This window comes from Puma concolor, chromosome A3, assembly GCF_028749965.1.
Source record: "Puma concolor isolate L17-30 chromosome A3, mPumCon1.1.hap2, whole genome shotgun sequence".
Classification (NCBI taxonomy): Eukaryota; Metazoa; Chordata; class Mammalia; order Carnivora; family Felidae; genus Puma; species Puma concolor.
Window position 1 is genome coordinate 98,009,795 of NC_141669.1, and position 70,805 is coordinate 98,080,599.

At 43.2% G+C, this 70,805-nt stretch overlaps 2 protein-coding genes, 1 non-coding gene and 1 pseudogene across 8 annotated transcripts; 2 read left to right on the top strand and 2 right to left on the bottom strand.

The window, feature by feature from the left end:
* Window positions 1–7,733: 7,733 nt before the first annotated feature.
* On the bottom strand, window positions 7,734–25,512 carry MGME1 (mitochondrial genome maintenance exonuclease 1). Of its 4 annotated transcripts, none has more exons than XM_025932254.2 (5): window positions 25,258–25,512; window positions 24,030–24,609; window positions 19,582–19,798; window positions 9,506–9,638; window positions 7,734–9,114 (listed from the first exon to the last, which is right to left on the bottom strand). In XM_025932254.2, exons 2-5 carry the CDS (start codon window positions 24,541–24,543, stop codon window positions 8,953–8,955), a joined length of 1,026 nt encoding a protein of 341 aa, XP_025788039.1. In that variant the 5' UTR covers window positions 24,544–24,609; window positions 25,258–25,512; the 3' UTR covers window positions 7,734–8,952. The 4 variants fall into 4 exon arrangements, with proteins under 4 accessions (XP_025788039.1, XP_086557747.1, XP_086557748.1 ...); XM_086701621.1 differs by having other exon boundaries at window positions 24,030–24,612; XM_086701622.1 differs by lacking the exon at window positions 25,258–25,512 and adding an exon at window positions 24,944–25,238.
* On the bottom strand, window positions 13,005–17,616 carry LOC112869004 (DPY30 domain-containing protein 1 pseudogene; annotated as a pseudogene).
* Window positions 25,513–25,543: 31 nt separating the features above from the next.
* SNX5 (sorting nexin 5) lies at window positions 25,544–51,174 on the top strand. 3 transcript variants are annotated; one of them, XM_025932832.2, is made up of 14 exons: window positions 25,544–25,682; window positions 25,925–26,004; window positions 37,254–37,358; window positions 38,732–38,842; window positions 39,629–39,750; window positions 40,924–41,047; window positions 42,167–42,262; window positions 43,451–43,556; window positions 43,644–43,719; window positions 44,681–44,720; window positions 44,808–44,894; window positions 46,217–46,376; window positions 49,372–49,457; window positions 50,986–51,174. In XM_025932832.2, the coding sequence occupies exons 2-14, from the start codon at window positions 25,957–25,959 to the stop codon at window positions 51,034–51,036; spliced, it is 1,212 nt and encodes a 403-aa protein (XP_025788617.1). In that variant the 5' UTR covers window positions 25,544–25,682; window positions 25,925–25,956; the 3' UTR covers window positions 51,037–51,174. The 3 variants fall into 3 exon arrangements, with proteins under 3 accessions (XP_025788617.1, XP_086557745.1, XP_086557746.1); XM_086701619.1 differs by lacking the exon at window positions 25,925–26,004 and having other exon boundaries at window positions 25,549–25,682; XM_086701620.1 differs by lacking the exon at window positions 25,544–25,682 and having other exon boundaries at window positions 25,801–26,004.
* LOC112869754 (small nucleolar RNA SNORD17) lies at window positions 31,574–31,810 on the top strand. Its single transcript, XR_003224411.1, has one exon. It is a non-coding gene; the product is annotated as a small nucleolar RNA SNORD17 (small nucleolar RNA).
* Window positions 51,175–70,805: the final 19,631 nt, after the last annotated feature.

Sequence of the window (70,805 nt, forward strand, 5' to 3'; positions counted from 1 at the left end):
GGATTTTGAGAGAGAGAGAGAGAGAGAGAGAGAGAGAGAGAGAGAGAGAGAATCCCAAGCAGACTCTGCACTGTCTGCGCGGAGCCCGATGCGAGGCTGAAACTCACAAACCATGTGATCATGACCCGAGCCCCGCAGTCAAGAGTTGGATGCTTAGCCAACTGAGCCACCCAGGCGCGGAGCAGAGGGCATATTAAACCAGATCCTTGCTCGTAGCCTAGTAGGGGAGATGGTTAGAAAGTAGGCGAGGTGAACAGGGGCGCAGAGGCCTGCGTCAAATGCCACAAGATGCAGATCACCGCTGAGGGTACCGGGAACCTTTGCAGAGCAGGGAAGATGAGTGGGGGCTTGAGAGCAGATATGAATGCAGGGTTACATACGTGTAGAACTGCACTCACATGGCGGCTGCCTTCTGTGATGCTGGACACGTGGGATTCCTCACTAGCAAACTCTTCCTGGGCGTTCAGCACAGAAAGCTACACGGCGCAGGAGCGGGCGGAGGCCTCTCAGTTCCACATGTTCAGTAACACCTGAGGTGCCAGGCTAGGAGGGAGAGCTGGCTGATGGCCCTGGTGACAAATCAGAGGGTCCTGGAGCTGGAAGGTGGTTGGAGAGGCCACTGGCCCTGTCTCCCCAACTCATGTCCTACAACTGGCTGGGATTTGAAGACCGCGTGGGAGGGGAGCGTGCCAACATCTTGTAAGCTGTCCCAGTGGCTAGTGAGCGACCTCTCCCTTCCTCTATGGCCCGCCTCTTTGTGCACTTCTTTATGCCTAGCCTCGGGGAATATTCTCATAATCTGCCCCATTTATATACTACTTTATAGACTGAGATGCACTGTGATTTACAGGCCCTTGATTAGTTTTACAGCAACTCAGTGAGGCAGGTATGATGATCCTAACTACGTTCTTCAGTTGAGGAACCCAGGGTCCCCCAAACGTCCCTTTTCTCTCCCTCCTCTTCCTACCCTTCTGAGGTCTCCTGGGCCTTCATGAGGGTGGGAAGCGATTCTCTCCTCCTGTGTCTGGTCTGGCCTCGTGATTCCTAAATGACTTCAGACCGTTTCTGTACTGCACATTTTATGTGCTACTGTGGAGAGAACACTGGTGAAAGTGTTAGCACGCGGTCAAAGTCTTCTATCCTGCTGGTTATATGGAGAAGAAAACGTCAGGTTTTCTTTGGCAACTTTTTCTTGAAGACCCTCTTCTAACAAAGAGGTAGCAGGCTTCGGATCTGGCCTAAATAAGAACCTCAGTGATCCTCAAACCTGGCCAAAATCCTGGCACAAGAGTGAAGTTTAGGAAATACTAGTCCCTAGTAGAGATTATTAAACTTGATCATTATTCGTTATCATAATAAAACAGTTACTATTGAATATCTGTTATATGCCAACAACTTTACATTTGTTATTTTTTTTTTAAATTTTTTTTTTCAACATTTATTTATTTTTGGGACAGAGAGAGACAGAGCATGAACGGGGGAGGGGCAGAGAGAGAGGGAGACACAGAATCGGAAACAGGCTCCAGGCTCTGAGCCATCAGCCCAGAGCCTGACGCGGGGCTCGAACTCATGGACCGCAAGATCGTGACCTGGCTGAAGTCGGAGGCTTAACCGACTGCGCCACCCAGGCGCCCCTACATTTGTTATTTTTAAAAGTTATTTTTGAGACAGCGGGAGAGAGAGCAGTGCGTGTGCCCGCGTGGGTAAGTGGGGGAGGGGCAGAGACAGAGAATCCCAAGCAGGCTCCGCAGCAGAGCCAGAGACAGGGCTGGATCTCACGACCATGAGATCATGACCTGAGCTGAAATCAGGTCAGACACTTAGCCCACCCAGGCACCCCTACATTTGTTATTTCTAATCCTTATAAAAACTTTATGAAGTCGTTGTCTTGCCTATTTACAGATGAGAAAACCAAGGCCCAAAGACTTTGGGTAACTTGCCTGAGTCACACCATCAGCATGGTAGATTGTAAACATGCCCCCAGTTATTCCCTTCCCTGGATCCACACCCCTTTGCAGTGTGAATTTTTGGCTTTTCTCGTCAAGAAGTGATGAGTGGAATTAATGGCCCCCCGCCTCCTGAGAACTGGGGCTTCAGTGAATGTGACCCAGACAGGCTTGAAAAGCACAGTGCACTGGGGCTTGTTCTTTTGCAGCTCCTGGGAACCCCTTCCGGCACTGCCTTCTGAGCGAGCCCAGACTAGCCCACTGGAGGATGGGAGGTGCAGGGCCAGGCATCTCCGTGGCCCCGGCTGATGTTGAGCTACCCTAGATCGACCTCAGCTCGGTCCCCAGACCAGAAGTGCCAAGCTTGTCCTCAGACTCAGGAGAAATAAGTTTGAAGCCACTAATTTCGGGGTGATTTGTAACAGCAAAGTGAGCTAATGATGCTGTCGGCAAGGGGAAGAGCTAGGATTTCACCTGGTTTGTTCTCTCTCTCGTCTTTCCCATTCTAGCAAATGACACCCACCTGCTCAAGCCCCGAACCCAGGAGCTACCCTTCATTTATACTTTGTCCTCACCCTGCTCATCCAAATGGCCAGGCAAGGCTCCCAAAGTATATCTCGGATCTGGCTCTTGCCTGGCATTTCCTGCCACCTCTCTTGCCCAAGCCACCGTCAGCTCTCTCTCATCCAGACCAGGGGACGGCCAACATTTTTCTGTAAAAGCCCAGATAACAAATACCTCACACTTTGCAGGTCCTACAGCCTTTGTTGCAAATACTTAACTCTGCAGCCACAAACAATATAAAAACAAGTGGGTGTCGCTGTGTTCCAATAACACTTTATTTTTAGACAATGAATTTAGAATTTTTATAGTTTTCTCGTGTCACTAGTCTGCTTGTGACTTTTTTCAAACATTTCAACAATTTTTTTTTTTTTTTTTTTTACATTTTACTTTTGAGAGAGAGACAGACCAACCACAAGTGGAGGAGAGGCAGAGGGAGAGGGAGACACAGAATTCGAAGCAGGCTCCAGGCTCTGAGCTGTCAGCACAGAGCCCAACGGGGCTCGAACTCAAAACCCGTGAGATCGTGACCGAGCCGAAGTCAGACACTTAACTGACTGAGCCACCCAGGCACCCGTCAAACATTTCAAATGTGAAAACAGTCCTCAGCTCACAGACTGTACAGAAACAGGCAGCAGGCCGGATTCGGTGTCTGCCTGATGCTGAGGCCCCTGCTTTTGACACCACGGCTTCTTTCTTGCGGAGTTGGGAAGACTTGAGGGAGGATTGGGTTTAGACCCGAACACTTAGAAAATTAAGATCTGGCTGAACAAAGGGAGGAAGGGAAGTTATTTGAGGCAAAGGCATTCACAAAATAACAGCTTAGAAATGGGCGTGAGCTGGGAGCACCTGGGTGGCTCCGTTGGTTAAGCGTCCGACTTCGGCTCAGGTCATCATGTGGCCGTTTGTGAGTTTGAGCCCCGTGTTGGACTCTGTGCTGACAGCTCAGAGCCTGGAGCCTGCTTCGGATTCTCTCTCTGCCCCACCTCTGCTTGCACTCTCTTTCTCTCTGTCTCTCAAAAATGAACATTAAAAAACAATTTTTTTTTCTTTTAAGGAAATGGGCACGAACCTGCTGCTAAGGGACAGTCTAGATCAGCCCGAGTGGCTGTTTCTAATCACAGCTGACCTATGCTGCTTGTTGAGACTTTTTCTTTTAATATCCCATTAATTTAGTAACAGTACTTGATTAAATGCCTAAGGTTATATAACCTTTCAGTAACATTGCTTTATTTATACCTTTATCTTTCATGGAACATTTTTGTACAGATCTTTAAAAATGTACCTATGCCTTTGATGATTAACCACTAACATTGTCACACGCTCTTAAATCTTTGTAGGCTATGATTTTAAAAGTCTTCACAGCAGACGGTCCAAGTGCCTGATTTGGAAGGGCGATAATTGGGACCCTGGTCAGCCCTCTGTGGTGGTTTGAGGGAAGGAGGCTGATGCAGGCGCTTACTTGCCCACTTGCCCAGGGGGGAGGTTAGGATCGCTCAAGGAAAGCCCGCCCTGCTGGGAGCCACAGTCTCCTGCCAGTTTGTAAATAGCCTCGTTCCTAATTTATCTCACTCCTCTTTTCTGAGCCAGTGACCCAGATTCATTGGGCTGTGAGGCCGCGCGCACGGGGTTGCACAGACAGGTCTCCATGTTGCTGTGCTGGAGAAGACAAGGAGAAAAATCATGAGCTGCTTAAAAGTGGGGAAAGATAACAGAAGAACCCTCACACAGTTGCCTCAATTCCAACTAGACCTGTGGTAGTGATGCAAATGCCTAAATGAACCCCAAGATACAGGTAGGTTCACCGGTATTTGGCTTGTGCCACATAACTGCAGTCTGCTTTTCCCACCACTAGATGGCAACCCCGCTTTAAAGCAAATTTTATTCAAACTATAACGCTGTTCAAAATAAAAAGTAACTATTCTCACCCCATCATGTTGGCACAAAAAAGTCCTAAAACTCTTGGGTTAGTGAATGTGTGGGACAGCAGGGAATTTCAGAAAGCACCGGTGCAAGAGTGAGTTGATAGCACTATTTTGGAGGAATTTGGAGGTAACGTTCATGCTGTGCACATTATGTGACCCAGCCACGACACACGGAGATTTGATCATCTGATTATGACGATGACGGTAACGTTTACTTTGTCCCCACTATGTGCCAGGCCCTGCCCTAAGTGCTTACCTCATTTGCTCCTTACAACTCTCCCGTCCCCACCCCCCCCCTCCAACTTACCAAGGAGGAATCCAGGCACACAAAGGTCAAGCACCTTGATCGAGGTTACAGAGCTATTAAGCGGCAGAGCCCCAACCTTCGACCTGCTTCCACTACACTGCACGTGCCTCGCGTGCACCCGGAAACACACACCACACACATATAGGAGGGAATCCATTGCAGCAGTGTCTGTTAGCCTAAACAGTGCATTAGGAGACAATAAATCACGAGGGAATGCTGCAGAGCTGTTAAAGCCACGCACTAAACCTAGAAGCGGTCAACCGGGTACGCATCTCAAAATCAAATACTGAGATAAAGTAAGCAAAAATCGAAACGAGGAAGCAAAACTGTGTATTATTCATTGAGACCAACAAGGGGAGTGAAACTATAAAAGGACACACCGGAAAGGTATATACCAAATTTACGATGGTGTCTCAGGGGCAAGGTTAAATGGGATTTGGGGAACAAAAAGACAAGGGCTTTTAAAGTCATCTGGAATGCTCTGTTATTTTCTCTCTAACCTACCTGTCTCTTGAGCAAAGAGGCAAAAGCTCAAAGCCTAGCCTGATCCAGAATATCATTTTTTATGACTGGATCTTTACAAATGCAATCCACAAGCCTGATAACTGCTGTTGTCAAGCCACCACACAAACCTTTTCGTCCATCAGGGACATCTCCCCAGAGAGCTTTTCTCAAGCTCCCTTCTAGAGTAGAAATCACCTAAGAGGTTCCGAAGGTGAGACTTCCAGCGGCAGCAGCATATGGTTTTTGCTTAAGGTGCAGGACTCTGAGGCTGGAAAGAGGGGAGGGAAGGGGGAGACAGGGAGAGTCAGTTCTAACTTGTACTTAGTGATTAAGACAGCGGTTCTCTTTAGGGCACCAGCTCCAAACAACTTAAGTGTTTCTTTTATTAAAAAAAATTTTTTTTCTTTAAGTTTGAGAGTGTGTGTGCATGCAAGCGGGGGAGGGGCAGCGAGGGAGAGAGAGGAGGAGAGAGAGAGAGAGAGAGAGAGAGAGAGAATGAATCCCAAGCAAGCTCCTTGCTGTCAGTGCAAAGCCCTTCATGGGTCCCATCTCCGGAACCATGAGATCACCACCTGAGCCGAAACCAAGAGTCGGGCGCTCCACCAACTGAGCCACCCAAGCGCCCCTGAAGTGTTTCTTTTAAAGTTCAAACTATTCCCTTGCTTCACTGTTTCTTGTGTGTGTGTGTGGGGGGGGGGGGGGCAGAGGGCAGGTTATAATCAAATGTTTAATTGTTCAGGTGGAAAGACACAGTGATTCCAACAAATTACCTCCCTCCAACTCCATTTAAAGCCAGTAGGCAAACTGGTTACCTAGAAACACAATGACTTACAACTAACCCTCTTCCTGTATTTACCAGAGTCAACACATATGAAACCACAGGTCATATGTTGACAAGTTTTCCTAGAACTATAATAGGTTTATAGAGGTTAATGCTCTCAGATTAAACAGGGATAATGGCTCCAAGCAAGAGGCCAGGTCTGGGGGTGGGGACGGGGAGGGCAGAAGGCATAATTTTAGAAAGATTTGAAAATTGGTTTTTAGTGCCAGCATGGACCTTTTGTCAGCAGCTGAGTGCACTAAGAATGTAAATTATGGAGGAGAAGGCTATGTGGGTAGCTTTGAACCTAATGGATTGTCTCAAAGCCGAAGACTGTAATACTGTGTCCTGTACTGTAAGGAAGCCTCCTCACAAAAGCAATTTATACCTCCTTTTAAAAATATTTTAAGCATCCTCAATCAGAGAATCCCTCATCACAAATCTTGTTTCATTTCACTGGAGTTAAATATGCCCTATCACTTAGGGGAACAAGTGGTATCCACAGTTCAGTAACATACATAGTAATTTTTTTTTTTAAGTTTATTTATTTTGAGAGAGAGAGAGCATGCGCGGGTAGTGGAGGGGCAGAGAGAGGGGGAGAGAATCCCAAGCAAGGCTCCACTCTGTTAAGTGCGGAGCCTAACGCTGGACTCAAAGTCACAAACGGTGAAATCATGACCTGAGCCAAAATCAAGAGTTGGGTGTATAACCGACTGAGCCACCCAGGTGCCCCCATAGATGGTAATTCTTGAAAAATTATCTAGTTAAGAAACGCAGATTTGGCTTTCTCCTCCTATGTGTTAGTGGGGAAAACAACTTTTCATTGACATTTCCCTCTCAAGAGGACTGCGACTTCTTGAAGTAGTGACATCTGAGGAATATTAGGATTGTAGTGAGGAACTGGTGTGTCCCTGGGTCTTTCAGGGAAGCCTGCCCAGGGATCAACCTTCATTGTTCTCATAGAACCGTCTGCCTGGTCAGACTCTGAGTCTTTCATGGAACTCTTCGTGCCATTAGCTCGGGAGATTCTTGATGCAAAGTGACAGGTCCAAGGTGCGTTTATAGTAACCCAAGAGAACTGTATTAAAATGAAGTCTTGCTGGGCCCTGGTCTCACAGTGTGGCAAAATCTGTTACAACTTTTAATTATCTCACTTGATTTTTCATTTTGGAAATGACAGGCTACATGAATATCTGCTGCTTGGAAAGAATGCAGAGGTGTGTATACGAGTCAGTGAAAGGTCTCCCTCAACCCTCCTCTCTCCTACCTGAACCTTACTTTCCTTGCCAGGTGACCATGGTGGACAGCACCTCCTTCTTGTGTGCACTCACAGAGAACACATACCAAAGCTACTGAGCCAGTAGCAAACATGTGAATTCTGGGTGCGCCCGGGTGACTCAAGTCAGTTAAGCGTCCAGCCCTTGACTTCGGCTCAGGTCATGATCTTGCAGTTTGTGAGTTCGGGCCCTGGCTCTGCGCTGACAGTGCGGAGCCTGCTTGGGATTCCCTCTCTCCTCTCTCTACCCCTTTCGTGCTCTCTCAAAATAAATAATTAAACCTAAAAAAAATTGTGATTTCTGAACTTCTAAAACCAAATCTAAACAATTTCCAGGTTTATGAAATTACTCTAGAAACACACAAATCTAAATAAAAAGAAACAGAAACAAAAGTTTCATTACTCACATCTTGTATTTTATTTCTTACAATTAACAGCTAAGAAAAAAGTGATTTTGGCACCCTATTATTTTAAGACCACAGCTGTCACTCAAATGCTAACCCATCCCATAAAACAGGGAACCTTCCCCCAAAGCTACACTGGCCATTTATTCAAGTTTCCTGATCCCAGTGACAACTAATAATTTTTATTACTTATCAAACACAGAAAAATTAGATTATTGTTCTCCCTAGCTGAAAAATCTCACAAATGATACTTTTTCTCTGTGCACATGGTTCACTGACTCAAACCAGGATAAAGCTACTAAAATATCTATAGTTACGCATCTCAGACTGGGGTCTGGATACCTGTGGGAGTTATTTAGTGTATGCTAGGGGGGACTGGCAATGATGCTCCATCTTCCCAGAGAGCAATGCTTATTTGAGGCTAAGGACTCACATATTTATTTTCCAAAAAAGTTAAAAGGAAGCTTTTTTTCCCCAAATGAAATATATAGAAAACTTCAGGGGCGCCTGGGTGGCTCAGTCAGTTGAGCGTCCGACTTTGGCTCAGGTCATGATCTCATTGTTCGTGGGTTTGAGCCCTGTGTCAGGCTCTGTGCTGACAGCTCAGAGCCTGGAACCTGCTTCAGATTCTGTGTCTCCCTCTCTCTGCCCCTTCCCTGCTCATGCTCTGTCTCTGTCTTAAAAATAAATTAAAAAAAAAAAAAAAAAAGAAAATAAAACTTCAATATATAAAACCAGTTTTAGGAGGCTGCACTGGCAGTAGGAGTTGGCTGATGCAAGTTCCCCCCACCCCACACATAGCCTGGGGGCGTGTGGCCCCTTCCCTCCCAGGGTACCCTGAGGGAACTTCTTGCACACCAAGCCTCACCCTCTCCAATCTCAATTCAAAGACTGGGCATCCTCCTTGGGATAACAGAAAGTTTGCTGGGGGAGTCCAAGGGACACCAATGCTGTGTGAGTCCTGCTTGCCCTTTTCCAGGTAAGTGACAGACCTTACTTCCTTGTGCTTTTTTTTTTATATGCTCAAGTCCAACCTTTAAAATCTAAACTCTTCTGGCTTTTCAATCTTTTTGGCTGTACTACATTTCAACAAATACTTCCACTTGTATAATGAAGCTCTTAGATCCTGTCACATCTCTACAGTAAATAACAATATATCTTCCCAAACTGTGAGGAACTACTCAATGTTCCCAAACAGTGTCCTGTCCTCTAATCTGGTTTCTGAATATTCTGGTTCTTTTCCTTCTTCGTATATTCTTCTAGTCGAAGAAGCCACTTGGCCCAGTACTGGGAACAGAGCTCAGTGTCCATGAAATGGGGGTGAGCAGGGGATCCATCCTTGTAGGCAACCACAATTAAGCCACACTGAACCTAGGAAGAAACACAGGGCAGTTCCAGTATTTATACGGTAGGGCCAGAGTTGATGTTCATTTCCGTCTTGCTTCAGGGCAAACTCAGAACAAAACAATCTACAATAATACAATATACAATAATATCTCCTAATGGTTTTTGATGAAAGATTGTATCAGGATACATAAGAACACAAAGATGACAAATAAGATATCCAAGAATGGACTGTAAACACTAAAGCACTATTAGCAATGACAGCTCAGGAACAGAGGGAAGTGCTTCTTAAGGTGGTAAAAGGACAAGGAATGGAGTAAACAGTGGGACACAAACAGAATAAAAATCATAAGGAGTTAAATGGCCATACATAAGCATTGACCAAGGCTTTACATAAGCAGAGGTGCAGTGTCCTGACCTGAAAGCTGTAGTTGGCATCATTATTTATGGCACCAACATAGGCCACAACCTGCAGCGGGTTGTCAAACGTATTTCGGATATAAGGTTTTGGTTTCTCCGATGTCTTCCAATCAATCACACACAGCTTGCCCCTAAAGAGAAACCAAAGGAAGTCTTAGTAGGTAACCGTCCAAACTGAGAAACCCTAATAGGTTAAGCCTTTTCTCAGGTATAGTTTATTATCACTCAATGACTTCTCCCCACTTTTCTTTAAAAAAAAAATTTTTGGGGCGCCTGGGTGGCGCAGTCGGTTAAGCGTCCGACTTCAGCCAGGTCACGATCTCGCGGTCCGTGAGTTCGAGCCCCGCGTCGGGCTCTGGGCGGATGGCTCAGAGCCTGGAGCCTGTTTCCGATTCTGTGTCTCCCTCTCTCTCTGCCCCTCCCCTGTTCATGCTCTGTCTCTCTCTGTCCCCCCCCAAAAAAAAAAATAAATAAAAAAAAAATAAAAAAAAAAATAAAAAAAAAATAAATAAACGTCAAAACCAGCGGTCCAAACGGAGATGTTGTACAAAGTATGCATGTTACGTACCTGTGACCATAGCTCTAGAGTTACAACCTATGCAATGTATTTATAAGTCAGCCTAGAGTAGCACTGTCTAAATGAAATAAAATGCAAGCTACGTGTTATTTCAAATTTTCTAGTAGTTACATCAAAAAAGAAAAAAGGAAACAGGTGAAATTTTAATGTTTTATTTAACCCAACATACCCCAAATTTGATCATTTCATTATGTAATATGAAAAAAATTATTAATGGGATACCATACCTTCTTTTTTGTACCAAGTCACTGAAACCTACTTTGCCCATTTACAGCATACCTCAGCTGAGATTGGCCACACTAAGTATTTAAAGGCCGTATGTAGCTAGTGGGTATTCTCTTAGATAGTGCAGGTCTAGAGGTAGTTTTACTATTTCTGTCAAACTTTGTAATATTACAAAACAATTATAATCTATGCAAATGAAGAGAGGGCCCCAGTAACCCCAGAACCTCAGTTCTCAACCTGGAGCAAATCAAAATACCCTAAAATAAAGATTTCTGATATGGACCACTGTCTCTTGCAAAACATACTTCATACTATAACTTGCAGAACTTAATAATGTGGAAAAGATTTTTAGTAGTATAACTCCAAATTAAAACTGAACAAAGACAGTTCATAACAAATGAAAAGATGTTCAGTCTAACCTAAGTGAAATGCAGACTGAAATTATGAGATACGATGTTAATAAATTATATCTAACACTGTGTCATTAAAACTGTGCAGAAATAAGCACACCTTCATCTGGGAAAACTTACAATGCACATACCCTTTAACATAGCAATTTCCTTTTTAGGTACCTGCTGGAGAGAATGGTTTGATACCCTGGGGATAAATGCCTGGGAAAATGTCATAAAAGTGACAAATGCCTGGAAAATTTAAGTATTCATATCCAGGCCTACTTCAGACTAACTGTATAGATCATCCACCAGAACAAACCAGCAAATGAACCTGTGCGCCTGCCTGGAGAAACTCTCACAACAGTATACAAGGAGACACGCTCACTGCTGCAGTTCGTGATTGTGAAAAACTAGAAATTACCTGAATTTCCCCAACAGGGAAATGGATGTGGTTCATTAGTAAAAAGGAATACCAAATAAGTTAAAAACAGAGAACAAGATCAAAATAATCATGCTAACAGTTACTGAGTAGATAGTATTCATTTTAAGTACTATACAGAGAATGTCTCATTTAGTCTCTATAACAACTCTATGAGGTAGATCCTATCTTTTGTCTTATTCTATTTTTTTAAGTAGGCTCCATGCTGGGTGTGGAGCCCAACACCGGTCTTGAACACACAACCCTGAGATCAAGACCTGAACTGAGATCAAGAGTTGGACGCTAAACCAACTGAGCCACCCGGCGCCTGTCTTATTTTACAGATGAACAAATTGAAGTACAGAGAGCCTAAGTAACTAGCCTAACGTTAAGATGAAAAGCCAGAAATGAAACCCAGCCAGCCTGGCTCTCGACCCTCGTATCTTACCAGCTTTGCGATAAGACATATCCAGAAGCTTCTCTGTATTGTGACTATTACAGACATGTATGTAACAATACACAGTGGTGTTTATATGCAGAGTAGACTGGCAGTGTACCTGTGCATGCATTATACAGTGTTGTGGGTGTGTTAAATAATATAGGAAGTAGCCTAGAAGGACACAGTAGCAAACTTATCACAGTGATTGTCCTTGGCCAGGGGTCTATGAGAGGAGATAAGAGGGTTATAGGTGATGCGAGCTTAATTTATGTTATATTTTAAAAAAATTGGAAGCAGATGTGATGAAGTGTTAATAACTGCTAATTCTGAGTGGTGGAAAATTATTAAAAGAGAAAAGGATGTTGCAGATCATATAAACTGTAATAAGGATCTCTAGAATGTTTTCAGAATGAAAAAAGCAGGGTTTGGCACTGTTAGTAAGTGGGGGTGGGGACCAATGATAGTGCATGCAGTCATAAAAATATCTCAGGATCACAAGAACTTTTAACCAAAGGTTAAAACCAGGATGGGGGTAGAGGATTCTAGGAGGATGGAAGAATAGGACACACCAGAAATCTGTAGGCCCACCTTGACAACAATTGCAATGGCAGAATCTGTCTGATCCAATTATTGGAAATCCAGAGGCTACTGAAGGCTTGGATGGTAAACTGTGGTTAATTTTGGTCAATTTCAGCTCTTAGCAGCTACCCATCCCCCTCCTCCTCATGAGGCAGGCAGCTGTGCACACGATCCTGGAGCAGGGTGTACATGGCTCGTGGGAATGGGAGGGGACACAAAGGACCCCTTCTCCGTGTTGATGTGTTATCAACACCGACTGCAGTTTCTGTTCACAGAGGTGTAGACAAGAGGAGGGTAGCTATTTTTATTGCAACTCCACCCACTGCTGCAAGCCCCTCTCCTTCCACCTGCCTGACTTCCTGGGGATTTAAAGGGCCAACGCACATTTTTTCCACCCCTTCATTTTTCTTTTTTCCTTTTTGGGAATTAGATGCTAAAGACTACAACATCCAAAAGCAACTGCATATATGCGGAAAATTAAAAAGTGACAGTAACTGTGCATGTCCAGGGAGAGGCACAGGCTCAGAAAAGACCTGAGAAGACCTTAAGTTTATACCTCAGACTGATCCTTAGGAAAGAACCTACAACACCACCCCCAATAAAAACAATGAACAAAATCTGGCAAACCCAGGGGTAGAGGGAGAACCTGATTTCCAGAATTACATACTAGATTCAAATGCCCAGTTTTCAATAAAAAAAGTCACAAAGCATACAAAGAAACAGGAAAGTATGGCCCATTCAAAGAGGAAAAAAAGAAATCAACATAAATTGTCCCTGAAAAAGATGTGATAGCAGATCTAGCCAAAGACCTTTTTGGTCTTAAAGATGCTCAAAAACTTCAATAAAGGTAAATACACGGGCAATTATAAAAGCAAGTATTACTGTAACAATGGTTTGTAACTCCACTTTGTTTTCTACAGTTTAAAACAAAAAACTTGAAGCAAGCAGACAAACTTATTCTTCTCAGGTTGGTTGATCATACAAATCTTGATCAACATTTAATGAAACATCAGATAGCATTGGCTCATCATGTTCTTCCACTCTGCTCAAGTGAGGTGTCCCATACAGATCATTAATTTCAACTTGTGTTTTCCGGGTCGGCTGCTGTATCTATCCTCTGAATGTGAAACATCTTCACTCTTATTTTCTATACACATTCTCATCTCCTTCTCTAATTGTTCTTGAGCTCTCTACAGTTCTCCTGTTCATTTTCTTGCATTTCCAACTCCAGCTGAACTATCAGCTATTGCTGCTGAAACATGAGCTCCTTTTACTTAAGTCTCTCCCCCACTTCAGGCTCCATTGGAGCTAGTTCTCATTCATGCTCCAAGCCGGCCATTTTCTTTTGTCTCAGCTGCTCCATGGTTACATTTTCCTTACACCTGTAAATCCCAATACTACATGTTGTATTGGATCCACTAGGCAAATTCTTGCCACTTCTACTGGACCCCGAGTTAGACATGTTCCAAGGTACTTTTGATGGTATGTTGACTCCCTCTCTAACTCTTAACCTTAACCCGCCAACCGCACATATATAAAGACAATTTTGTGATATCAACAACTGAAAGGGTTAGGGACAGAGCTGTCAAAGGAGCATAGTCTGTGTATGCCAGTGAAGTTAAATTGGTATAAATTCAAATCAAAGCACTATAACTGGGATGTTAAATGTAATCCCCATGGTAATCAAAAGGAAGATAGCTATAGAATATACACAAAAGGAAATGAGAAAGGATTTGAAATGTTTCATTACAAAAAAGGAAATAAAACACAAAAGAAGACTGTAACATACAGGAAATGAGACCAAAAAGCTATAATGCATGTAAAAAATAAATAACAAAATGAAAGAAGTTCCTCCTTGTAACTATTTTTTTTTTAATGTTTACCTATTTATTTTTGGAGAGAATCCCAAGTAGGCTCCATGCTATCAGCACATAGCTAGACGCAGGGCTTGATCTCATGAACTGTGAGATCATGACCTGAGCCGAAAATCAAGAGTCAGATGCTTAACTGCCTGAGCCACCCAGGTGCCCCATTTACATTTGGCAGAATGGATAAAACATATGATTCCACTATATGTTGTCTACAAGAGATTCACAGTATAACCAAAGATACAAATAGGCTGATTGTGAAAAGACAGAAAAAGATATTCCATGCACATAATAACTGAAAAAGAGCAAAGGTGGCTCTAAAACCAGACAAAACAGTCTTTAATAAAAGGTTCAATACATCAAGATATAACAATTATAAACATTTATGCATCAAGTAACAGACTAACAAAATATATGAAGGAAAAACTGAAAAAAGTTGAAGGGAGAAATACATTTCTTTCTTTCTTTCTTAAGTTTTATTTATTTAAAAAATCTCCATACCCAACATGGGGCTTGAACTCTGACTCTGAGATCAAGAGTCGCATGCTCTTCTGACTGAGCTAGCCAGGTGCCCCAAAAACAGTTCTATAATAATAGTTGGAGACTTCAATATCTATTTTCAATAATGGGTAGAACCAGACAGAAGGTAAGTAAGGAAATAAAGGACTTAAAACAACACAATAAACCAACTAGATTAACAGACATATAGCACTTGCTCCCCAACAACTGAATATGTATCTTTTCAAGCACACACAGGAATTTTCCAGGACAAACCATATGTTAGGCCATAAAGAATAAGTCTCAATATATTTAAAAAGATGCCATACAAAGTATCTTCTCTAATCACAAGATGAAGTTAGAAATCAATAACAGAAGTAAAACTTGAAAAAAAGTCACAAATTTGTGGAAATTAACACAATCAGCCAAAGAAAAAAAATCACAGGGGAAATTAGAAGATACTTAGAAATGAATAAAAATGAAAATACAGCATACCAAAACTTAAAGAACACCATTCTTTTAATACTGTAACAGTATTACAGAAGAAGTATATAGCAATAAATACATTAAAAAATAGGAGAATTAAATCAATATCTTAACCTTACAACTTAAGGAACCAAAAAACGAAAATGTACACCCGAAGCTTATAGAAGGAAATAAGAGATTTAAGATAATTGAAATACAGAATGGAAAAACAATAGAAAAAAAAAATCACTGAAACTAAACATTGGTTTTTTGAAAAGATGAACAAAATTGACAAACTTTTAGCTAGATGGATTAGAAAAAAAGAAAGACTCAAATTCCATAAATCAGAAATGAAATTGGTGACATTACTACTACTTGAGAAATAAAAAGAAGAGTACTATGAAAAATCATATGCAAACAAGTTGGATGAACTAGATGAAATAAATAAATTCCTAGAAACATAAAACCTACTAGGACTAAGTCATGAAGAAACAGAGTATCTGAATAGCTCTATAATTAGTAAGGAGATTTCATCAGTAATCAAAAATCTACTAGCAAATAAAAGCTCTAGACCTGATGACTTTATGGGTGAATTCCACCAAACATTTACATAACTAATACCAATACCAACAATTTTCCCCAAAAATTGAAAAGTAGGGAACTCTTCTTGACTCACTTTATGAATCCAGCATTACTGTGATACCAAAGCCAGACAAAGACACTGACTGCAGAACAATAATCCTTATGAGGGGTGCCTGGGTGGCTCAGTTGGTTAAGCATCTGACTTTGGCTCAGGTCATGATCTCGTGGTTCGGTTTGTGAGTTCAAGCCCCACACCAGGCTCTCTGTTGTAGCTTTGGATCCTTTGTCTCCCCAGTCTCTGCCCTTCCCCCACCCTCTCTCTCAAAAATAAATAAATATTACAAAAAAATAATCCTTACGAACACTGATGCAAAAATCCTCAACAAAATACTAGTAAACCAAATTCAGCAACATACTAAAAGGATTATACACAATGACAAAGTGGGCTTTATTCCTGGAATGCAAAAATGATTCAACACAATGAAAATTAACCAGCGTAATATACCTTAACAGAATGAGGAAAACTACATAATTACCTTAATTGATGAAGAAAAAGCATTTGACAAAATTAAATATCCTTTAATGAAAAAAATACTCAACAAGCTAGGGATAGAAAAAAACTACCTCAACATAGTAAAGGCCATATATGAAAAACCCACAGTAAACATCATACTCAATGGTAAAAGACTGGAAAGTTTTCCTCTAAGATCAGGAACAAGGCACGGCTGTCTGCATTCACCATTTCTATTTAACAGCATCTGGATATTCAAGCCAAAGCAAGTAGGCAAGACAAAGAAATAAAAAGCATCCAAACTGATGGGGCGCCTGGGTGGCTCAGTCGGCTGAGCGTCCGACTTCGGCTCAGGTCATGATCTCATGGCTCGTGGGTTCGAGCCTCATGTCGGACTCTGTGCTGACAGCTTGGAGCCTGGAGCCTAGAGCCTGCTTCGGATTCTGTGTCTCCCTCTGTCTCTGCCCCTCCCCCACTCGTGCCACGTCTCTCTCAAAATAAATCAACCTTAAAAATCTTAAAAAAAAAAAAAAAAAAAGCATCTAAACTGGAAAGGAAGTAAAATTATCTCTGTTTGCAGTTGACATGATCTTTTATATTAAAAATTCTAGGAGCGCCTGGGTGGCTAAGTTGGCTACGCATCCGCTTCTTGATTTTGGCTCAGGATGTGATCTTGCAGCTGTGGGATTGAGCCCCATGTCAGGCTCCGCACTGAGGGTGAGGCCTGCTTGGGATTCTCACTCTCTCTCTCTCTCTCTCTGCCCCTCCCCTGCTCATGCATGCACTCTTTCTCTCTCTCTCTCTCAAAATAAATAAAAATAAGCTTAAACAAAAAAACTCTATAAAGAATTGACACAAAAACTGGTAGGACTATATAAATAAATTCAGCAAAGTAGCAGATACAAAGCCAACACAGAAAAGTCAGGAGCATTTCTATACGTAAACAATGAACAATCTGGAAAGAAAATTACAAAATAATTCCATTTATAATAACATCAAAATGTATAAAATACTTGAGAATTAACCCATGAGACTAAAGACTTCTACAATGAAAACTACAAATCATTGCTGAAAGAAATTAAAGGCATAAATGGTAACAGACACCATGTTCATGGATTAGAAGATTTGATATTGTTCAGATGTTCATACTACCCAACGTGATACACAAATTTAATATAATCTCTATAAAAATCTCAACAACAATTTTTGCACAAATAGAAAAACCCATCCTAAAATCCATATGGAATCTCAAGGGACTCTGAACAGCCAAAACAACCTTGAAAAAGAAAACTGGAGGACCCATACTTGATTTCAAAACTTACTACAAAGCTATAATAACTAAAATAGTGTGGTGCTGGTATAAAGACAGATATATATACCAATAGAAATGAATAGACAGCCCAGAAATAAACCCTCACCACACACAGTCACATGATTTTGGACAATGGTATCAAGTTTATTCAATGCGGAAATGGCAGTCTTTTCAACAAATGGCCCTGAAGAGTGTGGCTATCCACATGCAAAAGAATGAAGTTGGACTCCTACCTAACCCCATATACAAAAATTAACTCAAAATGGATCCATGAACTAAAGGTAAGACTTAAAACTACATAAAACCCTTAGAAGAAAACACAAGGCCCAAGTTTAATGACACTGGATTTGGCAATGATTTAATGGATGTGACACCAAAGGCACAGGCAACAAAAGAAAAAATACAGGAAAATTTTTTAAAAATTGTGCATCAAAGGATAAAGATAAGTCAGTCACAAAAAGACAAATACTTTGATTCTACCTACATAAGGTACTTAACAGTAGTCAATCAAATTCATAGAGACTGAAAGTAGAATGGTGGTTGCCAGAGGCTGGAAATAGAGGAGATTACAATGATTACTTTAACGGGCCCAGGATTTCAGTTTTATAAGATGAAACGTCCTGGAGATGGGTGGTATTGATGGTTGTACAACATTATGAATGTATGTAATAATACTCAACTGTATACTTAAAAATGGTGAATTTTATGGTAAATGTTATGTTATATATACTTTACCACATTAAAGACCTTTTTTAAAAGAAAAAGTGGGTGGGGCGCCTGGGTGGCACAGTCGGTTAAGCGTCCGACTTCAGCCAGGTCACGATCTCGCGGTCCGTGAGTTCGAGCCCCGCGTCGGGCTCTGGGCTGATGGCTCGGAGCCTGGAGCCTGTTTCCGATTCTGTGTCTCCCTCTCTCTCTGCCCCTCCCCCGTTCATGCTCTGTCTCTCTCTGTCCCAAAAAATAAATAAAAAACATTGAAAAAAAAAAAAAAAAAATTTAAAAGAAAAAGTGGGGATGGGAAATTTACTTTTAATAGCTTGGATTAACCAAATGCATATATTACCTATTAAGAAGTGTTTTTAAAATTTCTGAAAACTTAATTTTCAGAAACGTTCAATGTTCATATTCTTAACGTTGATGCTTTTCACTTAAAGAGCAGAAAACAAACGTCAGCACTGTGTACAGCGCGGTTAAGCATTTGGCGTCATGAACTTCTTATAGGCCTTGGGTAGAACTGATCGAACGGCGGCCTTGGTTAATCTAAAGGGCAGCTAAAAATAGCTTATTAAATTTCTAGGCACATAGGCCTCCTCACAGATACAAAGCAGCTAAGGCACAAAACTGTTTGGTTGCCTAAACAGTTTCCAGACTTAATGAATGCTCTGTCAATTTTTTTTTAATTCAAATTTTAACTAGAATTCCAAGAGTTATACTCACAGGTTTTTCCCTATCTTTGTGTATTGCATCCTTTTTTTGGAATAGGGATATCTGCAGGTTATATCTCCCGTTGGAATATGGAATAAGTGGGAAAAACAGTAACAGAGCAGCAATTTAAAAACCACAGGAAGCTTTAGGAAGCTCAGAGTTCCTATCTATGTCAAACACTGCCTGGAAGCCAGGAAGAGTTAATTTTCAGGGCCAATAGATAAAGGTGCTATTTTTAGGGGAATGGGGAAACAGAATGCAGGAATCAAATTGGATGTTGCAGCTGGTAGTTTGCTTGGGCTTAGGGGAGGCGGAACATGCTGGATATTGAAAACTTATACCTTTTCTCCAGCAAATACGTTGATTTTGGAACACAGATTTACAAGAATTAGGAGGCTCTTCCTCCTATATCTGTCCTTACTTCCTACCCCATACCCAATTCTTTTTTTTTTTTTAATTTTTAATTTTATTAGAGAGAGAGACAGAGGAAGAGAATCTCAAGCAGGCTCTGTGCAAAGCATGGAGCCTAACACAGGACTTGATTTCATGACCCTGAAATCATGACCTGAGCTGAATTCAAGAGTTGGATATTCAACTGACTTAGCCACCCAGGCGCCCCCTGCCCCCAGTTCTTTTACGTATCATATAGCTTTTGACTTCACAAGACTACACCTTGGAGCAGGAATTCAGAGGAAGAAACAGTATTTGATAGGCATCATCAGTTCCACCCTGTGTTAATTTATCTCCACACTTCGATGGAAAAAAAAAAAATCTAATACTTACTGATACTCAGCCACACAGTCCAGCAGACCTACATACTTTAAGGTCTCATGTTGAACAGCACTTTCAAGAGCTCGCACTCCACTGACATCTTTCAGAATATGCTGGACACTTTCGACATATCCAGATTCAAGATTCTCATCTCTCTCTTTCAAGTCTCCTTGGGGTGAAAGTATGCTTTCCAAGGCTTTATGGAACCGTTTCCCTTGTAAAAATATGTCTGAAAAGAAAATCGGGAAAAAGAAAAATAAGAACAAAGCTAGTACTAAAAGACAAATGCCTTAAAACTTGTGAACAGTAAAATTAGAAATTACATAAAGTACCTTTAAAGTGACAATCCCTAAAACACACATTTCAGCCTCTTGTGAAACCTGAGAATCGCGCTTTGAAAACCAAAGGGACTGAAATAGCTTGAACAATAAAATTCATTAAAATAAAGAATTTCTAGGATTAGGCCAAAGCTACAATTGAAGATCTGGGGGCAATAGGACCACACCTAGTTTAGGGTACTGTGAATTTAAGTATCCATTAGTGTAACTTAACTGGTTGTGATAACTAATTATTGGAAATTTAAGGAACTTTGCTCCTGTTCACAATTCTTTTTACAATCAACACTTAATGAATACAGGTGGGGGAATCCTTTTACTAAGGCTTAATGAATGGCAAGGAATGAAAATCAAGGCATATACAAATTAAAAACAACAAATTGGATGTTTTGGAACTTGGGGGTGAGGAGAAGAAATATGTAACACTCTTCTGCATTTTTTTTAGGGCAAGAAGAGCCTAATTTTTTTCCTCATATGCTTAAAAAAATTTGACCTATAGTTGCCATACGTTATATTCATTTCAGGCATACAACATAATGACTTGATATCTGCATATCCTCATACGCTTTCAAGAAAAGAAAACCAAACATATTTAACAAACCCAAGAAGTTCTATGTATTCACTTGACTCTTGATAAGGGAAGGAGACAAAGAAAAGGCATTGTGCTAAGCAGTGGCCTTGGCACTTTCAAAATATTATTTAACTTTCAAACACAACAGCCCAGCAAGAGAAGAATCATTACTCCCAGTTAATGAATGAAGCCTACATAGTGCTGTTAATTTGCCCCAAAGCAAAAAGGTGGACTAGCAGCTTGGCACCAGAGTCCATGTTCAATTCCAGTCTGTTATACAGCACAGTGAAGAAGGCAAAATCAGGGACCATCATTTAGATGTGCACAGGAGCAGAGTAAGAAATATACATGCTTGGAGACACCCATAGAAAATGAGGAAAACAATCTCATCCACTAAGGTAATAGCAAAACCATATTACATTTGTCAACTATTGTTTTACCAGGATTTTGAAAGGTCAGTTTTACCACTGACAAAAAAAATGGAATCACTTCTGGGGAATTACTTGGAGAGTTAAATGAAATTCAACTGAGAAACTGAGTTATTACACTCCAAATGTACTTGGCTCAATTGGACTTACTAGCATATGAAAGGCCTACAAGAAATTTAAGACAAATGGAATTAAAACCTAGGTAAGAGTATTCATCTATACATTAGCTTAATGAAAAACATAAACATGTTAAAAACAGGAAGAAAAAAATCCTACTTTATCAACTGCCAAGCAAATAAACTCATTCTCCACTGCAGACTTAACCCCTGGCTGGGTTCTTCACATAGAAGAGGCAACAAACATCAGAAGCTAGATTACATCCCTTAGATTGTAAGGCTCAGAAGTCAGCCAGTCAGAGAAAATTAATATGTAATTTCACTCATACATGGAACTTAAGAAACAGAACAGATAAACATAGGGGAAAGGAAAGAAAAATAAGAGAAAAGAGAAAGGCAAACCATAACAGACTTTTTTTTTTTTTTAATTTATTTTGAGGAGAGAGAGCAAACGAGCACGAGCAGAGCAGGGGCAGAAAGAGAATCCCAAGCAGGCTCTGCACCCGCAGCTCAGAGCCCAAGTTGGTGCTCGATCTCACCAACCATGAGATATGACCTGAGCTGAAATCAGGAGTTGGACACTTAACCAACTGAGCCACCCAGGTGCCCTGAGACTCTTAAATAGAGAACAAACTGAGGGTTGCTGGAGGGGTGTTGGGCTAAATGGGTGATGGGCATTGAGCAGCACACTTGTTGAGATGAGCACTTGGTGTTATACCTAAGCGATGAATCACTAAATTCTACTCCTGAAATCATTATTATAATCACTTCTCAGCCTTTTGGCTAAGATCTAGTATCTGAAATCATTATTATACACTATATGTTAACTTGGATTTAAATAAAATTAAAAATTTTTTAAAAAGAAAAAAGATTGTAAGGCTCAGAACATTAAATATGATTGAATTTGTCAAAGTAAAATTTAAAAGGCATACATTTACTGCAGAAAGCATCAAGTCAGAGTATTCATTCAGTAAATTAAAGGAATGAAAGAAAAAAAATCCATGAGTCTCCAAGATTCTGACTGATAGAACCAGCAGGATTAAAAACTCACTGTAGCAAAAAAAAATGAAGAAACCCATCTTTTCCACTATGATCAACACATATAAATCAAAGTCAAACTTTGTTATCCTTGGCAATCTTCAAAAGGTAAATTGATGCTTGAGAAACTGACCAAATGTTTGACAGAATGCCAGCTCTGGGCACTTCTCTATGCTCTAGCCTTTGGGAAGACCAGGTGGAAAGGAATTTATCAATACACTACTTAAAAACTGCCTCTCCTGACGCATTAATCAATTTAGCGGGTTAGGATATGCTCTTTTTCTTTCTTTTCTTCCTTTCTTTTTTATTGGTTGAGAGGATCAGGACACTAATCTTCATGTGATTGCCCCCTTGAGAAAACAAACAAAAAAAAGCAATCCCCCCCCTTTTGTTGTTGTTATTTTTTTGAGAGACAGAGTGCGAGTGGGGGAGGGTCAGAGAGAGAGAGGGAGACATAGAACCTGAAGCAGGCTCCACCTCTGAGCTGTCAGCACAGGGCCCGAACCCACAAACTGCAAGATCATGACCTGAGCTGAAGTCGGATGCTTAACTAACTGAGCCACCCAAACGCCCCGATTCTGTTTCTTAAAACTGATCCTGAGTTAACTGAGAAACACATCCGAGTAATAATCTAGATCAACAAAGTTGATTATACGTAAAACCACCATAGTTTTCTCTCTGCTTTGGGATGGTGGAGCTCGTTCACATTCCCAACAGAAATTCCTTTCCTTTATCAAGGAGGCCCCAGAGCACTTTTTTACTCTGCCAAGGACTACAAGTTCTAGGTTCCCACAAGTCCTAGCAGGTTTCTGCGTTTACTTTTCTGATTCAGTAATTCCAGGATTCCCACAGCTATGACATTCCAGATTTAAGGAAAATGAAAAACAACTTCCCATGTGGAAACAACGTCAATTCTAAATTCTTGTGGTACAAATAAAAAACTTAAGATGCCATTAAAAGATGTTTTTATGTTGCTTGTTTAGAAAACAAGAGAATAGTTTAGATGTTGTTACTTATTACCTAAAGGCGGGTGGCCCTTGCATAGATTCTCAGCACACAGCTGAGGAATGTTCTAAGAGATTAGGACCTTGACCATTTTTGCCATATGCAGGTACAACCTATATAAATACTTAACAGATGTGACCACATGTTTAATGTGATACCCACACACAGTTTTTTCTAAGGTGCTTAAAAACAAGTGCATTACTCCTAAAATTAAAAATGGAAGTGCTCTGTACCACCTACTAGGGGTACACATAACTGCTCTGGGAAGCATGGGCTAAGGAATGATCGATGTAAAACATAGCTCTAACAAAAAAAACAACTATATAATCTTGATGGGGACCAGAGAGTTCACCTGTGCCAATGGTCTTTCGTCTCACCTTGCTTTTGAATGGAACCTGTTTTTAAGGAAACTATTCTCCTCACTTGTCTAAGAAGTTAATAAGTTAGGAGTTGAATGCTAAAGTTTACTTATTTTCAATTACCAAACAAGAGCATCTATTATCTCAATTTGCCGAGATCTAAACAACAAATTATGTGTTCCAGCTTATTGCCAGTCTTTAAACTTACATGTCAAAGAGGAAAAGTAGAGCAAGGGGGTATTTCCTAGATTCTGAGTAGCATGCCTAGCAAAGTAGAATTGTTATCAGGTGACTGATTCCTTAATCACAGAAAACAGGCAACTCCAATACTCAAGTTTGTAGCTTATAAAACAAAATAATTTTCTACATAATTTGGTCAAATACTTGATCCCTGTGCTTCAGTTTCATCTGTGAAATGGGAATACTAGTATCTATGCTTCACAGGGCTGTCATGATTGAGTTAATATAGAGTGCTATTTAATGCTAATTATCATTTTAAAGTAGCGCCTCACTAGTTCAGGTCAAAAAATACTCTCATTCTTTTGATACCAGTGCTCTATTTTCTAGAAAACATAGTAACCATACAGAATCAGGATTGAGAAAATTACTTGAAGAATATTCTGCAAAGCCATCTTCTCCCAATTCCAGAATCATCCGCTGTTTCCACCTCTCCAAGTAGAAAATCTGTTCTGATGTCATGGTCTGTTGAAGGACCTTGGTCACACTTGGAATCGTGTTTCTTTGCAAAGGGATTCTCAAAGGAATTGTAGGAGTACTTGCTGCATTTGGTTTCATGCTTTTCTCTGGATTGAAGAGAGGACACCAGTTTCCTGGAACTTTTGCCGCCTCATCTTGCTTTGGGGGCTTACACTTACTCACAGGTCCATACAGTAAATTATCCTCCTCGAACAATGATTCTGGAGTCTGAGCAAGGCCTCTGGATGACAAGACAGACTGTACTAAATCAGAATACCTTCCTTGGTCCACTTCTTCATAAGGGTTCACTTTTTTCTTCCGGCTACAGGAATAAGAGGAAGTGGAGAAATCCACACGAGTCGTTGGTTCTACAGAAAACCCCTTTGAAGTTCTGAGCTGCCGGCAGATGGTCTGAAACGCCTTCATCTTTAGATGCTTTTTCACTTCCCTCTAGTCTACTTGCAATGTTAAGGGCCTTTTATTTTTGCACTCCTACTAAAAAGAAAAGTGGCATTAGATACCAAACGTATTAAATATTTAAACCAAAATGAAAGCCGTATTAGCATAAGGCATATCAAATTGTATTCCATTAAGCTTTTTCGACGTGTTTGGACAAAGCTATTTCCAAAGAAAGACTCTCTTTGCCAGGAAGGACAGTACTTGTTAAATGTGAAATGCTACAGCTTGGGGCAAGACGTCCCCGATATTCAATCATAAGAAACGGGACGCCTAGAAAGGGAGGTGTGTGTGAGACACACAAAAGCAACGCTCCAGCCCGTCCTACAGCGGCCACCATGGTCACGGTTAACCACTGATCCCTACATACCAGGCTCTCTGCTAGGTATTCCGGGCGGAGACTTCTCATTTAAGCCCTTACACGCTTTAAGGTGGGTACTACTGCGACACCGTTTTACAGACGTGGAAACTGAGCTTCTGAAGGGTCCCACCAGGTCCGAGCGGGTAAGCGGTGGTCAGCGGGGCCCACCAACGTGATCCCCAGAAGGCGGCCTCCGCCTCCGCCTCCGCCCTACGTGTGGAACCACGGGGTGGGGACTGGACGGCTGCGGCCCCTCGTGTGGAAATCGAATTTAAGGAAGAGAAGGCTTAAATAGAAGCCCAGCTCACGGCACCGGTATGTACCTCTGAAGCCACCACACTTCGCTGAACTTCCAAAGAGCCGACAACCACTCGGGACCCGTACTTTCCTCGATCCCGCGCTTGGATCTCGAGTTTGGCTCCGCCCAAGGGGCGGTGGTCCCGGCATGCACTGGGAAGCTCCTACTCCCGCAGCTAGCCCCTCCTTCACTGCCCTAGACACTCCCGCGATCCGTGGGGAATCCCTCCTCTCAGGCGTTAGCGCGGGCTCCTCCAAATCGCGCCCTTACGCTCTCACGATATCTTGTTACGTCACGGATGGTCGCCATCTTGGACTCTGGCTGAGTAATAAATTCTCCCGCACGAGAGAGCGGGCTTTCTTGACACGCGCTTTGCTGGGAGAGCGTCTGCTTCTCCGCGTCCTTCTCGCGGCCCTGCGGTCGGTGGTTTCCGCGTGGCCCGGAGCGAGGGTAGGCCCCGAGTAGCTTTTTTGCCCGGCTCCAAGATGGACGGCAGCGGGGACGGGGGAGGCCGTTCTGGGGGAGCACGTGGCGCGCCGCTGGCCTTTCCCGGGGCTGCTGGGATGGTGGAGGAGTCCGGAGGCCTCCTGCCGCCGTCGGTCAGGGAGGCTGGCGGAGGCGGGGCCGCGGCCGCCCCTGAGAGGCGCCCCCGAGGCGGCGGCGGCGGCCCAGTCTCTTCTTTCCTCGCACAGCCAGGCGGCCCCCGCTCGAGTCCCGCGTCGCCATGGCCGCGGTTCCCGAGTTGCTGCAGCAGGAGGAGGACCGCAGCAAGGTGAGGCCCTCCTCGTTCTCATGGTCCAGGACGGGAGGCCCCGCCGACCTCCCGGACCCCCACATTCCTTTCCCTGTCCCCCGGGGACTGCTCGTGCCGCCGTGTCTCCCCGCGAAAAGCCCTCCACGCGGGGGTACACGCCGGTCCCTGCGCGCCCTCTGCTTCGTCCCCTTTAAGGGCTGTGCCGGCGCTCGCTGCGGACCCGAGGCGACAACCAGAGTCTCGAGATCGGTGTCGGTAGCACGAGCCCGGGTGGCGGGTACCGAGAGCGCGCGGCGAGTCCCCGGAGCTTCTCTCTGGAGACTCGGGAATGTGCTCTCGCGTGGAGGGTTGTGAAAACTCTTAGCAAAGACTGAACAGTGAAGGTGAAATCCACCTGACATGCCGCAAATGGCATAATTTGGTGCCGTTGCCTTCAAACTGACCCCTCTCCCCCGCCCCCCTCACTTTGGGAAAGGTCTCTTTGGCCCAAATACTGGGGAAATTCCGTCAAGTCCAATCTGACGCTTGTTCCTCACAACTTTGTAAACGCCAAATGCGTCACTGCGGGAATTCTGTAATTTTTAGTAGGCGCTCTCCAATACTTACTGAACTTGGTTTTTTACTTTTAAAATCTTGCGCGTTTATGTAAACCGTCCCCGTGCCCCCTAAATCTTGAGGTCTGAAGGGTAACTGTTGCAGTAAATTCAGGGTATCATGGCCAAGTAAAGATTTAGAGGCCAGTCTCTGCTTATTACTGGCATTTACACTTCAGATAGTTTGGCAATTTGTAGAGGTGGGTGCGAGCCGCGACGTTATGTGCAGATGAATCATCACCAGGAAAGTTTTTCTGACCGAAAACGAAAAAAAAAGACTACAAGGCGCTTTCAAATGTAGGTGACCTAGAAGGCACCTTAGAGTTACACATACCTAAAAGTCAAAGACATCCTTTGATCCACAGCACGTTTGGAGACACTTTCACGTAGTCAGTAGCGAAGTTAACACAGCTAGCTGGATTCTTCCAACAAAGTTCTTGTTGTCGTGTGTGTTTAGTTTCTTCTTCTTCTTCTTCTTCTTTTTTTAATGTGTACATATTTTAGTGTTTATCTTTGAGACCGGGGGGCAGAGGATCTGAGGTGGACTCCAGGCTGACAGCGGAGAGCCCCTAGGGGGTCTGGGACTCAAAGGTGAGATCATGACCCTAGCCACCCAGGTGCCCCTCACTGCTCTGTTAGTTATTGAAATGCACCTTTGTGTGTGACAGTAGAGTCTTGATTGGGGTAGTTTTTTTTTGAAATTTGAAATAAGTAAACTTATCTTTCTTTTCTTTTTTTTTTTTTTTTTTTTTTTTAACTAAGAGGTAAGTGGGAACTTGAGACCATGATTCTTTGTAAAATACGCCGGTAGTTTTGTCTATAGAAGTTTAGGTGTTGAATAGGAATTTTGACAGCAATTTGACTTTATTTCTATCACCTGATACCTCACCTCTTCCTCCAAAATCTGTTTTATTACAGCATTTTAAAAGCAGTTAACTTCTTCAGCTATCTTCCTGTTACCACACTAGATTGTAGCTGGCTTTTAAAATAATTTTCCCACCACGCTGATGCTCCGGCAGAATTGGAAGTTTATAAAGGCTGTTTCCTGCCTGTTTTAGTGGGTGCAGGCGAGGATTATACGGAATTTTCCTGATTTTTTTTTTTTTTTTTAATTACAGAAATTGGGAAATAATAAAGCTTAGTAAAATGCTACTCTAAAACTCAGCTTTATTTTGCTTTTATCTGTGATGCTTAGCCCCGTGCTGTGGATCAAGTCTAGGTGGTTTTCACTGTTGAGCAAAAGGGAGTTTGGGACAAGTGTAAAAAAAGCCCAAACAAACAGGAAGTCAAATCTTAGGCAAACTATCCTCTTGCCATAATACAGCCTTGTTAGTCAATTGAAATTTTTTACATTTAAAACAAATTTTTTTTTTTAATGTTTATTTTTGAGAGAGAGAGAGAGCATGAGCAGGGGAGGGGCAGAGAGGGAGGGAGACACAGAATCTGAAGCAGGCTCCAGGCTGAGTTGTCAGCACAGAGCCCAATGTGGGGCTCAAACTCAACGAGCTGTGAGATCATGACCTGAGCCGAAGTCGCCGCTTAACGGACTGAGCCATCCAGGTGCCCCTGAAATATTTTACATTTTTAAACTGAAAATGTTCTAAGTTTAAATATTCTGATTATTTTGGGATTTACATGAGGATAAGGGTTCATGGGGTTTAGGTCCACTAGTTAAGTAGGGAACATAAATGAATCTTGAGGGTTTTGAATGCTTGTACAGCAAGTGCTCTTTTTGGCTTGTTCAGCAAAACTAAAAGGAGTATTGGTTTGTATTTGGTAGCCTGATATTTCCGTTTAGTTACATCCGTTAGCTGAAGGTTTTGGGATTTGTCTCCTTTCCCCGAAAGTAGTTTAGGAGAAGAGATACATGATTAATTTTGTTTTTTTAACTAGTCCTCAACTGATAGTAAAGATTATATCTTGGTCTTTAAATTCAGGAAAGTAGGTTTTTCCCAAGTTTAGTTCCTGAAAAAGTCAACTAAAGGATTAACACCATTAGGCCTTCTCTTCATGATAAACTAGTAATGAGCTTCCCTGTCCCCCAGAGTTCCCTGGTGTCTGGAGTTTTCTGTGATGGGTAGAGGAAAATAATTGGAGATTATGCGGAACCTTTTTTCTGCAACAATGATAGTTAACCCTGGCCTTTAGTCATTCTGTACTTTCTAGGTTCTCTGAGGCTTCCCTTTGCCAAAAAGTCATTAAAATAGCTGGGCAGCATGTTTGAGTTTCTACTCAGGTTCAGTGTGTATCTTTCTAAGGGTCCTCATTGATCTTGGATTTTTTTTTTTTTTTTTTTTTTTTTTAATGATTCTTAAATTGCTACTGGACTGAAGCTTAACACAAAAGCTTTGCAAGAGCTAGGTGATACCCCTCCCCACTTACTGCTGTTACAACTTGGTCTTTCACTAGTTGGTTATATGGACTTTGGGTGGATGGTGTCTCCTCAAAGCCAGTCATTAATATTTGAGGTACTGCTTGCTCTGGTTTGCAGCGAGTTTTTCTTTAAACTGGTGTGGAAGTTGTAGGGATGCTACTCTCCTCCAGCTTGGATGGAAGAATGACCTACAATTTGTGTTAGTATAGGAACAGTCTTGAACTTTTAACAATACTATAGCAAGTCCAAACTTAGTAATTTTTGTGGACTGGAGTTTATACTAAATGACTTCATTTTTCTTTTAATTTTCTAAGCTTGGGAAGCATGACTTATCAGAGCTGCCCACACCTTAGTTCTGGATCAGTAACTTGTACACAGTGTCTTAGGATCCTCATTTGTGAATGCCACTTTAGTAGGTCATAATCTCACTTTTTTTTTCTTTTTTTTTTTCTTTTTTTGTGCTATGGGAAGAAATGGCCAAGGGAGAATTTTCTAGATTCTGAGGTTAAATTTTCGTTTGGTAAGACTTAGATTATGTCTAATATAGAGCTTTAGTTTAAGGTGGGATTTCTCAACCTGAGTACTATGGACATTTTGGTCTTGGTAAGTTTTTGTTGTGGTATGTACATAGTACATGTGTGTTTAGCAATATCCCTGGCCTCTACTAGGTGACCACTCCCTTCTCTCCAGTATCGAGAGTAAAATTACACATTGCCAAATGTCCCTTGACTGAGAATCACTTGTTAATTCTTCTCTCTAAAATGGTGTGATATGAGTGGATTAGGTCGTGTTAGAGGCTAAATACTTAGTAAGCCTATTTCAAATCTTGTCAGATCTAGGACTGATAAATTCTAAGGCAACAATATGCTATATAAAATATAAGCGTTGTTGACCATTTTTGAAATTAACTTTCCCCCCAGTATTGAGGAACCAAAGATGGTTAAAGGTGGTTTTCTTCAGCAGCTTCTGGACAATTGAAGGTTACAAAGGGGCACATAAGTGTTTACCATGATGGAGTTCAGTGCCACTTTGGACAGTGGAAACCTGAGGCTCTGATGACAGCACTTGTAGGACATTTGGGCTGGGATCGATTGAGTTACTTTTTTTTAATTTTTGAGAGAGAGACAGAATGAATGGGGGAGGGGCACAGAGCATTCCAGGCAGGCCTCTCCTGACACAGTGCAGAGCCCAACACTGGGCTCAAACTCACGACTGTGAGGTCATGACCTGAGCCGAAATCAAGAGCTGGAGGATTAACCGACTGAGCCATGCAGGTACTCCGGTTATTGAGTTACTCTTAAGAGTATCTTTCTTCTAAAAGAGGGATGAGGAAATCATCAGCTGTTTCATATTCCAAATGCAAGCCATAAACACACAGAGGGGAGTGTGTAAGTTGTAGTTGAAGGCACAAAGGAATGACTGAACTACCTTTGCTTTAGAAGTTGGGTCTTTGGCTTGACTCCCTCCCACTTCTCCTTTAACAAATTTGTTGTGATATTTTAAGGTACTACTGTGTGGTCTGGAGAGGAAGGGTAATTTTCTCAAGATAGTTGCTTATGTTAACCTGTGGTATGCGTTTTCTGCCTGAAGAGTTTACGATTTACGTCTCTTGGTGGGTCAGACCCATAAGTTTTCATTCTGGTCAGTGTGAATCATGAAAAGTACAAATGTAGGTGTTACCACTTGCAAAGCTTTTATTTGGCTTTTCCATGGAGGGCAGTACAAAGCTTGAACATTGGTGCTGATGGGTCCCAGGGAACTGGTGAGTTATAAAAGTGAAGAATTGAAATCTTTGTATCAGAATGATCTGGGAAACATGTCCTACTTCTGACACAAAGCAGAAGAAATCCCACCATGAAGCAGGCGACCTCTTTGTATGCTTTTTGTGTCTCAAATTTAGATGACACAAGCTTAACCTCAGACAGTTCTATCCATGTTGCTGAACCATCTGCATTGGTGGTGAAGGTAAATTTTTTTATTCTTAAACCTATTTCTATTTCATCTTGGGTTGATCATAAAGTAAGATCATAAGGATAAGATGGTAAATGTTTCTGAATACTCTCATCAACATGAGTAATGTGTAAAATGTCAGGTTTCGGAGGGCTGTGGACATAGACTAGGGAATTGCTGGGAGGAGTCTTGGTGGGGATGCAGAGGATTTGAGCTTTGAATGAATTTGTTGGAGCTACTTCCTCTGTAGCATTGGTGTTTTGCTTCCCAGCAAAAGATCTGTACAGATCTCAACTGATTTGTTTGTGAACTCCTTTGAAAAAATAATCCAGGTATCTGGCAAGTAGATGGATTTTTTTTTAAGTTCTTTTTTTTTAATGTTTGTTTATTTTGAGAGAGTGAGAATGAATGGGGGTGGGGCAGAGAGAGAGGGAGACAGAATCCCAAGCAGGCTCTGCAGTTGTCAGCCCAGAGCCTGACCTATGGCTTGAGCTCACAAAGCCGTGAGATCATGAGCCGAAAGCAAGAGTCACACTTAACTGACTGAGCCATCCTGGTGCACCAGTAGATGGATTTCTTGAAATGAAGGTATTTAAGCTGATAGATAATACAACTTAATCTCTTTCTGGTTCCTTGTTGGGATTTGACTAGTTCATAGGCTTGCAGCTCTGTGAAGTGATGATTCAGTTTATCCATTCGCTGAGTGCGCTGCACTGACCTTCTTCCAAGCCTCGGTTCCTGTTCTAGGAACTCGGAGCTATGTAGCCTCTAAATGCCCTGCAGTCTGCAGTGTTCTACCGTGGACAGCTTGTGTGTTGGTAGACTACCGGTAAGAATGGTTGGTGTCAGCAGGGGTGGGGCCCTCTGGGTCCCATCTCACCAAGATGAGTGGTGGAAATCTGATCACTTGCTGCAGCCCTTTATCTAGTTTTTAAAGCATGTAACTAACTTCCATAGCTATTATCTATGTTGGTGGCCTGAGATTTTCCAGAAGTCTTTGGTTCCATTGTCTTTGAGGATTAAGATATAATATTGGCAGGCCTGAATTATAGGAAGGGGAGATCCAATTGGTGTGAGGGAGGAAGGAGGCAGGAGATGAAGACAAAGATCTATAAAAGCAGAGCTCCTACGTTGCTTATAGTCCATTGAATTGTTTTTTATGCACCAGTGCTATGATGAAAAGCTGGGCTTGAATGCAGATAATAAACAGGTTTTGGTTACCTTTCAGGATGGAAGAAAACTAACAATTGGAATAGCAATACTTGAACCATAAAGAGGGTTTTGGAGGAGGATATGGCATTAGAATTTCTCTAATAGAGCACTTCCTAATGAATTGGAACCATAATACAGTATGTTTCTTAAATATATTTTTTTAATGTTTTTATTTATTTTTGAGACAGAGACAGAGCATGAGCAGGGGAGGGGCAGAGAGAGAGAGGGAGACATAGAATCTGAAGCAGGCTCCAGGCTCTGAGCTGTCAGCACAGAGCCCGACACGGGGCTCGAACTCCTGGAGTGTGAGATCATGACCTGACCTGAAGTTGGACGCTTAACCGACTGAGCCACCCAGGTGCCCCGAGTATGTTTCATAAGTATCATGTGAGTCTTGCTTTCAGAACTAATGCAGATCTAGAGTGTGTCTGCAGCTGAGCATTTTTGGATTTATTTCCTCACAAATAAGTATTGGGCTATGTAAGGTATCCTTACCTTTCTAGCTGAAATAGCCTGTTTCTTGGTTCTTGTGATCAGAATGAAAATCTGATTTACAAGGCAGGCTTCTTGCCTCTGTTTTGGCTCCATGCTATTGACACCATTCATGGATGACTTGTCATATTGGCCCTCTCCCTGACACAGGTCTTAGTTCTGTAGGCAGTGGGAAGGATAAAGCAAAATCCTTAGGAAAAGAACAGTTTGAAGGGAAGACATACTGATGTCGCATGTGCTAGCGTATTCAATTCCTTACTATGTACAGAATAAGTAAGATTTATTTTTATTTCCAAGGTTTTATTTAAAATTTTTAATACTGGTTTCAGGAGTAGAATTTAGTGATTTATCACATATAACACCCAGTGCTCATCACAAGTGCCCTCCTTAATACCTATCACCCATGTAGCCCATCCTCTGCTGCAAAGCTAGTTAGATTTAATGGTTATTCAGCTAGTCCCCATTCTAGCAGAGCACAGTTACTGTGGAGATAATTTCTTTTTGTTGTGTCTTGTCGTTTTGGCTGCATGGTGCTAGTTTAAACTGGAGTCTGTAGTCCCCATAACATTGATATTTTCTGTAAGTATTTCTGTTTTCCCTGTGGATTCTGAATTTCAGAATCTACCCTTCTGTGTTGTCCAGTCACATAGGTACCCTTTGCCATCTGTAAGCCATTAAACCATTTGAAGAAGGAGCTTTGCACTTGATGCTGTTTGTACCAGAGTGTGTCATAAATGAAATTTGGACCAAAAGTGGTTTTTAGCAGCTCAGAGCTCTGCAGAATTGTCCTGTAACCAGTGTCAGGTGCCCCAACTGTGAAGGTGATGATCAGGTGAGGAAATGCACAGGGATTCTTTATCAGTTTTTCTCCTTTTCAGGTTCTCTTACTGCAAAATTTACATTCAGAAACTTAAATTCCATTGTTTGAGACTAGGCAAGGTTTTTATTTTATTTTTTTTAAGCTTATTTGAGAGAGCACACAAGCAGGGGAAGGCCAGAGAAAAAGGGAGAGAGAATCCTAAGCACAGTGCAGAGCCTGATATAGGGCTTAATCTCACAAACTGTAATATGACAATCATGATGTGAGCTGAAATCAAGAGTTGGAACCTTAACTGACTGAGCCACTGGGTGTCCTGAGAGTAGATACCTTTTAATTAAAAAAAAATTCTTTTTAATGTTTTTTTTTGAGAGAGAGAGAGAGAGAGAGAGAGAGAGAGAGAGAATGCAAGTGGGGGAGGGGCAGAGAGAGAGAGACCTCAGGGACACAGAAATCCGAAGCAGGCTCCAGGCTCTTAGCTGTCAGCACAGAGCCTGACATGGAGTTTGATCCCATTGACCTCGAGAGATTGGACACTTAACTGACTGAGCCACCCAGGTGCCCCAGAGAAGATACCTTCTAAATTCACTTCTCAGGAGATACCTGAGGGAGCCGGGAAACAGAAAAATTACATGCCTGCTCTCAGATAGTTCTGCAGTTTGCCTCCTTGCTGATTAAACAGCCATTTTAGGCATTTTGATATCTGTGGCCCAAGTCAAAGACTGACATGTTGGCCTGCAGTGCTAAATAGTACTCTGAATTCTTACTTGGGATAGAGGTGGGTGAATGGGCGAAAGTATGTGAAGGGATGCCATCCACTCCTTATACCCTCCATGCTGGTGATTTATTTAGCACGTACTGTGGCATCAAGCTGTGGAGAGTTAGTTTTGTTGACTAAGGAGAAGAAAGAATGCTGATCTTTTAATCACACTTGTGCTTCCGGAGTCAGGATACAGTGCTGACTTAAAAGCTTTGAACATTTCACAACTTTTTACTCCTTGATGATTTATCTTCGGTATCTGGAGGGTTATATGCTTCAATACAAGAAAGTTGATTTAACTTGTGAATGAGAACTCTTGAGTTGGTGATGGATGACCTGAATGCTTAGAATTTTGCAGGTATCCCTTTTTAGACAACTCTTTAATGCACAAATACAGACTTACTGTGCTATCTGGGCTGTTTTTGTTTGGTTTTTGATGGTTAAGACTATCATGTCAGGTGGTTGGATTTTTGTTTGAATCCCTTCCTGGGGCAGTGTATCTAGGCAAAAATGATTTCTTGCTGGAGAAGCTTGGGTCCTTGATATCCTGCTATGGTGGAAAGTCTTTTGAAACCTTTAGGGGTTTTTGCTATTTCTCTGTGTCCTCACTGCAAAAAATGAAATTTGTATGCTGACAAGAAAGGAAGGCAGTAACATAATAGTCTGGAGTTTTACCTCTGTGTGGTTGAGAGTATAGGAAGAAAGGTGAAACCAGAGTAACTTTAAAAAAAATGTTTGCTTTTGAGAGAGAGAGACATAGACACAGAATCTGAAAAAGGCTCCAGGCTCTGAACTGTCAGCACAGAGTCTGAGTGTGACTGGAACTCATAGCCATGAGATCATGGCCTGAGTGGAAGTTGGAAGCCGGATCAACCTAGCCACCCAGGCACCCTGAAACCAAAGTAATTGTTCTCTGGAACAAAAAGCAGTTGGGAAAGTCCATTGTAGCTTTGACTATAGTGCTTAAATGAATTCCATTTACTAGATTACATTCCCCTGGGGTCCTTCAATCCTAATTCACAACGTAGTCTGTGTGCAGTTTGTAGGCTCATAGAGTTTGCTTGGCTTGTAGTGAGCTAAAATGGAATTGTCGGCATGTCAAAAAAAAATTGGCTGGAAACCAGGATTTGTGACTTCTTCAGGAACTGGAATCTTAGGCACCGTAGCAGTTGTTTAAATGCACCTTAGACCTGTTCCAAGGGCTACTCTACCTTTCTAGCAGTATTTCTGGACTCTTTTATACCTCGCCTACTTTATCTCCTAAACTGCCGGGCACAAACATAAGATAGACAGGATGGCTAGTATTCTCTGCAATCAAATTCAGTGTGTATTTTGAGATCTTTTTCAACATATTTGCCCAGTGGTAAGTTAACAGAAGGAAGGAAGCTTTTATCAGAAATATGTCAGAGTTGTGATAAAATGAAGTGTCCCTGACCTTGGGGCTTTATCTTTGTTTGCAGAGATCTCATAAATGGACATGTGAAAATTAAGCCAAACAAGCAGATATTTTCTAGGAGTCATCAAGAATTCATTTTGAAGAAGTGTTGAGGTTGAGATGTCAGGGACTGTTAAAGTATACTGTGATTTTATTAATATTTGATGTTTGAATTATTTCTTAGAGGAGAGCCACTGTTCCAGGGCTACTGGTTTTTGCAATTTAAAATTTTTCTTCGTTGCAGTGCTTAACGGGAAAGGGGGAGTACTGGCAGCTTTTAAGATAGAAAAGAGAAAGAAATAATTCATGCGTTTTTTTGTGTGTGTGAATCCATTTTTTGGTGTCTTTTATAGGCCTGGTTGAACCAGATTTTCTAGTTTCAGAAGTCAAACCTTGGTCTTGAACTTTTTATTTTGAGGCAAAGAATCCACCAGGACATACATACCTTTGTATTCCCTGTTCTCTCATCCTCTTGATGCCAGTCTTCACTTGGCATTCTCCAGGTGCAGTAATCTAGAGTGTTGTGACATGTTATTTCAGCACTAGTTTCCTAGTTGAGTGGAATAGGGATGAGCTGCTTATGCTGGTGCGCTGTCAGGCCATGTTTGTGTCAAGTCTTCAGATTGACCATCAGCTTGTCTGCTTTAAAAATTAGGAAATTCATTATATTTTAAGTTTAGTAGGAAAGCATTTTAGCCACTTTTCCACAACAGTGAAGTTCTTCCAGTTTTCTCCCCCCAAATTCTTAAACTGGCAAAAATGTGTTTTGGGGTATTATTTTCCTCTGAATTACCAACTCACAGAATCAGTTACTTTGGCTTCCAGGGCAGTGTTTTCACATTTGTCCCTCGTGTAACCACAGTGGGAGTTTATAATTCACCTCTTGTGTCTAGATTTCTCACCTCTTTGAAACAATCCCTGAATATAAATTGGTTCACTCTTGAGCTGGATTTTTCGGTCTACTCAGGAATCTCATACCACTTTACTGTTGTTCTCTATGTCTTCTCTTTTCTTAGTTTCTAACTTCTTTCAGTTCTGTGTACTATCGGGTTAATGCCTTTTGAATGTTATTTGTAGTTTGGGCATTTATGTGAGAAGTTCAAGCTTTCATTCTACCTAGTTCAAGACTTCTTACTAGTACAGTTGAAGTGTTTGGTTAAATGTATTTTTCACATAGACCTAAAATCATGTAGTTGCTTTGTTCAGATTACATAAATATTTTGGACCTACCTATCTGCAGGTTTCCCTGCAATTTCAAATAAACTTAAGAGATATCTCAGCTGACTTTGTCATAAATGATCTTTTTTTTTTTTTAATTTTTTTTTAATGTTTATTTATTTTTGAGACAGAGAGAGACAGAGCATGACCGGGGTAGGGGCAGAGAGAGAGGGAGACACAGAATCGGAAGCAGGCTCCAGGCTCTTAGCTGTCAGCACAGAGCCCGACGTGGGGCTGGAACCCACAGACCGCGAGATCATGACCTGAGCCGAAGTCGGACGCTCAACCGACTGAGCCACCCAGGCGCCCCAATGATCTTGTATAGAACACCTTTTAATTACTAGCTTCCATTTTTAGAAGGATACTTTTTAACACTACAGTGAAATTGAGACTAATAGCCAAAAAATGTATTTCAGCTGAGATCTGTATCTGTGGACCTGAATGTTGATCCCTCGCTTCAGATTGACATACCTGATGCACTCAGTGAGAGAGATAAGGTCAAATTTACAGTGCACACCAAGGTAAGTGACAGAATGACTTCAGTAATCAAAGCAATGTTAGGTTACAGCCTTGTGATTCACAGTGATGAAGAGACCTCCTCAACTGAAATGGTTGCTTTTTTGCCTTTTTTTTTTTTGGCAGTGTAGAACTACTGCTGAGTGAGTACATCCCTCATCTTGCTTGTAGTGAGCATCAGATAAATGCTCTTGGTTCAGCATTTTCCACTATGGTGGAGCCCTTGGGCTGTGGGTATTGCTGATATTGTATATACTCTGCTCCATGAGGAAGCCGAACCAGACAAAGTGATACAGGTGGAGCTGCCTACTAAACAGAGCACATCTTCCACCTTTGTTTTTAATTAGCATGCATGAGAAGTACTTGCTTTCTCCGTATTTATTTACTAAATTATTGGCCTTTGCCCCTCCTGTTTCTTGTGATTCAGAACAATTTCCAGAGTTTTAGTTTGACAAAGGCAATATGCTAATCTGAAAAACATGGAAAGTAAAGGTAATTTTGCAGAATCCATCCTTTCTGGAACATGTTCAGCCTCCTTTCTCCTTCCATACAAGTTAAAATGTATTGAATGCTTGTCTTATGCCAGGCATTGTTGAAAAGGGTTTATTTACCTTTATTTTATTCATATTTATTTAGTTTATTTATGGATTTAATTTTCTCTTTACAACAACTTTATGATGGCATCCTATTATCCCTATTTTACAGATGAGGAAACTGAACCACATGTTTAAATTTTTTTTTTTTTCAACTTTTATTTATTTTTGGGACAGAGAGAGACAGAGCATGAACGGGGGAGGGGCAGAGAGAGAGGGAGACACAGAATCGGAAACAGGCTCCAGGCTCCGAGCCATCAGCCCAGAGCCTGACGCGGGGCTCGAACTCACGGAGTGCGAGATCGTGACCTGGCTGAAGTCGGACGCTCAACCGACTGCGCCACCCAGGCGCCCCAGAACCACATGTTTAAAGAAAGTAAATGGCTGAGGCACAATTTGAATTAGGCAGTTTGATGCTAGATACAGGCCACCTCCGGCATACAGATCTGCTGTCTGTATGTAGGGTCCTCTTCCATGTGGTTTTCTTTTAATACCTTGGTGGCTTGATTAGCATGCCTCACTCAGGAGGCAGTGTGACACCTATGTGATTATATCTGCCTAAGTTGACCTCAGGTGGAGTTTTGTGAAAAGAATTCCTTGCAGAATATGTTGAATCTTAGCTATGATTTTAGTGGGAAGGTCACGTGTTGCTGCTTTTGTTCTTTACTGAGTCTCACTGAGATGTTTTATTACGCAGAATTTTCCCATAGCGCAGCCCAGGAAATCCAAACCACTTTATCAAAAAGTGGTAGTTACCAATTAACTTCTTACTCTGCTCTTTACAGACAACACTGCCCACGTTTCAGAGCCCAGAGTTTTCTGTTACAAGGCAACATGAAGACTTTGTGTGGCTACATGATACTCTTATTGAAACTGCAGACTATGCTGGGCTTATCGTAAGTGCATTTTAGAAAATCAAACAAGTCAGTTTCTTCTACCTTATTGTTCATTTTGTTTAAAGAGACTTTTACCCACTTTTTATAAGGGGTTGTGAAAACTGATTTCATCTACCAACTAGAGCAGGTGTTATTGGTAAAGGCTAAAAACATGAGAATGGTGTTATAGCTGTGAGGTGAAGCGTAGTCTTATGACCTGTATAAGAGAAGAGGCTAAACGGTTTCATGATTTGAATCTTCCCTATCTTTGGTTTTGGGGTTTCTCTGGTACTTTCAGCCATCAAGAATTGATTTCTAGGAAAACCTCAGTAGTGCTGATGGCGTACATTCAGTAGATTTCTCAAAAGTGTTGTAGTCTGCTCAAGGAGTGAGGGAAGCCATTGTCTTTGTGTTAACAAAAGTAGTATTGAAGCCTGTGTTTGAGAATATTCTCTTCACTCAAAATTAGAGTTGTTTCCTTTAATATCTAGAGACTAATTTTGATGGTGCTTCATCAATTTCATTATAGCGCTGATTATAGTATTTACATTTTAAACTTAAATGGAAGGAGGCTGATATTATACCCTATTAGTCGTCCATCATAGGTAACCTGAACAAATGCTTGCAGTCTGAGTGCCCAGGTGTGGGTAGGAGATTTCTTTTTTATATGGCCAAAAGGAATCAGGTTAAAAGAAAAACAGAGATTGACCTGTCAGCCCCACTGGGATGGCTGCCTTCTGTGCATAGGCACTGAGTAGAACACCACCGGGACAAGAATACTCTCAAGTTAATCTGTTTCCCCTACAGATTCCGCCTGCTCCTACAAAGCCTGACTTCGATGGCCCTCGAGAAAAGATGCAGAAACTGGGAGAGGGTGAAGGGTCTATGACCAAAGAAGAATTTGCTAAGATGAAGCAAGAGCTGGAAGCGTAAGTGGATTTTCTTGACAGGACGGTGTCTTTTGAGAAAAAAGTGGTGATGTGTACAGAAATCAGGAGAACCTGGCAGCTTTTCCAAAGTATGGCAGTTAATTAGTGGCCCAATGCTGTCTTGTAGAACTACATTTTGCAGTTTGTACTTTAACTTTGATTCTCTGGGGGCCACTGACACTGGATGGACCCAGTTGTTTTCCCCCCATGTAGACCATACTCGGAATGCTGGTCTGGCATAGTGAAGTAAACCTTTGTCTTTATAGATAAAGACTCTCAGGCTGCTGATAATGTACAAAGCCTTACTCCCTATAGTTTGGTTACTGGAGTTATAACTGAAACTAGATTGCAGTGATGGCTCTTTCAAGGCAGCACTCTGAATAATAATCATATTGATGGTTTGAAAGAAGTCCAGGTTCACAGGAAGCATATTTTAACTTGGTTATAATTTATTTCAAACAAAAATGGATTCTTTATTCTCTATCATGGTTGGGGGTTTGCATTAAAGTTTCTTATGAAATTATTGTACTTCTCTCTTGACTCCCTCCCCCTTCCATAATCAATGTGGTGCCCGTTTCAACAGTTCTCTTCTGTGCCTTGCCTTACGCATGTCGCTACTCTCTAGGGCCAGTGCTCATACGCCTCCAGGTACTAAGTCATTCCCCACACATGGCTTGAGTGTCTATCATGGGCTGTTCTGAGCATAAAGCACTGAATGCAGCCAACTGAAGTCCTACCATTGAGAAGTTTAGAGTGATCTTGAATACCTAGATTGAGATGAAGTCACTTTATAATGTCTAATAATTCTAAGGCTTAGTAGATAGACTTCAGTGCTATGTACTTGGCTACAGGATTAAAGGGTTTTCATTATTTTACAGAAACCATGTTCTGTGGCTGCTAAATACTAGCACTGATTGCATGTAGGTTTGGACTTTTTGTAGACTTGCTCAACTCTGGTTATACTTTACTTTTGCCCTTCTTTGGGTTCATTCCACAGATTCCCAATTGGCAAATGCCGTATTACCTTATTAGATAATAAAGTTATACCAAAATGTTTTGGTCCAGTTCAAGTGTTTCACTTAGTGGTATGAAGCAGAACAGTGATAACCAGGACCAGTATTGGTCGTTGAGTCGAGTGGTGCCAGTTGAATTCCTTGTGTGCTTCTCTTCCAGTGAGTATCTTGCAGTCTTTAAGAAGACTGTGTCCTCTCATGAAGTCTTTCTGCAGCGGCTCTCCTCTCACCCTGTTCTCAGTAAAGATCGCAACTTCCATGTGTTCCTGGAATATGATCAGGATGTAAGGCATTTTTGTTCCATTTCCATGATCCAGTGAAAACACACATGACCATATTTTTAAAAAATACGCTTGAAGGGCCCCTGTCAGGCTCAGCTGGTATATAACATGCGACTCTTGATCTCGGTGTCATGAGTTTGAGCCCCATGTTGGGTGTAGAGATTGCTTTCAAAAAAATAAAAATAAGACATGCTTGATATATTTTCTGAAAAATTGACTTTTAAAGTACTGAATTTTTTAATGGCATAATGGAATCCTTTTTTAGATGCTGTTTCCTTCTGCCCCATAGAGCCATTGTGTAAGACATTTTTAAAGATGCTACTTAAAGATTTTTACTTTTTATCCCCCAGTTAATTTTGGGATTATTAAGAGGAATTTTGATTCACATTTTTTTTCTCCTTGGCTACCTGTTTGTTGGAAGGAGTCATATGCTTTGCCCTTTTATTCCAGTGTTATGTTTTTTATTATTTAATATGCGTGAAGCAAGCCCTGACTTAAAAATTTCCTCAGCATTTTTTTTTTTTTTTTAAGTTTATTTTGAGAGAGGACAAGCCGTGGTGGGGATGGAGGGCAAAGAGAGAGAAGGAGAGAGAATTCCAAGCAGGCACTGGTGCTGTCAATGCAGACCTGACACAGGGCTCAGTCTTGTGAACTGTGAGATCATGAATTGAGCTGATACCAAGAATTAGATGCCTGACTGAGCCACCTAGGCATCACACTTCAGCATCTTCTAACCAGTGAGTTTCAATAATTTAAGGATTTAGAGGCTACAAAGACATGCCTGGCTAGCTCAGTCATAGAGCATACAACTCTTGATCTTTGGGTCATGAGTTCAAGGCCCAGGTTGGGTGCAGAGCCTACTTTAAAAAAAATTAAAATAAAGGCCAAGACTTAGTGCTAAGTAGCTTCCCAAAATAACTTTAGGTCATGCTTTTAGAATTATTGCTTGTTATTTAGGTTTGGCTGTTTATTCGATATTTTAGATCTAGTGGTAAGATGGAAGTATCTTCTGTGTGTGCCTGTGTTAGTAAACAGTACCACTTAGAATGTATTTAGGGTTTTTTAAAGATTTAGAAAAATGTGTGTGCCATAAACTGTTCTTTTGGATTTCCCCCCCGCCAGCTAAGTGTCAGGCGGAAAAATACCAAAGAGATGTTTGGTGGCTTTTTCAAAAGTGTGGTGAAAAGTGCTGATGAAGTCCTTTTTTCTGGAGTTAAAGTAAGTGGCTTATAGCTGTTGGAGAAAATTCTGACTTCGTGTGAATAGTTGACCTTTTATTTCTTCAGAAGAGCTATTTGTGAAACAAATGGTATTAACTTCACAGAAATGTAAATAGTTTTTTCAAATTTTGGTTATTTTTTATCTACTCATTGAATTTTCACTTATTCTCTTAAAATACCCTGTTCTCTCAAGGAGATAAGAACCTTCACACACTTAATTCTTCCATTTTCTCCTTTTCTGTAAACAAAGCAGTTGTTCAATTATTTTTAGAAAGAAAATAAGCTACAGGATTAGTATTTCATGCTATTCTCCAGAACTACAGTGTCCACTTTGGTAGTCTCAGCCACATGCAGCACTTGAGCACTTAGCATGTAGTTACTTAGTATAATTAAAGAACCAGATTTTTAATTTTACCTATGTGTTGGGTTTTAAGAATTTCATAAGAAGAAAAGAATATAAAGTATTAAAAGTAGTTTCACCTCTTTTTTTTTTTTTTTTTTTTAATGTGGCTACTAGAGATTTAGCACATGTGGTTCACATACTTCTGTTGGACAGAGCTGTTCTAAAAGACCAAATTGACATACAAGTCTCCCATTTACCCTGGTGATAATTAATCTCTGACTCCTCAACCCCCTTCCACTGATGGTTACCATCCACTGAGTTACCATCTTGTGTCTGACTTTTACCACTTTTGTTGAGGGCTAGAGCAGGGAGCCCAGAGTACAGGTGCTGGGTGGAGGGCGTTGTCAAAAATTTGTAACTCTAGGACTTCATCCTTGCCGTGTTTTAAGGTGTGTCGGGCTGTCCTATACCCACACATTGCTGGATGTTTGGCATCCCTGGCTGGTATGCACCAGATTTACCCCCCATATACACAGATGTGGCTAGGTTAGAGTGTAGGCAAGAACCACTTCTCTACCAGGATTGCTGGATCTTAGTGCCAGAGTTTTCCTGGGCATTGTTGAATGACTCTTCAAAGTGGTTTTCTCTGTTGACATTTCTTGCCAGCACTTAGGTTTTGCCAATCTTGGGTATGAAATGCTGTTTTGTCAGTTTGGATTTCCCTGATCCATAGAGGTTAAAGTTTTTATGGATGAACTTATGTCCTTAATGTTTCTTTTGATACAAAATGCATTCATATTCTTAAGAGTTTTGCTTCTTAAATATCTTCTTTTCCTCTTTTAGGAGGTAGATGACTTCTTTGAGCAAGAAAAGAATTTCCTCATTAACTATTATAATAGGATCAAGGATTCATGTGCAAAAGCTGACAAAATGACCCGATCTCATAAAAGTAAATACCATTTACCCACTAGCCACCTTAGCTTTGCTCAGTGTGCCAGCTTTGTTCATATAAAAAGAGCTGTCCTTATTTCTGCAGATGTTGCAGATGACTATATCCACACTGCAGCCTGCCTGCATAGCCTGGCTTTAGAAGAGCCCACGGTCATCAAAAAGTAAGTTTTTCTTGGAAAAGCATTTTCCCTTTCCGTTAGTCAAAAACTCCTGGGTGGTATAATGAATAATGACTATAATAATTTCACTTCTGCTTTTGGGTGCCAGCTCATCAAGAGTAGATGATCGTCTCCAGCACTCAAATCTTATCTACCCTATGAATGTAGACAGATTTAAGGTGTTTGTTGGGGACTCGGGGCACCTCTATACCAAACATGGTAGCTGTTGTCAAAGCCTTTATTTTTGTCAGACTGTCTCCATTTTTTAATTGATTTGCTTTAATTTTGGAGTTGTCTCTGAATGAAGTTTGCTTGTATGTTCTGTGGCAAATGGTGCTTTGTCTGGTAATGCCCTGGACTTAACATTTGTTTTGGTTAAGGTGGTCCTAAGGGTAATGCAATGACCCCAGTCAGATTTTTGAGGTTTTTTATATGAACTTTTCACAGTTCTCCATCCTGAGCATTTCTGGTGTGAGGTTGTATTCTACTTAACACCTAGGGCTTGGTATAACAAGTATAACATTTCTGATTTGAAGGTGGAAGTCAGGCTAATAGCAGAACCCAGGTGAAATAGTAGCTTTTTGTTTTGTTTTAAATAGTATATTTATGGCTTTGGGATACCCATGGTGGTGGCTCTTTAGAACCTGCCCTTGGTTAACACAGCTTTGGCATTGGTTAAAGACTATCTTGGGACATGGTTTCTGCATGGCAAGGTGGCTGAAGGGGCGGCAAGAGAGGCCGATACCCATGAGTGTGGCACTGTCCATGTGTGCTCAGTTCTGTAACCGTCCTCACTACTAGATTGCGCCAATTGGTGATGAAAGTGCTACTTTGATAAACTGATTGTAAAGCACTAAAGGCTAGGACTCCTGCATTTACTCATTCATGTCTTAACAGTATTGATAAGGTCCTGTTTCATACATGATTTTAAGACCTTCTGCCAAAATCATGTGTATATTTTCAGGTACCTTTTGAAGGTTGCTGAGCTATTTGAAAAACTTAGGGTAAGGATTTTTATATTGGTCTTCATAATATTTTATAATCTGTAGATGTCTGCTTAGGTGATGGTGACTTTTACTTTTTTTTAATAGAAAGTAGAGAGTCGAGTCTCCTCAGATGAAGATTTAAAGCTGACGGAACTTCTCCGATACTACATGCTCAACATAGAGGCTGCTAAGGTAAGTAAGACAGGAGTTCCTGCATTGGAGTAATTCGGGACCACTTTGCCAAACTGAGAGACATTTGAATTACCATTAATTGAGTTCATTCAGGAATAGTAAGGGATTTGCAGTTTGGGGAAACACATGCTATAGCAAGGTACAGGCAAGTCTGTTCAGTGTTTGGGCTGGGCTTGTATTTAGGAGAGTGAAAAAGGGATGTCCAGCCAGAGTCCAGCAGTAATCCTTTGGCTTGTATCACTTAAGAGCAGTAGGGGTGATGCTGAGTTGATCAGATAGTAATTTGGGGGATCGTAGGATATTGGATATGGGTGTAACTGAACACACACCAAAAGGGTTATTTCTGAAGGAGAAAAGGTTTTGGGGTTTGTGAGTGTTTATTGAATTGTAGTTACTGAGTCATAAACCATTACTTACCAGAAGGCAAGACTAAGTGGTAAGCAGAATGACCATTGGGAATGAAACATGGATTCACTGGGCATAACACTAAACAAAAATATTTAAATTACTCCTGCTGAATCAGGCAATGTAAAATTAGGGAAAATAATCATTAGGAAGTAGGAATTCATTATTTCCCTTATAGTCATTTTATTTTATTTTATTCATTTGTCTTTTGGCATGTTTCCTGAGTCTTCTATTTGGATATACATTAGGTTGTATCTCATTTTCTATTTTAATGGACTTAAGAGCTGATGATAAACACAGATTTTTTGAGTGAACACAAGAACACATAATTGTATGTTGAATCTCACATATCTATCAGATTTCAAATACGGAGGTAACTTGTACTTTGCCATAGGTTGCAAATAGTCTTTATTTCAAATGAGAGCCTGGGGTTAGACTCCTCAAGGCAGGACTTGTGGGGCAGGGTTAGAGGAAGGTTCTTCCTGCCTCACTGCCTAGTTGTGTTCTAGCAGTATCACTGGATGCACCCAGTAGTGCCTGCCTGTGTTTCAGTAGAAGGTGGTTAATTTTCTGAACTTGCTTTCCGTGACTGAATCAACTAAAAGAAAATCCTTTAGTTTTCACTGTTGGGTTTTTTTTCTCGATCCATATAAAGAATTCGAAAACCTGTCGACAATGCCATAAGAATTACTGTTCCCAGCCTAATCTTGAGATTAAAGAAAACATAAAAACATGGGAGGGGAAGGTAGAAGTGGATTAGATTGTTGCCATCTGACATTTCAGGCAGTGCACTGACATCCACGGTACTTGGGCTGGTTTTTAGAGTGGTTCAGGTACTTAGTCTTCCTGTTGTGTTCTCTGGTGATTTTTCAGGATAAGTTTAACTACCATGTCCTTTCTGTTAATTTTCTTCTCAGGATCTCTTATACAGACGCACCAAAGCCCTCACCGACTATGAGAACTCAAACAAAGCATTGGATAAGGCCAGGTTGAAAAGCAAAGATGTCAAGTTGGCTGAGGCACACCAGCAAGAATGCTGCCAGAAATTTGAACAGCTCTCTGAATCTGCAAAAGAAGGTGGAGCAGGGCTATTCTTTACTTTTTGCTTTTTATTTGGAAATAATTTCAAGCTCACAGAGAAAAGTTGCACAGAAAGTAAAAAGAACACCCATATATTCTTTACTTGGAGTCACCTAGCTGTCTAGTTTGCCCCTTCTGCTTCGTCTCTTGCACGTGCACCCATGCTGCCACGTTTGTGTTTATAAATACACGTGGGGTGGTCTTTTCTTTTTTAGCCATTTGAGATTAAGTTGTATGTATTATGGTCCTTTTATCCCTAAGCTTTGTTGAGTATTTGTCTTACATCCCTATAGTACACTTACCCACTTTGGTAAACTTTAATACAACACACTCCAACCTGCTCTCTCTATTCTCATCTTATTGTTGGCCCTAATAATGGCTTCCCGTCTGGGGTTGCCATTAGGTTACCATTGCTCTTGTGTCTCCTCTAATTTGGAAGGAACCCTTCTCAGGCCCCCACCCCTTCACCTTTTTTTAAAATGACATTTGCCTTTTTGGAGACCATAGTCTCTACAGTGTTCTTCATTTTCAGATGGTCTATTTCTGCAACGAATAGGTTCTAGTTATGCATTTCCAACAGAATATTCTGTGAGTAATGTGTCTTTCGGGTGTCACATCTGAGGGCATGTTCTGTTCGTTTTCTCCTCATTTGTGGTGTTAATTTCTTCGCTGTATAGTTAATACCCATGTCACTAATCAACTGTGTGAGGAGACCATTTAAAAACCCTGCAGATAGTTTCTCCCTAAATTTAGACTGTGTTGAGTCTTGCCTGAGCCAGCTCCTACTGTGCTGGTTGCAGAAAGACGATTCCCTGCTCCCCAGTTCTAGTGTTCTCTTCCCAAGCCTTTGGCATCATCATCATCCATTAAGCACAAGCCTTCCCTTCTTTTGCACATTTCCTTTCTTGTCATTGTTAGTCATGGGTTTCTATTTTTGAAAATAGTTTTTAAATTCATTATTGTAGTCCATTATTTTGGTGCTCAATTTGTCCAGACTTAGGGGGAAGCACCTTTAAGTTGGCATGTCCTATATCTTCTCTAGCCCTAGACATCACCACTTCTTCCAGAAGTGTAGGTTCTGTTTAGTTACAGAATTGTGACAAGATTAGGGTGTTGAGTGTGCTCATTTCTCCTGGGGTGTCTCTCTAGGCCCTTCAGGAGACAGAGCCAGGAAATGGAGGGGTGTGTAACTCTCTCCAGGAGTCATGGTGGCGATACAGTTCCAGTCCACAGCCGCAGGGTTCTTTTTTGCCTTATCTCATTCCAGAGTAGGGGGGATTATGGCTTAACTTTATTGGGAGATAGTGTTCCATTTCCACAGAACAGGAGTGTAAATTGTAGTCTTTTCCTTATTAGGCGCGGGGCGGAGGGATGGGGTGGTCTAACCTGCAGTTCTCAGGAGCCATGGAACATGCTAGAGCAAAAGTCAAGAATGTGTTTTCCTGAATGTAATTATAGTGGTAACTGTACTTGATTCACTCCCAGACCTTGGCTTTCTGTGACAAATCCCTAGCTCATTTTAAGACTGTTTTCTCAGAATTCCCCCTCCCCGCAAACCTTTGGTTCCAAAATCCAGGCATATCTGAAAACATCCTGATACTAGCAATAAGCAATAGAGTTCTTGTCCTTTGTTTTGTCTTGGCTTATGTTTTCAGTACTATAACTTAGCTGTAAGGGACAGAGCTTCTCTGTACAGAAATCTTGCAAAAGCCATGCCGATATGCTCATGTGGCCGTCTTTTGGATTCTTTTGAAGGAACCTTCTTGCTGCCATAGTAAAATAAATTCTTGTCCTTTGTTTAATTAGCTAATTTTAGGTTTTTGAGAACAAACTTCAAAACTATGGAGTTGAAATCTTAGATTATTATGTAGGTCAAAGTTTGGTAGCTCTGACAACTTTAGAGAGGATTAAGGAAAAACTACAAAACTTTAAAGTGGTGCCAATTTAGGCCTGTCCTGATTGCCTAAGGCTTGTCCATGTGTTGTTGGATTTTTATCCTCTTTATTCAAAATTTTAAGCCTGGGTGTACTATATTTAAAAGTACAGTGTTATATAGGATACTGCAGTGAATGGATCTTAACCTGTTTACCTCTGATCCAAGTTCTTTCTAAACTTCATAGCTGAACTGATGAGTTAGTTGAATGAGCATGGTACAAGTGATAGTGTGGGCAGGCATCATGGGTGGTCTGACAGGTTAGTGTTGAGTCCTGGTCCTGGGTGCAGGCCTAGAGGCGGGAGGTGAGTTTATCTGGACATCCAGAAAGACCTGTTTGCTATATCCAAGGTAGTGTTACTAACTTATCATTGTAAGTGTTCTTGCAAGTTTTTACTTTTTCATGTGGCTGCTTTCGTATTTCTTTTGGTTAGTGCTGCACAGACCTGATACAGGAGGGTATGTTTGCTCCTGAGGACTAGAGCACCAGCTTGATCTGGGAGATTTGAGCAAAGGAGTGGTGGTTCTCATGGAAAGAATCTGAGGGAGGAAGTACTTACTTTTGGCTTACCCTGATTTCTAATAGGGCAATAGTCCTGAACAGTATTTGGCAATAGAAAGAATAGATGTAAAGGTGATCTGTTGTACAGATCACATCCACAGAGAAGCTGTCTGAACATGAGTGGTCATTTGAAAGTTTAAAAATAATCGTTTAAAATAGTCATTGGCGCAGGTATGTATGACTCACGACCTCTCCCGGCCCTCTTTCCACAAGCACTGGGAGAGGTTTGGGACAAGACTGACCATTTCAGAGATTCTCCTAAGTAGTCCGTGGCATTATCTGGATTTTGATGTTCAGTGATTGAGTGCGGTGTTCATTTTAAAGGCAGTGGCAGGCATGTTACTACGTTGTCCATAAAATGTCAGGTGTGTGTCCCAATCACTGAGGTAATAAAAATGTGAGAAAATGCGTGCATCAAAGCTTTGAAGATTGTAAGAATGATATTTGGAAGTTAAAGATGAAAATTGTTCAGCTTTTGTCGGTAAACTCTTTTTCAGAACTAATCAACTTCAAACGAAAGAGAGTGGCAGCATTTAGAAAGAATCTAATTGAAATGTCTGAACTGGAAATAAAGCATGCCAGGGTAAGTGTTTTCCTTCACATTAAGCCAGAAGCTTTTTAGGGTTCAAGTTCTTTCCCAGTTCACTGTCCCGGTGTCATCAGGCAGATGGGGTTTGCTTTGTGTGTGTGTTTTTAATATTTATTTTTAAGCAAGCGTGCATGAGCAGGGGAGGGTCAGAGGGGAGCGGGGCAAGGGCAGGCTCCACCCTGACAGCAGCGAGCCCATGTGGGGCTTGAACTCATAAACTGCAAGATCATGACCTGAGCTGAAGTTGGAAGTTCAACTGACTTGAGCCACCCAGGCGCCCCTGCGTGTGGTTTTAATCTGTAATGTAGGTGGGAGTTGTTGGAATTTTTTTTTCTGCTTGCAAGCCAAAATTCTATAACTTACTGATGAAATACTGCTTTTGAGAAGAGCATATACTTGTCTTCTGATATTAATTTCTTTTTTGTTTAGGAAGGAAAAACTTCCTTGAATATTTAATGTCTCGCTTAATTTAATACAGAAAAAATGGAGAACAGTGATCCTCAATGTTAGATACACATTAGAGTCTAGTTAAGGAGCTTTTAAAGACATTTTGGTGCACAGACCAATTCACTCAGTTTCTGGGCATGGCTTTTTCGGTGGTTCGTGGATACAGTTGAGTTTGAGCACCAGAAATGCTGTAAGGCCCAAGACAACAGGGTCAGCAGAGAGCCACTGGAGAAGGGGGAGCAGTCACTGGCCAGTCGTCATTGGTTAAGCAGGAAGACCTTGAACATAAGTGTGTATTTTGAATTTCTTAGACTGTAACATTTACTTCTTAAGTCCAAATCCTGTTGTGTATGAACTTTTAAAATGGGGTTTTAGAGTGTCATGTATACATAAATCATAACTGTAACATTCCAGACCTTTTTAAAGTTTATTTATTTGAGAGAGAGAATGTAAGGGAGAGGTGGAGGGAGGGAATCCCAAGCAGGCTCCATGCTGTCAGTGCAGAGTGATGCAGGGCTCAATCTCCCAAACTGTGAGATTGTGACCTGAGCCAAGATCAGGAGCTGGATGTTCAACCAACTGAGCCACCCAGGTGCCCCTCATTTCTTTTAAAATGAGAACATTTCTAAAGCAGTTTGTGCTAGGTCCTATATGAATATTTATCATTTATAATCTCACTCATGAAAATTTGTAGCAACTTTTTATCTGGTCTTTCCAAGGCCTTCAACTTCAAAGAACAACTCTTAGATAGCATTTAGGTTAAGTCACAGTAAGCAGAATTGGTGTGAGTGCATTGAGAGCAAACCTCGGGTGGGGGAGGTGCTGGATGGCCACCACTACCTTCAGTGGTGAGCCTCTCCAGGCTGCAGTCCCAGACCCTCAGAGGGGAGGAACTTGACAGCATGAAATTGGTGTGCAGGTTGTGATTTAATAAAGAATAGGACCAACCCGGTTTGGCAGGCTTCAAATCCCTTGTGAAAAGCTTTAAGTTGGGTTTGAGTTTACTTCTTACAGATATGTAGGAGGTCTGGAATGTAAAACGATTCATTGGTCTACCTTGACTTCTTTCTTCCAGAACAATGTTTCCCTCCTGCAGAGCTGCATTGACTTGTTTAAGAACAACTGATCTGCCTTTTCTCTGAATGAAGGACACAAATGTGAAGCCAGCGTCACTTGCACTTAAATCATTACCACAGAAGATTTATTACCTTTGACTTTAGTTTAAAATTATGTGAATAAATATTTTGATTTCTAAAAATCTTAACACTTAACCATGTTGGTTTAAAAATACTTCTATTGCATGCTACTTGGACGTAACTAATCCTTTCCTTATGCATTTAATACCTCAAAGTGGGCAGAATCTAAATGCTGGGTTCTCCTGTAAATTTGTCTTTAGTTCTTAAAGAGTGCAGGAAACATGTGCCTTCTGGAAACAAGTATAAGCAGTTGCCTGGCACATGTTGTCTCACTGTTTCATGTGCCCATGTCCCTACAATTTAGAGTAGGTGCCAATTACAGCAAATAAGTCAGCTGCTTGTTACAGGTAACAGACATTCCATTCCTTAATTAAGGTGATTTTTTTTTCTCCCTTCTTATGGTTCTTCAGTCACCTTAAGTGATTGCACTGTAACAGGAGCAAGATCTCATTTGTCTTTATATACCATTTGCAGCTTCATTTTTTGGTAGTTTGGTAAATATTTGAGGGGAGAGAAGTATCTTAAGGTTATAAAAAACAAATAATACGGCCTATTTTAGAAGATGGCCATTCTACATTAAGAAAGATGTGAATCCCTTCCCTGACCATAGGGTGTGTGTGTGTGTGTGTGTGTGTGTGTGTGTGTGTGTGTGTGTGTGTGTGTGTGGACTTTTTATAAAGTGTATAATAAAATAATAAATCACGTTACCACATGGAGTGTTTTTGTGGAAAACAAGGCCCAAGTTGCCCCAGGACTGCAGTTGGTGCTCGCTCTTGATGGTGGTGAGGGCTTCAAGGTCTCTGTCCACATCTTCCTGGCCTCTGTTCTAATATTCATGTCTCTTGAGACTATTAATGGCCAGTTTTTTGGAAGGTCCTCAGATCTGCTCATGGTTTGATTCAGGTTTGCATTTTTTGACCGGCTCAGAAAAGATGTGTCTATCCTATATTTGGTGATGACTGAGCACTTAAGGTAGTGCCTGCCATGTTCCCCTGTGAAGTTTCACATCTTAACCTTTGTAGTTAACTATTGGGAAGAGACTTGGAGACTGTGAGAGGTTTACCCACCATGTTTATTCTCTGTTCTTTAATTAGTTGTAACTGGTATGAGGGTTGCAGAACACTGATATTTGAACACCATTGGGAGCATTTTTCTTTCATTGGCATCGGAAGTGTCACCTCCCCATCTGCCACTTTAAAATTAGCCAGGTACCTAAGTTTACTAAATGGGCCAGACGGTACCTTCTTCAATCACATTTGGGAAGCATGGTGCACAAAATGAATAAAGTAGTACGACTCTGATTTGGGTTGCTGAGCCTATTTGTCTCCCACTTACCTGTCACTCCCATACTGTTCAGAGTAGCACAATGTGTGGTTTGGGTGGGTGACTTAGAGGCCCTGGGTCACACTGGGCTAAGGAGCCCACCATGCTTCAAAGCTTGGGTGGGGGGAGGAGCTGGTTGCACTTTGGGTCGGTGTCTGGGTGGTAAATAAGCAGCCAGTACATGGGTTTTGAGTCCTGGCCCCACATGCTGAGTGTAGCAATTCTTTAGGTACCCCTCAAAATTTTTTACCAGTGATTACAAGTACAGTTCTGGGCACAGTTCCAGGTGTGCATCTGAATTATCTTGGTTTCAAGGATAATCTTGGGAGTCCCGATTGGGTCTGATGGTGTTCACAAAACCATGCAGTTGTGAGTAGATGAGGTGTTTCTAGTCCTTTCCCTCTACCATCTGTCACTGCCTTTGTGCCATCTCGTGCTTGGTGTTCCTGAAGAACCAGGTGGACTGGTGGGAGAGGCAACCCATCCTCGCCCAACATGAAGGCAAGGCAGTGCCGGATGCTGGCGTGTCCCACACATTACAGAGCCTGTGCTGATTGGGGTGCACATCCCCAATCAAAGGGAAGGCAGCTTCCATGTGGGAGGAAAGTCAAGTGGGAAACCAACTGTGGAGGAAACTTCAAGAGTGAAGGGGGGCTTAGAACATTTCTAAATGTTGTAAAGCCAGCAGGTGAACTTGGGTCACTTCAGAATGATTTGTGGGGATGTCTGTTGTAAAGCTTCAGTGGGTGACTGATACTAGGGATGTTGCATTGTAGCATACACAGCCGCAGTTCAGTGATGCATCCTCCTACCAGAAGATGGGATGCAGGTTGGTGAGGAAAGGCCACCCTGGGTATGTAAAGTTTCAGTCACTTCCCTCCCCATATGTTCACTTATCCCAACCCTGTTTTTCCAGCTGTCTGCATTTGCTTTCCCCATCTTTTGGGGTTGTGAGGTCCATTTGAGATAATGCCCAGAACCGGCCCTGAGAGGGGTGGATTTTCCCTGGGAAGTTCCTTGCACCATCAGCCTTCCGCCTGTAGGCGGCAGAGGCTCCTAGGGCAGCCACACGCCCTCTTCGGGGCCTCTTCCCATGCAAGGGAGGGGGAAAGCCTGGGGCTCCTGCAGAGTTGCTCAAAGGATCATCGTGTAGCAGGAAGAGAAAAGTCATGGGATTAGAGATTTTGAGTTTCTCCGGATGGTGTGTTCCCGGGCCAGCCGTCCTTTCCAGGATTCATGTGGGCCTCTGATCCCTGGTGACCCAAGGCTGACTCTGTGGCTGAGGCTGCTCCTCCTGTCCTGGGAACTTGCCTTCTGGGACTATTGTCAAACAGCTGTGAGGTAATGGGGGATTCAGAGCTGGCCAAGAGACATGCCTGGAAGGACGGCAGGGAGGACCCTTTCCCTCCCCATCCCCTCAACATGTGGCTCCCCTTGCCCGGATGGGCAGAGTAAAGATTCCTTACTGGAGGCTTGGTTTGTTGCCATTTAAAGGCATTTTTTGTTTTAAATCCTTATTTATAGCTATAAGAGCAATTCATACTTAGAATCCAAACAATACAAACGTATTAACTAGAAAGTAAAGGTCCTCTATTTTATTGCATCCCATAAAAGTCAGTCCTGAGGAGTGCCTGGGTGGCTCAGAAAAGCATGCATCTCTTGATCTCCGGGAGTTTGAGCCCCACGTTGGGTGTAGAGATTAATAAAAACTAATAAAAACTTGTTAAATATGCTTCTGATATTTTTTTCTATCCATATGTATAGTGTAGCTTACAGAAAACAATTTAGGGATGCCAGAGTTGGGGTCGTTTCTGCTGTAGAGTATCTCTCCCTTTGAAATGGTCACCATGGTCCCCTTCCCCCTCACCTGAACATCTCTTTGGCATCTTGTCTTTTCCCTTCCATCAGCTGACTACTGCACCACCCCCAGCTACCCCCACCCCTGCCTGCTTCCGGCCCCGCCTTCCTTCAAAGCCTTCACTACTTAGACTGTAACGTATGTGGCCATTTTAGGAGGATTTTAATTTTAACTGGGTCTTAACTTTTATGCTTTACAAAACTCCTTTAAAGCTTGTTAAACTGTGGGACCTGTAATACTCAAAACACGTAGGAAAAGGAGACCCATAATCCCAGCCCACGGCCATTTTTATTTCTGATGGTTGCCTTCCAACCCTTACATTAATTCATCGGTGCATCCTCAGTCATGGGGATTTTTAGCCTCAGTCGGAGGGGAGAGGTCTGAGCGGTCCAAGGTGTGGGATTCCCATTGAACTTTGCTGCAGGGATTGCATGGTGGAAGGCTGCTTATGTTTCAGGAACTGTTTGTTACAGGCCTTATTTTTTTAGCTGCCATGTTGCAGATCTCCCCTGTCACTTTATAGAGTTTTTGCAGATGGAATGGAAGTTGTCCTTTCTTTACCATGGCCTCTCTACACCTCAAAGCCACAGAAGGAAATTTTCACACCCCCGATGATGAACCTAATATGAGGCAAGATTCCAGAATAGCAAGTAGAAACTGCTGCTGGGGGCGTTAGGCTAGTACCAATCATTCCTGATTCCGGCCTGATACACATGGTAATTCTTGGCATGGTTGGTGGAAGTCGCAACTCCCCATTGCCCTGTCCTGCCAGTAAGGGAGGTTTCTGCAAAGCAGTTTGCTCAGTGTGGAAACTTGGAGCCAGAGTCAGCCTTGGCGATTCCAGCTGGCTCCAGCTGTGGCTCCCAGGGCCTCTGCTCCTTGGAGCTGCTGATTGTATCACAGGAGCCCATAATTCGGTCGTGCTGGGAGGCAGGTGGCTGAGCATGTGTTTGGGGGCAGAAAAAGGGGCAGGGCGGGGAGGAAGAATACAGGAAAAGGATCCTCAGCGGGGGCAGAGGAGATGGAGCCAGGGAGCGTGAGCTAATAGGCAATGGATAAAGCCCCATTCCTTCCTTCCTTCCGTGAAGCTGATCTTGGCCTGCTCAGCAAATGCCCCAGAAGACAGGAAACCCAGTCTGGGCGGTCGCAAGGGAAATACTGGAAACGCCCGCTGTGTCCGTAGGGCTTGCACAGGGTGTTTTTCTAAGGTCTGGTTTGTGTCTGCAGTGCTTTTGACCCTTTTTTGCTGTTAAAGTGCTTGTCCCACTAGGAAGGGTGGGGGACAGGGAGCTGGCTGGATGAGACAGAGTTGGGGACAGGAGATGGAGATGGCATGTGGTGGTCTCCAAGTGTCCTTGCAGGGAAGGCAGAGGGGTGTGGGGGCTGGAGGCTGGGACAGTCCCACAGAGGCTGCCAGCCTAGCCAGGTCCTGGATGAGCTCCCACTCCTACCTTCACCCCTAACACTTTATTTTAAAACCTAAGTCCGATTATGACCCTTTCCTACGTTCCATGACTCCCCATTTGATGCAACATAAAAGCCCAAGTCCTTCCAATGACTATGTTTGCTGCCCCCACCCCGAGGAGGTGTCTTCCAAAGCTGTCCAAGACAATATTTCCAATTCCATGCATTCTTTTGTAATGTGACCTTGCCGCTTCCCTGTCACAGAAATCGAATCTCCCCACACCACTCCATTGACTCTGAGCTGGCTTTAATTACACATTTGTAAGTCATAGAATGGGACAGAAGTGATGTGGGGAGGTAACTTTCCAGTATAGACCAGAGGAGGCGATGATCCTTGCTCACTTGGGGCCTCTCTCTCTGTGTGTCTTTATCTCTCAATTCAGCTGCCGTCTGGGGAGAAACCCAGCCTCATTTGGGAGAGACCACGGGTCCCAGCTAAGCCCATCCTTTCAATCATCCCAGTCCAAGAATCAGACAAGTCTCTGGAAGAAGTCTCTAGATTGGCAGAGTCTCAATAAAACTTTGTGTTGATGGAAGTGTTCTATGTACGTGCTCTCCACTATAGTGGCCATTAGCCACATGTCAGCTATGGTTTAGAGAGAACACGAACACACTGTTAAATTTGAATTTGAGTTAAACAGTAAATACTTCTTTGGTATGAGTATGTCTCATGCACTATTTGGGTTACACTTACATTAAGAACAGTTATTCATTGTTTACCTGAATCCAAATTTACTGGACATCCTGCATTTTTATTGGCTAGGTCTGGCACCTGGAATGTGGCTAGGGCAACTGAGGAAGCAACTTTTAAATTCTGTTTAATTTAAATTTTAATTTGAGTAGCCACATGTGCTTGGTGGCTATTGCATTGGACAGAGCATGCTAGAGGATTCCAGATCCAGTCATTCTTGTCACCTCAAGACAGTCAGGTCTCCCTGGCTGAAGCCCCAGACATTGTGTAACGGAGACAAGCCATTTCCACTAAATCTTGTCCTGAAGCATGAGATGGTGGTTGTTTCAAGCATGAAATTCGTGGTGGGTTTTGCTCTCAGCAATAGCATCGGAAATTCCCCTGACCTCTCTGACCTCCCCTCCGTAGACCCCTCCCTCATTCCACTCTAGAGAACCCCAGGCAAACTTCTGCCACAGCCCGTTTGCTTCACCTCCTCCCTGTGCTGGAATGTTCTCCCCTATATGCCCTTGGCTCATTCCCTCACCTGCTTCCGATCTTTGCTCAAAGCTTACTTTTCAATAAGGCCTTCCCTGACCGCCTTATTTAATCCCTGATTCACTTTACCTTACCGTATATAAAAATTTTTCACAAGCCTCTTCATCTTGACGCTGTGTACATAGAGCTTATTTTCCATCTATTTCTGTTCAACTGTAAGATCAAGGAGGGTAGGCTGGGCTCTTCCCCCTTAAGGTTTTCTGATGTGCCCCAGATGCCGAGAAGAGTGCCTTTTCATACAGTGGGTACTAAGTAGATATTTGTGGGATGAATGAATGTTAAGTGGATGACGGGGTGCCATCTTTCCAAATGCACCTTAAGTATGGCTATGCTGTTCACCGTGCCCAGATTCCCTGTTTGTTAAGAGTATTCATTTGGGGCACCTGGGGGGGGGGGCTCAGTCAGTTAAGCAGCCAACTCTTGATATTGGCTCAGGAAGTCATCTTGTGGTGGTGGGATCAAGGCCCGAATTGGGCTCTGCTGAGCGTGGAAGCTGCTTAAGATTCTTTCTCCATCTCCTTCTGCCCCTCTCCCGCACATGCATGCCCCCCCTTTCTAAACAAATAAAATGTTCTCTAAAAAAGAGTATTCATTCAACAAACACTCCAAGCCAGGTACTGCCCTGGGACCTGGGGGTTCAGAGGTGCCCATGACAGGTGAGGGCCCTGTCCTCAAGTAGTCTTTCCATTAAGAGGGTGAGGGTCTGGGAAGATGACCCTCAAATTGCCGTTTAATTTGGTGTTGGTGACACGAACACAGGAGTTGTAGCCGCTTTCACAGGCATGGTCTTGTCTCAAGCTGTCGCCGTGGAAGATTAAAAAAAAAAAAATTTCTTTTTTAATGTTTATTCACTTTTGAGAGACAGAGAGAGACAGAGCATGAGCAGGGAAGGGGCAGAGAAAGAGGGAGACACAAAATCTGAAACAGGCTCCAGGCTCCGAGCTGTGAGCACAGAGCCCGATGTAGGGCTTGAACTCATGAACTGCGAGCCCATGACCTGAGCTGAAGTCGGATGCTCAGCCAACTGAGCCACCCAGACGCCCCTGTGGAAGATTTTTTACAATGCTGGTGCCTGGGCCCACCTCCATAGATTCTGATTTCAATGTTACAGGGTACAGCCCAAATGTTGGCAGTTTACAAAATTTACCTGGTTGTTCTGAAGTACAGGCAGGATTAGAGCCACTTGCATGTGTGAATCCTGGTTGTCTGTGAGCCAGTCCCATTTTACAGATGAGGAAAATGAGGCTCAGAGGCTCTGCCAGATGCCAGAGGTAGGGTGAGAGATGGTGCCTCTGGGGGTCCCTTTGTCCTCCCCCTACAGTGAGGGGACAGTGTCTGGCCAGAAGGCAGAGGCCTGGGGCTAGGGCCTCCTGGGCTTTGGAGGGACCTCTGTCCCACAGGAGGCAGATAACCACCTCCCCCAGGGCCTGTCCTCCCTCCATCCGGGCCTCTCCCCATAGCTAATCAGGCTAATGAGAAGCTCTCTGGTCCCGCCCACTCCCCCATCTGTAATTTGCTTACCGTCCTTCCCTCTAATTGTATCGCCTCCTCAGCAGTTTCCCAGGACCTGGGGTCTCCGTTTCCAGTGGGAGGCCCTCCCCTGACTTAATGAAAGGGGCTACTTTCCTGCAGCTGGCAGACTGTCCTCTGGGGGTGGGGGTGGGGGTGGGGATGGGGGGGGTGTGGGAAAATCTGGTGGCAAACGTTTTAGAGTAGAAGGCAACAACCCGCTCCATCCACCAGTGTCACTCGGAGTACTTTTTCAGACACTTTTTGGAAACTTCACAAAATATGTAAAGGGAGCCACAGGGCTCGCCACCAGGGGAGGAGGGGCTGGGACATCTGGGTGCCCAATGTGTGGCTCCGGGTAGGTCGGGTCGTAGCCTCTCCAGTGTGACTGCTTTGTGCTGGGGTTTAACTAACTCCCCTTTTGCTCCCTTTCCTCTGGGTCTTGTTTCCCCCACCAGCCCCTGGCTCCTGCGGGAGAGGATTTTGTGACATTTTGGAACCATCCAGGCCTGGCACGGGTTGGTTTCTGCCTCACTTCCCTGCGGTGGTGATGGTGGGCAAACTCCTGAGGCTCACTCCTTTCCACGTTCGTGAAGTGGGGCATCTTGACTCTGAGCACAAGAAGCGGGTCTGTTTGGTGAAGTTTTTGGCTCTCCTGCCTGTACCTTAAGGGGCATTTGGAATATCAGTCCTGGGGCGCCTGGGTGGCTCAGTTGGTTAAGTGACCGACTCTTGATTTTGGCCCAGGTCATGATCTCATGGTTCATGAGTTTGAGCCTGTGTGTAGGGCCCTGCGCTGACAGTGCGGATCCTTCTGGGATTCTCTGTCTTTCCCTCTCTCTCTGCTCCTCCCTGCTTGTGCTCTCACTCTTAAAATAAATAAATAAATATTAAAAAAAAAAAAAAAAAGAATATCAGTTCCATCTGTGATGAGGATAATTCAGGCCAGTTTGAGGGGCTGTGAGACCAAAGGAGGGAGTCCACGCCAAGCCTTTGAAGCCCAGTGCTCGACACAAAGTAAGTGCTTAATAAATGTGGCTGTTGTCAAGACTGGTCCCTGCCCATCTTCTGACTGCGGGCTGTGCATGTAGACTCTGAGTCAGTGCTGTTTATACCATGAGTTTGGAGCCGTTTTCTTGGAGGCTAATTCTAGGAGTTCCATCTCTACCGAAGAAGAGTTCCCAGAGTATAAGCGGAGGCCACAAGTCGAGACCTTCTATGGCTGGGTAGGCAGCTCCTGCGGCAGCCAGGACCCTGCTCTGCTTTTGCACAGGTGCCTTTGTGGGCCAAGTCTCTTGGCCAGGGGGACTTGGACGATGCATGACCCAGTCGGAAGGCGGAGAGTCCCCCGCAGTAGTCCCCCAGGCCAAGCCTCGGCCTTCTCTGCTGAAGGAGCCACTAGGGAGCCATTCTTTGGTATACACCCTGGGTTATCAGTTTACCCCATGGCCCTGGCCACCAAGGCCACCTGCAGCTGTTCCTGCACATGCAGCCTGGCCCTACCTCAGGCCCCGACTCTCTGTCCCAGTGCACGCCTGCCTGCAGCGGCCAGGAGCCACCCTCACCTGGTGAGAGGCAGGAGCTGGTGGGTCGTCACCCCTCGGTGGGATGAACTGGAGGTGGATTCCACACTGTCCCTACTCAAGACTTGGTTTCACCTTGACACCCCCTCCCAGGACTTCCCAGGGTTACTTCCCAGGCAAGGTGCCCAACCCCCACTCTCTGTCCGCTCTTAAAGGAGCCCAGACTAAGACGAATGTTACCAGCAAACTCCAGAGACTTGCGCTTATGACCGGCATTTTCCCTGAGGCGCCCATGGGGGAGTGAGGGAGGTTGAGGTACAGGTAGGAGCAGCCTGGAGGCTGTGGGGAAGCCCCGTCCTTTCCCCTCTTAGTCTCTCAAGCTCGGAGTGGAGAGGCCCCGCCAAGACCTGTTAGCCTGTTTTTTTCCTTTTCCTTTGTCCACTTTGCATTAAACAACCTTGAAGTCCATTTAATCAGGTGCTGGGGTGGTGGGTGGCTTCTTACTGAGGGGCAGGCTTCTGTCTGCACAGGACCAGGCCGGGCCCCAGAGCAGGCAGGGAGGAGGAGAGAGGTCTAAAGGTCTGAGGGAGCTCCAGGCAAGATGATGGAGGGAAAGAGGGACCAAGCAGGTAAGTGCTGAGGTCCTTTTTTACACTCCAAAGGGATTATTCAAATGCAAGGACCTCCGTGATTCAGGGGAGCAAGGATCCAGAGCAAGGCAGGCAGATGCGGGAATGCCCAGAATAAATCCACAGGGTGGTGGCCCATGCCCAGCCAAATAGGAATCATGAGGCTGTGAGATGAACCCATTTGTTTGTCCCAGAAGCAGGTGAGCCCCTACTACATGCTGGGCACCAGGGATAGCAGTGGAGAAAATAGTATCCTTCCTGTCACAGAGCTTACACTCTACTGTGAGAGCTGGGGCAAGAGAGACAATAAACAGGGGCGCCTGGGTGGCTCAGTCAGTTGAGTGTCCAACTTGGGCTCAGGTCATGATCTCACCGTTTGTGAGTTCAAGTCTCGCGTCGGGCTCTGTGCTGACAGCTCAGAGCCTGGAGCCTGCTTTGGATTCTCTGTCTCCCTTTCTCTCTCCCCCTTGCCTGCTCACACACTCTCTCTCTCTCTCTCTCTCGAAAATAAATAAACATTAAGAAAAGAGAGAGAGAGAGACAGTAAACAAATAAGCCAATACATCAAGAAGTGAGGTATCTGTCAGGGAGGGAGAATGGGAGTGGAGCTGTTACTTTTTATTTAATTTTCAATTTTTTAAATCTTTATTATTTATTTTCGAGAGAGAGACAGCATGTGAGCAGGCGAGGAGCAGAGAGAGAGGGAGACACAGAATCGGAAGCAGGCTCCAGGCTCCGAGCTGTCAGCACAGAGCCTGACTTGGGGCTTGAACCCACGAATGTGAGATCATGACCTGAGCCAAAGTCGGATGCTTAACCGACTGAGCCACCCAGGCGCGCCCCGGAGCTGTTATTTTATATAGACCTGCCGGTATGACCTCACTGAGCAGAGACCTGGGGGCAGTGACATACACTGACTCGTGGATATTTGGGGGGAGAGGATTCCAGGCTGAGGAAAGAGCAAGGGCAAAGGTCAGGAAGTAGGGACATTTCTAGTGTGCATATCAGTTAGCTATTGCTACATAACAAACTACCCCAGTGCTTAAAATAGCACTGTTGACTTTGAATGGCTGGGCCCTGCTGGGCGGTTCTGGTTCCCTCAGTTGTCCGAGGCCAGCTGCCAGGTTGGCTGGAGCTGGGGGTTTTAAATGGCCCAAACCGGGATGGCTCACCTCTGCTCCGTGTGACCCCTGTCCCCCTGCAGGCTAGAACTGGCTTGTGCTCTCGGCCACCCAGCTGGGCAAGCTCCCAAGAGCTTCCACTTGCTCTTGCTCTTGGGGGGTTGCCCAAGAAAAGAGTGCCCACGAGTGGGTCCACTTTCTAGGAGGGTCAGAGAATTTGGAGATATTTACCAAATTATAAATATTCAGAACAGGCTTATGGGATAATGACTGTCAGTTCTATTGGGGGGGTGGACAAGTTTAGATGGATCTTAGAGTGAAGGTTGGTAATGGGGAGCCATTGAGGGTTGAAGCAGGAGAGGGGTCCATGTGTGACAAACTGCAGGTGGCCAGGGTTGGGCAGGCAGCTGGCACAGGAGGGGTCTGGAATTTGAGGCAGAGGAAGTAGGGATGCAGGGCCAGGGATACACTGATGTGAGGGTTGGGGTAGCTGATGGACAATGTGAGAGCCGTGAGCAAACCCTTTAAGGGCCGTCAGGCGAACAAAAGGAGAGGTTGTTCTGGGCAGTACCAAAAGGCAGAAGCAGGTGTAAAAGAGACAGGGAGACAGGACTGGACTTGATTCTGAAGAGTTTGATCATCAGCGTGGCCCTCAAGATAGATGAGCCCCCGGGTGGGGGGAAGGGAGGAGGGGAGGCGGGCTTGGCCGATACATGAGCTGCCTTCCCTTTGGGTTACACACCCACCACCTCGAGTAAACCTCTTCACCCCAGATTTTCCCGTAGAGCCCTCCAGAGAGATCGCTGATGACCTTGCCTCTGCATCCGTGTCCACGTGCCAGGCACCGTGCTGCAAGGGCATCCAAAGGTCAGTGGCTTGTCATACTCCAGTGCGGAGCATACACCAGGAGAGAGGGAAGCCCAGGGGCTGGACTGGAGGCTGGGGGGTCAGGGAAGCCTTCCTGTAGGAAGGGGCTGAGACTTCAATGACTCAAGAGTGGTTATCTGGACAATTTGGGTGGGAGGGAGGGGCAAACGTTCCCAGCCAAGGCGACAAAAAGGTAGCTCCGTTCTGTGGGGCTGTGGAGGGAGGAAGTGGAAGCCAGGATGCTGGGGCTCTCCTCCCTGCCTGCCCCTCCCTCCCCGTGTGGCCAAAGAAAGTTGCACCCCACCTCTGGGCCTCATCTTACCTTTCTGTCAAATGGGTCTAATGGGCCTCACAGCTAAATGGGCATCAGAATCACGAAGGAAGGTGCTAAAAATGCACATTCCTGGGCTGAGTATCCCTGAGTGCCTCAAGGGGTGGATGTCAAGTGGATGTAACCCAGGAATGTGCGTGTTTTCCTAGCACCCCAGAGGCCTCTGATGAGAGTCCTGCACCTTCACTTTGAGAAGCTCCTCCCGACTCACTGAGATTGCCGGCAGGCCCTTTGGACCCTGCTGAAGCAGGACTGCTGTTTACCCAGGACTCCCAGCCCTGGCACTCGTGATAGATTCCAGGTGGCCCCTTTGGGCTACACCTTTGCCAAACACAAGCTGCTGAGTCCCTGGCATGGCCACCAACCCGGAGGCCTGATTCGAAGTCCCCCAGGGTCTTGGAGCATCAGCTGAAAGGCATCAAGGACCTCTATGGGGGAGAAGAGGGGAGCCCAGTGGCCTGGGGATTCCTCAGAGCTCCCTCCACGGCATCCTCTCTAGGCCATGTTCTCTCTGCGGCCTCAGCCACCTGGCCTTGTGCTGCTCCTTGCCTTGGTCAGTATTTATTTCTTCCTCTGCCTCCAACAGCCTGGTATTTGCTTAAAGGGCAGGAACAGACATGGCAGACCTTGCACTCATCTCCCTGGCGTTTCTGGGCAGGCTGCCTGGTCCTCGGCGCGTTAGGCTCACTGGGCAGCCCGCCTCTGCCCCTGGCTCCAGCACAGGGCCCGAGGCCTTAGGAGAACTTTCTCTCATCACCCTTGACTCCACTTCCTCTCGGAGACCCCCCTGAACCTGTTCTCTGGCTCCACACACGTCGTGTCTGGACTATAGGCCTAGAACTGAGGTACTCAGAACATTCTAAACGTTCCCCAAATCTGGCTGCAGCATGGCTCCTGCTCCAAGTCTGAACGAGCCACAGAGAGGTTGTTGTGAACGGCTGCGTAGTTTGAAACAGATGTGAGCATCACTTTCTGTGAAATCAGATCCCTGCATTGGCTGAAGCCAGCAAGACCCGGGACCACGGAGCCACTGACACTTGTGATAAATGTGCGAAGCCCTCCGTCAGGTCACTGAATATTTATTTTTTCCAAATCTGTTCAGATGAGATCTTCCAATTTTTGTCTCCTCCTAATCTCAGGGGCATATTTCAGAGAGAGAATTCCTTGGCTCTTTTCTACTCGATCCTGCATTTCACAATACAGTTGGTCCTCGAACAAGGTGGGGGATTAGGAGCACCAACCCCCTGCACAGTCAAAACCCACATATTAACTTTTGGCTCCCTAAAAGCTTAACTACTAAGAGCCTACTGTTGACGGGAAGCCTTACCAATAATAAAAACAGTCTATTAACACACATTCTGTAGGTTGTATGCATTCTATCCTGTATTCTTGCAATAAAGTGAGCTAGAGGAAAGACAATGTCATTAAGAAAATCACAAGGAAAAGAAAATAAATTTACAGTCCTATACTGTATTTTTTAATGTTTATTTATGTCTTTATATTTGAGAGAGAGTGCGCATGTCCATGCATGGGGGAGGGGCAGAGAAAGAGAGGGGGAGAGAGAGAATCCCAAGCAGGCTCTAGGCTGTCAGAGTACAGCCTGAAGTGGGACTCTATCCCAGGAACTGTGAGATCATGACAGAAACCAAAATCAAGAGTCACACACTTAACTGACTGAGCCACCCAGGTGCCCCTATACTGTATTTATTGACAAAAATTCAAGTTTTGGGGCACCTGGGCGGTTCAGTTGGTTAAGTGTCCGACTTCAGGTTGGACAGGTCATGATCTCACGGTTCGTGAGTTTGAGCCCCGCATCTGGCTCTGTGCTGACAGCTCGGAGCCTGGAGCCTGCTGCAGATTCTGTGTCTCCCTCTCTCTGACCTTCCCCTGCTCATGCTCAGTCTCTCTCTCTCTCTCTCTCTCTCTCAAATATAAATAAACATTAAAAAAAAAAATCCAGGTTTCCCTATGTCCCTCTCACAACCTCCCCCAACCTTACAAAATCATAGCATAGTGGTTAAAACCGGGACATTGACCTTGGTACAAACACCTTAATGAAACTAAAGACGCTGTAAGAACCTCCCATGATTTTACGCTAATGTCCTTCTTTTGCTCCAGGAAAGCATTCAGGACCTCATATTTTCATTTACTTGTTGTTTCCTCCCTGGTGTCCTGCTGTCTTGCAATGTTCATCCCTTGTCTTTCAGGACCTGGATGCCCACAGAGAGTATTGATCAGTCACTTTGCTGAACGTCCCTCAGTGCAGGCCTGTCTGGGTCTTCTCATGATTGGGTGGAGGTCACGTCATCCCAGGCAAGGGCAGCACAGATACGAAGCTCAGAGGGCCAAGCTGCGGGGTCATGGCATTGACGAGTCTTACTTCTGCACTGCTGGCCTGGATCCGTGGTCAAGTGGTCTCTGAGGGTCTCGTCTTCTGTAGGATTAAATCTACACACCACCCTCTGACTAGTTAAACAGGGAGAGATGCCTTGAGGCTACGCAAATCCCTTTTCTTTTTAAACCTTCCACAGGTTCTAGCCTCTACCAATAGATCTGGTCTGTACCAGTCATCTCTGTTTGCCTGGTGCTGATTTTCCCCTTCCCTTCTTCTTCCACATTTATTCACTGAATTTCCATTGCAAGAAAGAGCTGTCGCTTCTGCTCCATTAGCTTATTTAATCAAGTAGTTATTGATACCAGTATGGACTTGTGGATATTTTGTTCTGTGGGTTATACTCCAATACTATCACTATTTATTTTATTGTTCAGATGATTCCAACCCTGGCTGCTGAGAGCTCTTTTGTTCTTTCTACAGGCCACCAGCTTTTTATGTCTTCACATGAAGTTCCAGAATTTGCTGCTGGCCTTGCTCAGCTAATTGTTAGATATCCTTTTTGGCATTCTTCATAGATTGTGATCTACTGTGTTCATAGATTATATCTTCCGTTTCATATCAGTTGTGGGCCAGAATGTGCTCAAAACCTACACCTTGGTTGACCGGTGTGTTGGCAGAGCTGGTTCCTTGGAAGACATTCCCACCATTTGGAGCTTGGATGTTTTGATTGTTGTGTTGGGAGCTGGTGAAACCAGGCAGGACCCAGTAAGCTCCAAGTCTACCGTCTTCTACAGCTCATGTTCCTTCTACCTTTGTGTCTCTGCAGTGAGCATCTAGAGCTCAAAAGCCCCGGAACACCCAACCCATATTGACCTTAGCTCCCTTTCCCTGGCATGTGGGATACTGCTAAGATTTCATGACTGATAACTTTGACCCTTGTCCAAGAGCTTCACATGATCTTACCAAACAACTGAGAAAGCTGGGAAGTTTCTTAGTTTGGGTTCCCCCAGACGCTGACTTTGTTATAAGGATTCAAGTACAAGTACGTTCTTTGGGACGTGATCTCACTGGGGAGTGGAAGGTGAGACAGGAAATGGCGGGCAGCCATCATTGTATTATCAAGTACATTATCACTACGTGCCCCTGGAGCTCAGTCCTGCTGGAGAACCCGCAGGGAGAGAGCATAGAAGATGTATCTAAGAGCTTTCCTGCCCCTCATGAGCTGGGGTATTTATATACCAACTCCTGTTAGTTTTTGGTTGAGGGCTCTTCTGGGGCATGTTAATTCTCTAGCACATCTAAGCATGTAGGCAAGAGTGGGCTCTTGCTACTAGAGAAAGTCCTCAGGCAAAGTTGTGCTTGGAGATGGTGAGGGTCTTCTGTAGGATGTAAGTGAAACACCAATAGTGCCCACCATAGCCATACCCCAATTTTATAAATGAAGAAACAGGTTCAGAGAAATGGTATTGAGTGCTGGCATGATTTGGATAAGGATTGTGTTAGATGGTTCTAAGTCTCCACCAACTCTGAAACCTTCTGCCTTTGCCTCTGCTTCTCATGGATAAGTTCCTCCTCCACTGCCTGCTCACTTGCTACAAGGTGGACTGGCCTGGAAATGGGTACATATTTGTACAACGTCCCAACCCATCAGGATGAGTGATGGTTTGGCCTAATGTCCTGGTGGTTGTACATTCATTGTTTGAGTTGGATGGAGACAAGCCCCTGTACTATTTCAGGCTTGAGTTATGTCAACCCACCAATAAGCGGTGTTAAAAGATTAGGCAAATAGACAGAAGAAACTCCTGGCTTCTTATTTGCTTAGACTGCTGGGCTGACAGAGAACCTGTTTAATCTCTAAGTCTCAGGTTCCTCTGACACCTCCAGAAGCCAGAATTTCCCAGCCCTGCAATGCACTGTGGTGTGTCCCAGTTTCTCCCTGTTTTCCTCTCTCCCCTGACCTCCCAGACCTGATTCTTGGCTCTTCGTTCCTGGTGAACTTTTGCACTTAGGCCATCCTTGAGTCTGGAGAGGGGAATCTGGGCCAAGAGACCCGGACTCCGCCAACAGATACACATGTGCAGCCCCAGCCTCTGTTTCCCACAGGAGGAATCCGAGTGTTGGGGGGCCGGGGGCGGGGGGAATTACCCTTTCCAGGTCCACCTCCTAGGAACGCCTGGAGCATCAAAGCAGATGAAGTTACAAAAGGATTGTCACCACCCAGGGCCTGGCTAACTTCCTGGGCTGGAGGCTGCCAGAGACATATAAACAGACAATGAGCATATAAAAAGAAGCTCCCCCTCACTGGTATTCAGGAACACGTGAATTAAGACCAGCTACTAGTGATGGGGGGAGGGGGTCTAGCCAGCAAGCTGACACTAGGTATTTCAGGCATACTTCCTTTTATTGTGCTTTGCTTTACAGGCCTTCGCAGATAGTGTTTTTTTTTTTTTTTTTTTTTTTAACAAATTGAAGGTCTGTGGCAACCCCACGCTGAACAGGTCTACCAGCACCATTTTCCGACAGCTGTTGCTCGCTTTGTGTCCCTATGTTACATTTTGGTAATTCTAGCAGTCTTTTAAACTTTTTCATCATTATTATATTTGTTACGGTGATCTGTGATCAGTGGTTGCGACTTGCCGCAAGTTCACGTGACGGTTAGCATTTTTTATTTTACTTTTATTTATTTTTCTAAGTGTTGGCATTTAAGAGTTTTTATTTTAAATTCCAGTATAGGGGCCCCCTGGGTGGCTCAGTTTGTTAAGTGTCTGACTTCGGCTCGGGTCGTGATCTCGTGGTTTGTGAGTTCGAGCCCCGCATCAGGCTCTGTGCTGACAGTGTGGAGCCTGCTTGGGATTCTTTCTCTCACCCTCTCTCTCTGCCCCTCCCCCACTCATGCTCGCATGCTTTCTCTCAAAAATAAATACATTAATAATTAAAAAATAATAAATTCCAATATAGTTCACATATAGTGTTATGTTACTTACAGTGTATAATGTAGTGCTTCAGCAATTTCATACGTCCCCGGGTGCTCATCACAGGTGCCCTCCTTCATCCCCATCACCTAGTTTACCCATCCCCCATCCGCCTTGCCTATGGTTAGCATATTTTGTATTTTAGCAATAAAATATTTTATAATCAAGGCATGTACGTTAGGTTTTTTTTAGACATAATGTTATTGCACACTTAATAGACTACAGAATAGTATAAACATAACTTTTACGTACCTCGGGAAACTAAAAAATTCATCTGAGTCACTTTCCTGCAGGGATCTGGAACCGAACCAGCAATACCTTCAAGGTAGGCCTGGACAATAAAAAATGTTCTTATCCAAAACCCAGAGAATCATTTCTTAAATTTACAGTGATGCTTGCACACAAGCATAAGGAAGTGGGTATGCATGAGTCTGTTTAACAAAGTCGCACTTCTCGACCATCTGTAGGCAAGATGCAGTTTTTATTTCGAATCGGTTGCAAATCTGTACATTTTGTATTTTACGATAAAGATGAATTACTAGAGGAGGAAATTTTATTTTATTTTATTTTTATTTGAGAGAGAGAGTGAGAGAGAGAGAGGGAATCTTAAGCAGGCTCCCTGCTCAGTGCAGAGCCCAATGTGAACCTTGAACTCATGACCCTGGGATCATGACCTGAGCCAAAATCAAGAGTTGGATGCTTACCTGACTGAGCCCCCCAGGTGCCCTAAGAATGAAATTTTAAAAATCAAGACTTACAAAATACAAGACTCTGATTTTTTATTGTGGGATTCAATATAACGTTACTGTGCCAAATCAAACTTTCTCAGTGCTTATCCTCAGTTTCTATTCGTATCTGCACGTAGATTGCTAATAAACAGCTCACCCGCCGGCACCAGGTGTTGGAGGACAGTTTTTGAGTAGGACTGCTCTGTTGTGTTGCTTGCAGAACAAACAAAATCGGAAAGAACCTAAACATCTATCAAGAAAGAATGACCGTATAAACATTTTATGTCCATACTATAAAATCTGTGTAATAGTAAAGTATAAAAATATGAGATTTATGAGACCTGATGTGGAAAAGTGGCTGTGACACTTTACTGAGTGGGGAGAAACAACAACAAACAAGTTGCAAAATTATACACAGCTTTCTCATGTGTTAAATGTAAAAAAAAAAAAAATCAACAACAAAACAGCACTATTTCTTATGTGTACATAAATATGTATGAAAATATAAAGGAAGGAATCGGAAATGCATGCCTCTGATAAAGGGGGAATCTTTTGCAATGCTTTAATTTTTATGAAAAGAATGCATTTAAATATTACTTGCGAAATTAAAACAAATTTAATATGTAGGCAAGGTTAATCTAAGGCAAGTAAAAGCCTCTCCTCACCGGCTAAAGTTACACTGGAAACCAAATTTATTTTAAGTTTATTTACTTATTTTGAGAGAAAGGGAGAGAGGGTGCATTAGTGGGGGAGGGACAGAGAGAGAGGAAGAGAGAGAATCCGAGACAGATTCTGTGCTGTCAGTGCAGAGCCCGATGTGGAGCTTGATCTCACAAACCATGAGATCGTGACCTGAACTGAAATCAAGAATCTGACACTTAATGACTGACCCACCCAGGTGCCCCTGGAAACCAAAATGAACTCTTCCCTGCCTCCAGAATGAGGGACACACTACCCACTCTGCTGTGAGGTTGCAAAATGGACTGAATGAACAGTCACTATCAAGGGCAAACTCACATAAAAAATATGGTGTCCTCACCCCAGTTGTAGCCGGACAGGTTGGGAGAGGAACTGATTGGTCAGTTGCATATGAGCCCCCTGTGAGGTGGCCAGAGGCAGAAGAAAGAATTTGGATTGTACATTCAAACATAAAGTAAAGCTCTAGTGTCTGACTTCTGATGCAGAGGGTGGATTGAGCTCAGGTATGCAGTCTCGGCTTCCTCCTGAATCCTGGCTCAAATGACAGTAAGGGGAGACAAAATTCAACGAAGACGGAGAGAATGGAGCTGGAAAGCTAACGGAAGAGTTGTTGATGGACTTAGCAGACGGGAGGCAATGCAATCCTTAGCCGGCAGTGGGGAAGTGGAAAGTTACATGACTTAAACCACCGAACCCTCAAAAGGCCCTTTTACTTTTCTCCTCCCTGGGTTCTATAGCCCTGGAGTTGTGACATTTTGTGATGATTTACCTTTATACGAATCTTTCAATATGGAAAGTTACTTCCTTCCATTCTGGTAGTTTCATTGTATAATTTCCTGGATAATCTCCTCCCCCTACTCTTTCTCTGTTCTTTTTCTGGAACTCTTCTTAGCTGGATGTCAGACCATCTGGACTAATGTTGTATTTTTCTTCCCCAGTTTCCAGGTTATCATTTTTTGTCACTGTTCTATTTTTGGAAAATGCCATCAACTTCATCTTCTAATGCTTCTATTGGATTTTTTTTCCCAATTAGATGCACATGTAGTTGTAAAAAATAATACAGAGAGATCCTATGTCCGTTTTATCCCTCTCCCTATTGGTAACATCTTGCA

Coding starts and splice junctions, on each gene's coding strand:
- MGME1 (XM_025932254.2), bottom strand. CDS start 24,543: ATGAAGGCGTTTCAGACCATCTGCCGGCAGCTCAGAACTTCAAAGGGG. Junction 19,799..24,029: donor CTTTGCAGAATATTCTTCAA/GTAATTTTCTCA, acceptor TTTTCTTTTCAG/ACATATTTTTACAAGGGAAA. Junction 9,115..9,505: donor ATGCCAACTACAGCTTTCAG/GTCAGGACACTG, acceptor GTTTCTTCCTAG/GTTCAGTGTGGCTTAATTGT.
- SNX5 (XM_025932832.2), top strand. CDS start 25,957: ATGGCCGCGGTTCCCGAGTTGCTGCAGCAGGAGGAGGACCGCAGCAAG. Junction 41,048..42,166: donor TCCTGGAATATGATCAGGAT/GTAAGGCATTTT, acceptor CCCCCCCGCCAG/CTAAGTGTCAGGCGGAAAAA. Junction 43,720..44,680: donor GAGCCCACGGTCATCAAAAA/GTAAGTTTTTCT, acceptor GTATATTTTCAG/GTACCTTTTGAAGGTTGCTG.